The 72,089-nt window shown below is 42.0% G+C and overlaps 2 protein-coding genes across 2 annotated transcripts in view; both read left to right on the top strand.

The window, feature by feature from the left end:
- The first annotated feature begins 10,266 nt into the window (after positions 1-10,266).
- LOC139388224 (globoside alpha-1,3-N-acetylgalactosaminyltransferase 1-like) lies at positions 10,267-36,753 on the top strand. The gene is made up of 12 exons (XM_071134774.1): positions 10,267-10,306; positions 10,402-10,515; positions 17,087-17,141; positions 17,232-17,267; positions 22,182-22,253; positions 22,549-22,584; positions 27,088-27,222; positions 29,591-29,642; positions 34,189-34,344; positions 34,965-35,089; positions 36,169-36,331; positions 36,553-36,753. Exons 1-12 carry the CDS (start codon positions 10,267-10,269, stop codon positions 36,751-36,753), a joined length of 1,185 nt encoding a protein of 394 aa, XP_070990875.1.
- A 27,711-nt stretch (positions 36,754-64,464) lies between these two features.
- Positions 64,465-72,089, top strand: part of LOC139388515 (reticulon-4 receptor-like 1) — a 184,672-nt gene continuing 177,047 nt past the window's right edge. The window contains exon 1 of the mRNA XM_071135213.1: positions 64,465-64,889. Within this exon, the coding sequence (XP_070991314.1) occupies positions 64,877-64,889 (13 nt within the window). The 5' untranslated portion in view covers positions 64,465-64,876. The remainder of the gene's footprint in view (positions 64,890-72,089) is intronic.

Genomic DNA, 72,089 nt, shown 5'->3' on the forward strand with positions numbered 1-72,089 from the left:
GTTTCTTCATAAGAGGCAGAGAGCCTAGAAAAGTACTGTGGGACAATATTAAACCCCATAGTGTATATATATTGGTCACCTGTAGTCTAGGACCCTATAAATGTAAGGAGGGAGGGGTCTTATAACCCCTCCCCTTCTATTAATCCACATAAGCATAATCAGTTATTATAATACAGCAAACATTTGGTACAGCCCCTATCATGACCCCTAGGTGAACCCCTTTCAAGGGCTATGCAGATGTACAGCATGGAGAACACCACCATAGAGGAATAATCATTGGAGCAGTTTAAAGAAGAAACAAAAAGTAGAAGACAAGAAGATGAGACTGATAAACAGGCCCTGCCTGCAGCGTGTCCTTGGGGAGGCAGTAGTCGCCCACTCCCAACGTCTGCAAGATTTGGTTCTGGGTTTTGAGATCAGGGAGGCGGGTGTTGTTGTTGTGTTGGTAGGAGACGTGGTTGGTTGGTAGGGGAGGAATTGCATCTTGCGGATTTGCATGCAGGGACTGGGAGTGGTTGGTTGGTAGGGGAGGAATTGCATCTTGTGGATTTGCATGCAGGGACTGGGAGTGGTTGGTTGGGAACACAGTGGATGTAATATTTCCTTAGAGACAAAGCAGCAGCAGGAGAGGGATAGGCAGACAGGTGTTACTGTGCTGTTGTTCCAGTGCTTTTGCATGCAGAGGGGTGTTGGAGCTAAATGGAAACATGTTGTAGAAAGTGACAGGTATAGACAGCTACTGTAGGTGCACATTATACTGTACAGACAACTGGGACCAGGTGATTTTCAGAAACAGCAGTCAAAACTCTACACAATGGTTACAAGTCAATTAAAAAAATACTAATTTAATGTCACTACATGTACATATAAGTGATATGATTTAGTAGATAAGTGAAGAAATGTTTATTGTTCTGTTGCGCAATGACGTGTAACCAACTTCCTATAGCAACCCAGAAGAACGGCGCACGGACACCCACCCTTCAGGTTGACTTGGTTGTTTTGTTATCTGCAGTAAAAGCTATCAAACAGTGATGACAGGCATTGACAGGACATTCACTTGTCTCAGAATCTCACTTTCGGGCTCAATGCACAAGGTCATAGTATAAATGCGTTGTATTTTAGAAAATAACAAAATTACAGTAAAGCATACCCGCAGTAAAAAAATACCAAAAACTGACGACAGGCATTGACAGGATGGTCAGAGCCACACGTTCACTGGTTAGATAGGAGCAACAGTAATGATACTGTGACATCAATCCATAAACACAGCGCTCAAGTACAACCCTTTCTATATAAACCTTTTAAGGTAGTAAGAAAATAAACATTCACTTAATAATTAATTAAAGAAGGCTTGAATTACAAATAAATCACCTGCTAGCAATAGCTAGCGTGACATTAAAGTGCACTGACTGATGGTGCTAGTTAGGGCGTCATTAACATGGCTAGCTAAGCCAGCAAACACTTGATTAACTTGCCGAAGTAGGTTGCCGTTAATGTCTTTAAAGCCTTCACTAATAATTTTGGGATATATGAACCAGTTTTCAAAAGACACTTGTGTTATACGGTTTTTATGTATAGAGAAAGGAGACATGAGCCTGCTCTCAGAATATCAATTCAACAGGCTTTATTGGCATGGAAAACATATGTTTACATTGCCAAAGCAAGTGAAATAGATAAACAAAAGTGGAAAACAATAACAAGTGAATAGTAAACATTACTCTCACAAAAGGTCCAAAAGAATAAGACAGGATGTATATGTAACAGTATAACTTTAGACCGTCCCCTCGCCCATACCCGGGCGCGAACCAGGGACCCTCTGCACACATCAACAACAGTCACTCTCGAAGCATCGTTAGCCATCGCTCCACAAAAACCGCGGCCCTTCCAGAGCAAGGGGAACTACTACTTCAAGGTCTCAGAGCAGGTGACGTCCCGATTGAAACGCTATTTAGCGCGCTAGCCGTTTCACATCCGTTACATATATATACAGGGTTGTAAAGGATGTGCAAATAGTTACAGTAAAACAAGGGAAAATAAATATCGGTTGTCTTTACACTGGTGTTTGTTCTTCACTGGTTGCACATTTGTGGCAACAGGTAACAATTCTTGCTGCTGTGATGGCACACTGTGGTATTTCACCCAGTAGATATGGGAGTTTATCAACATTGGATTTGTTTTCGAATTCTTTGTGGATCTGTGTAATCTGAGGGAAATATATGTCTCTAATATAGTAACATTTGGCAGGAGGTTAGGAAGTGCAGCTCAGTTTCCACCTCATTTTGTGGCCAATGTGCACATAGGGGAGAAGCACTCAGAACCCACTAATTGTTATTTTAAAGTGGCATGAAAAAGAATTGTCAATGTTTGCAATGTAAAAATTATAATAAAAGCAATCAATCAGAGTTAATTCAAGTTGACTCCTCTTTACTCCTGGCTGCCCCTTAAAAAACGTAATTTGAAAACAGTGCCTGATTTTCTTAAAATGTATTCGTATTGTACTGGCCCGAGTAAATGGTTTGCGGAATATTTGAGCCTATATAGACCAACCAGAAGCGCGCCGGTAACTATCACAGAACTAGAATGGGGTTCACTTTCTATGATCTCTCTCGCTCCCGGCTCTGATAGACATGAGCGTGCAACCTTCATCTCTCCAGCGTTGCACGTCATCATGGATTTTCTTATAAAATCATAGCCGCGTGAAGCGTGATGGAGGTGCCGCAGCATCCTTTATTAATGTGAATACATTTGCCAAAGTTATAGAATTGCAGCTGTCTGTTTAGAAATAAATTAAATAATTCCGAATAATACACCTGGAGTAGGCCTATACTTGTTTTTGTTAATTGCCTAGCTGTGGATTGTCTGTAGCCCAATCACAAGGCATGGCTACAGTCATGAAGGTGCGGCAAATCTGTCAGCGAACAGCATGCAGCCAATCCAGGCCTTTCGCGTGGTTTCAAATACAATCGTGGGAAAACACAGATCCTGTTGAAAAGAGATCACGAGTCTGTCTATAGGATACGAAGCTATCAACTTCCAAATAGACCAATTGAGCGAACAGCGTTGTTTTTAAAGGTTTTTGCATGAGCGCATCGGTCATCGCCGAAAGGCATCATTGGGTGAGTCAGTGAAACTGAAAAGCTTTTTTTTAGGACTATAACTTCCTCCTCATATTGTACAATATGTGTTTCTCCACACACCTAGGCCTGGACTATTGATGGATTCAAGACAAGGTCGTGTTTATTGATCTCAGTTTGTCAGTGTCAAAGTATAGCCTGTCATTTAGATAATTTGTGAGGTATTAAAACTATTCTGCTAAAGTCTCCAGTCATCTAAAAGTATTTAGAATTACATGAAATGCGTTTCTAAAGGGAACATTTTCTTCCAGGACCATAGGCTGAAAGAAATGTCCCACCTGTGTGTGTGCGCGCGCAACTTCTGCAAGCGCCTCTTTCTCTACTCTACTGCTCTATGCCAGTACACAAAAGCAATGATAATGCATGCAATGCTTTATTATAATATATATATTTTATATGCATTCAGGTAGTGTACCTCATAGCCTCCCAGGTCACCCCCTTAACGGCTCACTTTTTGTTCCGGCACCGACCAATTTACAAATGAATCATTGGGAAAATAATCTAAAAAAAATGTCTGAAGACTTTAGGTATTGCCAACCTTAGTACAATGGGAGTAAATCTGTTTTATAAATTAAACACATAAGGAAAATAAACATCACACCCGTTTCTGAATGGAATGGTTTCACTCACTACTCTGCCTACGAACGGCGTTGTTCTCTGAAATTACATTGCGCGCAGCATGAGTGAGGTTGATGGAAACTACATTTCCACTTTGTATAGGAACCTGGTCTCTCCGCTGCCTCGGCTATTCCTCTTAAATGTTGTGCAGTCCCAGGAAAAGCCATACTACAAAAACTTGTTGGACACTTATTTCGACATATTTTAATTACTAATAGCTTATTGGGGGTGAGATGTAGGCTTGCTCTTTGTTTGCTGAATGTAAAATACAGGGGCGCAACCAACTTAACCTGGCAGGGGGTCCTCCCTCATATCTTTTGCGCTTCTAAAGCTATATGTCAAGACATCAGTCAGGAAGTTAAAGCTTGGTCGCAAATGAGTCTTCCAAATGGACAATGACCCCAAGCATACTTCCAAAGTTGTGGCAAAATGGCTTAAGGACAACAAAGTCAAGGTATTTGAGTGGCCATCACAAAGCCCTGACCTCAATCCTATAGAAAATCTGTGGGCAGAACTGAAAAAGCATGTGCAAGCAAGGAGGCCTACAAACCTGACTCAGTTACTTACACCAGCTCTGTCAGGAGGAATGGCCAAAAATGTACCTAACTTGTTGTGGAAGGCTACACAACATTTGACCCAAGTTAAACATTTTAAAGGCAATGCTACCAAATACTAATTGAGTGTAAATAAACTTATGACCTACTGGGAATGTGATGAAAGAAATAAAATATAAAATAAATCACTATTATTCTGACATTTCACATTCTTAAAATAAAGTGGTGATCCTAACGGACCTAAGACAGGGAATGTTTACTAGAATTAAATGTCAGGAATTGAAAAAAAAAAGTAGTTTAAATGTATTTGGCGAAGTTCCAAATGATTAGCCAAGCAAGGAACGTTTGCAACGTTTACGATTGTACAATTATGTTCACCTCGTGGCCTGTATAGTGCATATAAAGCAACAATATGCTACCTGTACCTGAAAACACAATCGCCATGGTACGAACGAGTGATGAATTTCCGGGCAAGGGCGGTCCATTTAAAATGCATTCATTCCTCCCTTGCCCTGCAAGTATATACTCGTCAGACGTAATGATACTTCATCAGAAGTGTCCACTTAATTTGAGGGCTGAAGGGATAGGGTGTGTGTGTATTTTAAGTGTTTGGAATGCAGCCCTTGAGTAATTTGTCAGGCCCGAAGTGAACATAATTGTACACTCGCAAACTCCATTAAAAAAAACAGGGCTGGGGGGCATATACGTTGCAAAGTTCCCTTGCGTGGCTAATCATTTGGACCGTCGACAAATGAGGCCGCGGGGATTCCCCCCCAAGGGCATAAGGCGTGGGTAAGTGGACGAGGTTGTGTCCGATGAGTTTGAAACGCAGCCATTGTCTGTTTGCTACTCGTGTTTCATTCCATTATTTATTAAATTCACTCCTTGTACTTGCTTCCCGATTATTAGCGTACACGTTACAGAGCCAGAGCTCAAGAGAGCCTAACCAGAAGAAAAATACCTGTTCCTGACCCTCCTTCTGCTGGCCTTCGCAGATTCTACCTTTATGCTCCTGAAGTTGCCGGTATTAGCCAGGGTTCGGAAACTTTGTCCATTCCTAGTGCCAATTTATCTTACCACTTCTACCAATCTGCGTGCCAGTTATGATTTTCATATGCACATCTTAGTGGAACAGTCATTTCATTCATAGTCTTTAACTCATTGTCTGTGGTTGATCTACATTCTAAATTAAACAACTCTACAAGTGACTATTTGCACCATAGGCTCTATAACGACATTCTATCCTTTTGCACACTCCCCCCCCATGAATTTTAAATTAACTGAATGGTGTGAGAGTTGAGGAATATGGTGGAACCTTCCTCCAGCCATGCTTGCACTAATCCAATGCTTCTAAATGCATAACGGGGCGTGAACAAGTGCACACTCCTGGAGACGGTGGGAGCTCAATGGAAATATAGAGTTTGTATAAAGTGAGGTATAGATGGCTATCTGCACCTTATACTATACAGACAACTGGGACCAGGTGATTCTCAGGAGAGACGGTAAAAATGATGCGAAGTGAGTACAAATTAATTGAAAAATAAATATTTAATGTCCTTACATGTAGATATGATACGTTTGAGTAGATAAGTTAGTGAAGAGAAGTTTAATGAGTGAGTGTTTATCTATTTAATTGAATGTATTTTATTAAATCTATATTACATTCATGTATCGAGGTCAGTGAATAGTTTATTTCAGAAATCCATGTCTGTTAACCCTATTGTCTGCTAATTAGGTATCAATAACACGTATAATATTATTAAATGTACATAATACAATTGAGATATTATACAAGTAAATATATTTCAGGTTTGGTGCAAATAGGAACCATCTGGGTGTAAACTCTTTTCAATGAGCTACACCTGGGCGTATAGCCTATTCTACGCTTAGTAGGGATCAGGCGTAGGGTGATGGGCACCGAAAATAATTGCAATCTATATTTTCAAAAGTATTTAAGTATTTTGTTAATAATTCACAACCTCCGGGGCTTTTCGAGTTGTCTATACGCAAATCAATAGTAAAATAATACTTGATATATGCTACATATAGCATGATAAATGCGTCTGATCAGTGATGCATTAGCAAACGAGAGATCAAATAACGAAATATACCGACGGAGACTGATTCAGTTAAACAAAATCACATTGATTGATGATTAGACAGGTGAAGGGCTTTTGGTCGGGATAGGCTACTACGTGAGAAGGGCAAAATAAGCTACACAGCCTGGCAAAGGTCGCTGGCAAGCAACCATGATTATGAAGCATCAAATCTCATGAACGTGCATTGTTTACACCAGATTTAGCCACGGCCAGTGTCATACAGTGAGTTCCAAAAGTATTGGGACTGTAGGTAGGTTTCCATCCAATTGGCAACATATTTTCATACGAATATTCTAAATTCCGCATTCGTTTGTTGTTCTTGCCATTATACCACTAGTGGTGTGTTTCAACCAAATGGACGTGTTGCGGATATAAATCGGTGCTTGATGACGTGGCACACAACATGTAGCCTACAGAATAAAAATCTTAAATTTAATGGGTTTCCGTCGCATTTGAATTTCTATTGAATTAAGTAGCAAATGTGCCCACGCTGGTCTTGGCACATGGCTAGAGTGCAACAGTTTGCAGATACAGTGTGGGTAGGCTAGTCTACATGATGAGATTATTATGGCTAAGTGTCAAACGGCAGTCAAGCACTGACCATCATGTCACAATATGTCACCCTCGATATTAATTGGAAAGGAGCATCAAGATCACCGTGCACCTTTCCCGCCTTGTAAAGTTCATCATAACTATTTGATCTGTAGCCTAATAAACTGCATTTTTTCCCGAGTCATAGTGGGAGGAGCAAATACCGTATCATCGTGTGACTCCAAGTTTACTTCGATATTTTATTTATATTTAACTAGGCAAGAACAAATTCTTATTTACAATGATGGCCTAGGAACAGCGAGTTAACTGCCTTGTTTAGGGGCAGAACGACAGATTTTTACCTTTCGTTTACTGGCCTAACACCCTAACACCCTAACCACTAGGCTACCAGTGGTTATTATATCAATATTCGATGCGTGAATAAACAGTGTGCCTATTCGAAAATAATGTGTAATTACCAGCGGTTGGATTGATCAGTCCATAGATCCAAAACTTGTCTTTATGATATATCTAAAATTGCATCAGGGACCTGATTTATAAGGATCAAAGGAAAATAACCGAAATCAAATATTATTTTGTTAAATTGAAGGAAGAAGTCCTGGTCCTCTTCATTCGGAGCATAAATATTTCCAAATATTATATTTTGTCCCGAAACCTTTCCAAGTAAAATCAAGATTGGTCCCTATTTGTCTTAAGTCTTTTTCAACTTGAACATGTATACTTTTGGAAAATAGAATACACCTATTTTTTTTGTTATGTTTTATAGAAAGTACGGCATACCTATCTGTCTCCCACCCACGAAGCCTCCTTTTCCAACAGGCGGGTATCTTGGAGCATAATTACGTTTGAGTGTTTTTAAGATAATTCAATACCTTCCGTCTTTTAGACCATGAACCCAATCCGTTCACATTCTACTAGGTCATTTTACTTACATTATGTCTGAAATCTTTTAAATATACTATGACCAAAACGTGACGACTGTCAGAATATTTTAAATCAATGCGTTTTGTATAGTCTTTGCTTATCGAATCAAATAAAGTGAACGGCTGGTAGTGCACCCCAAATAGAACACTAAACTTTAGAACAAATATGTCATAAACATATTCCAACCCCCCATCTGCTCAATCTAGGACGATAATGATATTAACTGTAAACCAGAAAGATAAATTGTAGGCAACATTTGTAGCATAAACACTCCGTGAGACTGTTACTCACAACATAGGAAGTTCTATTAGCTTAGAGAAATGGTCTATCCGTGATGAACCACCGCCATCATGTGGATCCTCCATAGCCTACCACACTACTCAGATTGTTTGGCCTCATTGCTGTCCGCGACACACTACTTTGGGTCTCTGAATCGATGTAGTGAACCTCACAGTAATCCAGAACGCGGCAGGGTATTGCAAGGAGTTTTTCAGTCCCCGTTTCATGCACATGTCTCACCTCCGTGAATGCACTACTCTTGTCCTGAACCTCATTGGAAAAGTCAGGGAAGCACTCCACCTTTGTCCCTTTCCAGTGAAAAGTCCTAAATTAATTTCCTCTGAGCCGGACCATCTCCCTGTCAGTGTATGGTAAGAATTTAATCAGGACAATCGGGGGGTTGCGTGGGACTGGTACTGGGCGCAGTGTCGTCGGTGTCCGTTGTGTTCTCTCAATGGTCATGTTGTTAACATCCTCTGGTGTGTCCTAAAATAGGTTGGGTAAAATGTCTTTCACACAATCCACTGTCTTTATGTGGATTTCAATTTTTTAAAGTTTCGTTTAGGCGGGTGTTCTTGTACTCCAATGTTGATATCCTCTCCTCGGCGTTTGTCGAGTGCCCACTTTTGTTTTCAGGCCCACTGTTTTATTTCAGCCCACTTTCGCAACTTTCTCTTCTAGATTTTTGTTCATTTTGAAAATCTCCTTTAGAACTGGGTAATCATCATCATCAGGCTGTTATTCTCCGCCATTTTCCTTGCTAGCAGAAGCTGCAGGCATAAACAATGTTTTCGTTAAAAGTGTCTGCTTTTGTGCGTTTCTAAGTCGTTTTCCATGTAACCGATATCTTGGACAATTAGTTAATTAACAAAATGTGTAACTAGGCGTTGAATATTTAAAATCTGTTAAAATCGGGTTGGAGCTACACAGCCTAGTTAGTTTGCTACTGCTCCTCTCCACATCGTCACCGGAACTCCTGTATGATTTTACATTTATAAAGACTAAAAACAGTTACAGACGCACAAATATAATACCCCCAAGACATGCTAACCTCTCAGCATTATAACAGGGGAGGGTAGCATTTTTTTGGGGAGGGGGATGATATTTGTGTATCTAACTTTCTCACTCATCAGTATTAACGATTCATTCAGGACTATCCATGCTGATGGTGACATAGACATGAATACAGAAGTGTTTAGAAACATATTCTTATTTACAATAAAATTGACTCCAAAATGACACCACTATTTACGAAAATAATCCAAAACACAAGCAAAACAGACAGCAAATGGATCTAACAAGTTTGTAGAGTCACAAGCTTGATGTAGTCATTGCATGCTAGAAATATGGGACCAAATACTAAACTTTTGACTACTTTAATACACAGAGTACCAGTCACAAGTTTGGACACACCTACAGAACTCATTCCAGGATTTCTTTATTTTGACTATTTTATACATTGTAGAATAATAGTGAAGACATCAAAGCTATGAAATAACATATATATGGAATCATGTAGTAACCAAAACAGTGTTAAACAAATCCAAATGTATTTGAGATTATTCAAAGTAGAAATCCTTTGTCTTGATGAAAGCTTTATCTCCTGTCATTCTCTCAACCAGCTTGATGAGGTAGTCACTTGGAATGCATTTCAATTAACAGGTGTGCCTTGTTAACTTGTGGAATTTCTTTCCTTCTTAATGCATTTGAACCAATCATTTGTGTTGTGACAAGGAAGGGTTGGTGTACAGAAGATAGCCCTATTTGGTAGGAGACAAAATCCATATTATGACAAGAACAGCTCAAATAAGCAAAGATAAATGACAGTCCATTATTTTAGACATGATGGTCAGTCAATGTGGAAAATTTCAAGAACTTGGAAAGTTTCTTCAAGTACAGACGCAAAAACCATCAAGCGCTATGAAGAAACTGGTTCTCACGAGGACCGCCACAGGAAAGGAAGACCCAGAATTACCTCTGCTGCAGAGGATACGTTCATTAGTTACCAGACTCAGAAATTGCAACCCAAATTAATGCTTCACAGAGTTCAAGTAACAGACACATCTCAACATCAACTGTTCAGAGGAGACTGGTTTTTGCTTAATAATGGCGCAGAAGGATATGGTCGCCGTTTTACTACGATCCCGTAACTAATTGTGCTAATGTGTACGTTTTTTTTCGCGTTATTTGTAACTCATTTTGTACATAATGTTTCTGCCACCGTGTTTTATGACCGAAAAGATCTTCTTGATATCAGGGCAGCGATTACTCACCCCGTACTGGAGGAATTCTTCTTCGAGTCGGACGGGAAGGATTTACTCCAGACACTTGACAAGGCCCTCATCCCCGTCATTCGTAGGCGGCAAAGATGGCTGGATGGTGAATGACGGTCCGGGTGCCTTGTAAGGATCCATCGCCGAGAGGGTAATCTACCTTTACCATCAGTCCTATTAGCCTACCTACAATTAATCAATAATTAAATAGACAAACTACAAGCACATAAATCCTACCAACGGGATATTAAAAACTAATATCTTATGTTTCACAGAGTCGTGGCTGAACGACGACATGATTAACATAGTTGGCTGGTTTTACGCTTTTTCGGCAGGATAGAACAGCTGCCTCTTGTAATACATGGTAGGGTCTATGTATATTTGTAAACAACAACTGGTGCATGAAATCAAAGGATGTCTCAAGGTTTTGCTCACCTGAGGTAGAGTATCTCATAATAACCTGTAGACCACACTATTTACCAAGAGTTTACATCTATATTTTTCGTAGCTGTCTGTATACCACAGCAGACCGATGCTGGCACTAAGACTGCACTCAATGAGCTGTATACGGCCATAAGCAAACAGGAAAACGCTAATCCAGAGGTGGCGTTCCTAGCGGCCGGGGACTTTAATGCAGGAAAACTCAAATCAGTTTTACCTAATTTCTATCAGCATTTTAAATGTGCAACCAGAGGGGAATAAAACTCTAGACCACCTTTACTCCACACATAGAGATGTGTACAAAGCTCTCCCTCGCCCTCCATTTGGCAAATCTGACCATAATTATATTATCCTGATTCCTGCTTACAAGCAAAAGCAGGAAGCACTAGTGACTTGGTCAATAAGAAAGTCGTCAGATGAAGCAGATGCGAAGCTACAGGACGGTTTGGCTAGTACTGACTGGAAAATGTTCCTGGCTCAACACTGCCCTTTCCCACCTGGACAAAAGGAACACCTATGTGAGAATGTTATTCATTGACTACAGGCTCAGCGTTCAACACCATAGTGCCCTCAAAGCTCATCACTAAGCTAAGGACCCTGGGACTGAACACCTCCCTCTGCAACTGGATCCTGGACTTCCTGACATTCCGCCCCCAGGTGGTAAGGGTAGGTAACAACACATCCGCCATGCTGATCCTCAACACGGGGGCCCCTCAGGGGTGCGTTCTCAGTCCCATCCTGTACTCCCTGTTCACTCATGACTGCATGGCCAGGCACGACTCCAACACCATCAAGTTTGCCGATGACAGTGGTAGGCCTAATCACCGACAACAATGACACAGCCTATAGGGAGGAGGTCAGAGACCTGGTCGTGTGGTGCCAGGACAACACCCTCTCCCTCAACGTGATCAAGACAAAGGCGATGATTGTTGACTACAGGACAAGGAGGACCGAGCACGCCCCCATTCTCATCAGGCTGTAGTGGAAAAGATTGAGAGCTTCAAGTTCCTTGGTGTCTACATCACCAACAAACTATCATGGTCCAAACACACCAAAACAACACCAAGACCGTCGTGAAGAGGGAACGACAAAGGCTATTCCCCCTCAGAAGACTGAAAAGATTTGGCATGGGTCCTCAGATCCTCAAAAGGTTCTACAGCTGCACCATTGAGAGCATTCTGACTGGTTGCATCACTGCCTGGTATGGCAACTGCTCGTCCTCCGACCGCAAGGCATTACAGAGGCCAGTACATCACTGGGGCCAAGCTTCCTGCCATGCAGAACCTCTATCAGGCTGTATCAGAGGAAGGCCCTAAAAATTGTCAGACTCCAGCCACCCTGGTCATAGACTGTTCTCTCTGCTACCGCACGGCAAGAGGTACCGGATCACCAAGTCAAGGTCCAAAAGGCTTCTAAACAGCTTCTACCCACAAGCCATCAGACTCCTGAACAGCTAATCAAAGGGCCACCCAGACCCCTCTATTACGCTGCTGCTACTCTCTGTTTATCATCTATGCATAGTCACTAACTCTACCTACATGTACATATTAACTCAACTAACCAATGCCCCCGCACATTGACTCTGTACCGGTATCCCGTGTATATAGCCACACTTTTTATTTTACTGCTGCTGTTTAATTATTTGTTACTTTTATTTTAAAATGTTTTCTTATCTATTTTTTTTAACTTAATTTAAAAAATCAATCTTAACTTCTAGAAGCATTGTTGGTTAAGGGCTTGTAAGCATTTCACTGTAAGGTCTACACTTGTGACAAATACAATTTGATTTGACTGCGTGAATTAGACCTTCATTTAAAAAAAAATATATATATATTATTTCATTTTATTTCACCTTTATTTAACCAGGTAGGCCAGTTGAGAACAAGTTCTCATTTACAACTTTGACCTGACCAAGATAAAGCAAAGCTGTGCGACCAAAAACAAGAACACAGAGTTACACATAAAGGATCGGTAGGATGGTCAGTTTTACGAGGGTATGTTTGGCAACATGAGTGAAGGAGGATTTGTTGCGAAATAGGAAGCCGATTCTAGATTTAATTTTGGATTGGAGATGCTTAACGTGAGTCTGGAAGGAGAGTTTACAGTCTAACCAGACACCTAGGTATTTGTAGTTGTCCACATATTCTAAGTCAGAACCGTCCAGAGTAGTGATGTTAGGCGGGCGGGAGGGTGCAGGCCTTCCTAAGCCAGGATTCAGACACAACTAGGACATCCAGGTTGGCGGAGTGTGCTAAAGCAGTGAATAAAGCAAACTTAGGTAGGAGGCTTCTAATGTTAACCTCTCTGAGATCGTTCAGGACGTGAGCGTCCCACCTCGGCAACAGCCAGTGAAATTGCAGGGCGTCAAATTCAAACAACAGAAATCTCATAATTTTAAATTCCTCAAACATACAAGTATGATACACCATTTTAAAGACAAACTTCTTGTTAATCCAGCCACAGTGTCCGATTTCAAAAAGGCTTTACCGTGAAAGCACACAATGCGATTATGTTTGGTCAGCGCTTAGCCACAGAAAACCATACAGCCATTTTCCAACCAAGGAGAGGTGTCACAAAAGTCAGAAATAGCGTTAAAATGAATCACCTTTGATCTTCATCTGATGGCACTCCCAGGTCTCCATGTTAGACAAATGTTATTTTTGTTCGATAAAGTTAATCTTTATGTCCAAATACCTCCTGTTTGTTTGAGCGTTTAGTCCAGTAATCCAAATGCACGAAGAGCGCTCACAAAGTCCAGACAAAGTCAAAATTCCATTAAAGTTCGTAGAAACATGTCAAACGATGTATACAATCAATCTTTAGGATGTTTTTATCATAAGTCTTCAATAACATTCCAACTGGACAATTCCATTGTCATTAGAAAGGAAAGAAAACGACTGTCGTGTGAGACTAAAGGCTTTAAGCCTGACCACTTGTTGAAACAGCTCTTATTCGAACCCCTTTCACAATACAAGCCTGAAACAACTGCTAAAGACTGTTGACATCTACTGGAAGCCGTAGGAAGTGCAATCTGACCCCATAGACACAGGATATTGGATAGGCAAAAAAACTACACACCTCAGATTTCCCACTTCCAGGTTGGATTTTTCTCAGGTTTTTGCCTGCCATATGAGTTCTGTTATACTCAGACATTATTTTAACAGTTTGGGAAACTTTAGAGTGTTCTATCCAAATTTACCAAGAATATGCATATCCTAGCTTCTGTGTCTGAGTAACAGGCAATTTACTCTGGGCACGCTTTTCATCCAAACTTCCCAATGCTGCCCCCTATCCCAATGAAGTTAACATGCATGAAACCCAAGACTTTTACCATTACAGAAGTCAACAAATGAGAGCGCCTGGGGAATGGGATTAATACTGGGGGCTTCAGGGCCTGGGTTAACCTCTACATCACCAGAGGAGGAGTAGGATAAGGGTACGGCTAAAGGCTATAAGAACTGGTCGCCTAGTGTGTTCGGAATAGAGAGTAAAATGAGCAGATTTCTAGGGTGGAAGAATAGATGGTCGGATTGCTGAAAAAAAAACACTTCTAAAGGACACCAATAAGAAGAAGAGACTTGCTTGAGCCAAAAAACACAAGCAATGGACATTCTGTCCTTTGGTCTGATGAGTCCAAATTTGATATTTTGGGTCACAACCGCCGTGTTTTTGTGAGACGTAAAGTAGGTGAACGGATGAACTCCGTATATGTGGTTCCCACTGTAAAGCATGGAGGTGATGGTGCTTGTTGGCGACCCTGTCAGTGATTTATATAGAATAAGGCACACTTAACTAGCATGGCTACCACAGCATTCTGCAGTGATACACCATCCCATCTGGTTTGCGCTTAGTGGGATGTTCATTTTGTTTTTCAAACAGGACAATGACCCAACACACCTCAAGGCTTTGTAAGGGCTATTTGACCAAGAAGGAGGGTGATGGAGTGCTCCATCAGAAGACCTAGCCTTCACAATCACCCCATCTCAACCCAAAGAAAAGCAGACAAGTGCTCAGCATATGTGGGAACTCTGTCAAGACTGTTGGAAAAGCATTCCAGGTGAAGCTGGTTGAGAGAATGCCAAGAGTGTGCAAAGCTGTCATCAAAGCAAAGGGAAGCTAAGGGAGGCTACTTTGAAGAATCTCAAATCTAAAATATATTGTGATTTCTTTAACCCTTTTTTGGGTTACTACATGATTCCATATGTGTTATTTCATAGTTTTGATGTCTTCACTATTATTGCACAATGTATAACATACAAAAAAATTAAGAAAAACCCTTGAATGAGTAGGTGTGTCCAAACTCTTGACTGGTACTGTAAGTATTCAGACCCTTTGCTATAAGACTCAATTGAGGTCAGGTGCATCCTGTTTCCATTGATCATCCTTGATGTTTCTGCAACTTGATTGGTGTCCACCTGTGGTAAATTCAATTGATTGGATATGATACACACCTGTCTATAAAATGTTCCACCGTTGACAGTGCATGTCAGAGAAAAAACAAGTCATGTTGCGAAGGAATTGTCCGTAGAGCTCTGTGACAGGATCTGGGGAAGGGTACCAAAATATTTCTGCTGCATTGAAGGTCCCCAAGAACACAGTGGCCTCCATCATTCTTAAATTGAAGAAGTTTGGAACCACCAAGACTCTTCCTATAGCTGGCTACCCGGGCCAAACCGATCAATCGGGGGAGAAGGTCCTTGGTCAGGGAGGTGACCAAGAACCCAATGGTCACTCTGACAGAGCTCCAGAGTGCCTCTGTGGAGATGGGAGAAACTTCCATCAGGACAACCATATCTGCAGCACGCCACCAATCAGGCCTTTATGGTAGAGTGGCAAGACTGAAGCCACTTCTCAGTAAAAGGCACATGACAGCCCACATATGTGTGCCAAGCGTGTAGCGTCATGGGGCCCCCGCGTGGCGCAGTGGTCTAAGGCACTGCCTCTCAGTGTTAGAGGCGTCACTACAGACACCCTGGTTAGAATCCAGGCTGCATCACATCCGGTAGTTAGTGTGAGTCCCATAGGGCAGCGCACAATTGGCCCAGCGTTGTCCGGGATTGGCCGGTGTAGGTTGTCTTTGTAAATAAGAATTTGTACTTAACTGACTTGCCTAGTTAAATAAAGGTTACATAAAACAAATAGGAAATACCCAAGAAGACTTGAGGTTGTAATTGCTGCCAAAGGTGCTTCAACAAAGTACTGAGTAAAGGGTCTGAATTCATATGTAAATGTGATATTTCAGTTTTTATAAATCAAATAAAAAATTGCAAACATTTAGAAAAACCTGCTTTTGCTTTGTCAATATGGGGTATTGTGTGTAGATTGATGAGGGGGAAAAACAAAGAAGGCTGTAAGTAAATTTGAGATGTCAATGGGTCTGAATACTTTCAGAACGCAACAGATACAGTGCATTCGATCACTGAGTTGTAAAAGCAAGCAGAGCAGAAACTGGCTACTATTTAGATGACAGATGTAACTGGCAAGATAAATGCTGTTTAACTTAACAGAAAACAACTAAATTAGGGTATATTCGCAGTGCTGAGCTAGTATTGTAACTGACATGTAACATTAATCCATCATCCACTCTCGACTGTGGTGAATGTGGAGATCATCTGTTCACCTACTCTGCATCTCACAAAGACAGGGTGGTTGCAAGCAAAAATCTCAAATTTGGACCCATCAGACCAAAGGACAGAGTTTCACCGGTCTTAAAGTAATGATGGACTGTCGTTTCTCTTTGCTTATTTGAGCTGTTCTTGCTATAATACGGACTTGGTCTTTTACCAAATAGGGCTATCTTCTGTATACCACCCCTACCTTGTCACAACACTGATTGGCTCAAACGCATTAATAAGAAAATAAATTCCACCAATTCACTATTAAAGCTGCAAAGCTGTCATCAAGGCAAAGGGTGGCTGCTTTGAAAAATGTCAAATGATTCCATATGTGATTCCATATGTGATTCCATATGTGATTCCATACGTGATTCCATACATGATTCCATATGTGATTCCATACATGATTCCATACGTGTTATTTTATAGTTGATGTCTTCACTATTATTCTACAATGTAGGAAATATTACAAATAAAGAAAAGCTCTGGAATGAGTAGGTGTGTCCAAACTTTGACTGGTACTGTAGTTACAGTACTTCTTATTTAGCAGAAATTAATATTGTTGGTTGTTAATGACAGTATTTTTTTCTTCTCCAGAGCGTGAACACTGGCTACTTGCTTTAGTAATCGCTGGGGGAATGGTTCTCTGCTGGTAATGACATTTGAGAAGCTGTAGCCTACATTTGAACTTTTTATTGTCATCACTATTGTTGTTTAATTTTTTTTATTCTCCTCATCAAAGGCTTGTCTTCTCACGCTGCGCATCTGTCTCTCTCAAGTAAGAAAACATGTATTACAATGCTGGGTGGATGCTGTGCTGTAAGGTGTTGCTAAAGCTGGGTGGATGCTGTACTGTAAGGTGTGGCTAAAGCTGGGTGGATGCTGTACTGTAAGGTGTGGCTAAAGCTGGGTGGGTGCTGTAAGGTGTGGCTAAAGCTGGGTGGATGCTGTATTGTAAGGTGTGGCTAAAGCTGGGTGGATGCTGTACTGTAAGGTGTGGCTAAAGCTGGGTGGATGCTGTACTGTAAGGTGTGGCTAAAGCTGGGTGGATGCTGTACTGTAAGGTGTGGCTAAAGCTGGGTGGATGCTGTACTGTAAGGTGTGGCTAAAGCTGGGTGGATGCTGTGCTGTAAGGTGTGGCTAAAGCTGGGTGGATGCTGTACTGTAAGGTGTGGCTAAAGCTGGGTGGATGCTGTACTGTAAGGTGTGGCTAAAGCTGGGTGGATGCTGTGCTGTAAGGTGTTGCTAAAGCTGGGTGGATGCTGTACTGTAAGGTGTGGCTAAAGCTGGGTGGATGCTGTACTGTAAGGTGTGGCTAAAGCTGGGTGGATGCTGTACTGTAAGATGTGGCTAAAGCTGGGTGGATGCTGGACTGTAAGGTGTGGCTAAAGCTGGGTGGATGCTGTACTGTAAGGTGTGGCTAAAGCTGGGTGGATGCTGTACTGTAAGGCGTGGCTAAAGCTGGGTGGATGCTGTACTGTAAGGTGTGGCTAAAGCTGGGTGGATGCTGTACTGTAAGGTGTGGCTAAAGCTGGGTGGATGCTGTGCTGAAAGGTGTGGCTAAAACTGGGTGGATGCTGTACTGTAAGGTGTGGCTAAAGCTGGGTGGATGCTGTACTGTAAGGTGTGGCTAAAGCTGGGTGGATGCTGTACTGTAAGGTGTGGCTAAAGCTGGGTGGATGCTGGACTGTAAGGTGTGGCTAAAGCTGGGTGGATGCTGGACTGTAAGGTGTGGCTAAAGCTGGGTGGATGCTGTACTGTAAGGTGTTGCTAAAGTTCTACACATTTGCTGGATGCATTAGCTGTTTTAATTGTGTTTCAGATTATTTTGTGCCCAATAGAAATTAATGGTAAATAATGTGCTGTGTCATTTTGGAGTCACTTTTATGATAAATAAGAGTATAATTTGTTTCTAAACACTTCTACATTAATGTGGATGCTACCAGTCACAAGCTTGATGTAATCATTGCATGCTATGAATATGGGACCAAATACATAACTTTATACTGCTTAAATACATAGAAGTGAATTTGTCCCAATATTTTTTTCTCCCCTAAAATGGGGGACTATGTACAAACAGTCTTTAAAGGGGAATGGAAACACTATGATATAGAACGCCAGCTAACTGTAAGTGTACATCGCCATATTGGCATTGTTGCGTCACTGGCAGGAGAGAGCATTTTGGAACACCACAAAATGGCTGAATTTACAGAGTAGCTCCAAGTTTGAGAATGAAAGAATTGTTAGTTAGGGAGCCAATAAACCTACTGAAGCCGTTCATTTTTGATCGTTGCCCCAGATCAGAGTTCGTTCTCCTAGCAGTCACAACACAGATATGCCGCATGAAACACCTCAGCTAGAGGGTTGGCATAGGTAAACACAAAATGGTGTGAGTGGGGATACTGCCAGGTAATGGCTAGAGTATGAGTGTGTGTTGGAGAGAGATGGTAGCCGTATTACATCCAGTCAGAGGTTCCTGTCAGTCTGTTTTGCGATGTATTGTGTTACTAATCCTTATGAAGGACTTCCTGGCAGAAGAGGTTACACAACCAGTCAGCAGACGATATGACAGTTAAATAATTGGTGAACATGTTATTGTTTGAACTAGTAACCGAAAGGTTGCTAGATTGAATCCCCGAGCTGACAATGTACAAATCTGTCGTTCTGTCCCTGAACAAGGCAGTTAACCCACTGTTCCTAGGCCCTAGGAATGTATTTATAATGAGCACGCCCCATTATTGTTTAAAATGAGATTTCATTAATCATGATGCTGTCTGCGATTCCAACTCTGCTCGTCTAAACGTACATGTGTTACCAAAGTGCCAAACAGCGCTGACGATAAACATCTTTATATGATATAGATATATTATGTACAAACATAAACATCTTTATATATATCATATAAAGATGTTTATCGTCAGCGCTGTTTGGCACTTTGGTCGTCTAAACGTAAATGTGTTACCAGAGTTGGAATCGCAGACAGCATCATGATTAATGAAATCTCATTTTAAACAATAGTGGGGCGTGCTCATTATAAATACATTGTGATTTAGTTTCGGTATCAGACACATTTTTCTTATGATTTTTTTTGCAAAGCATCCAGGCTGACAGTTTATCGCTAGTTCAACCTATCGGCACAAGGGATAATTGGACGAGGTGTGCGGCGTCTCATCACTGCGTGTGCCGTTTCTTCCATAAGGCGCTGAATAAAAGTTATTTAGTAAATCTAGCCTAAAACATACAACCCAGGCATTTGATCTATGTAAAAAATAGTGTTCGTTAGCTTGTCCACTATTACAACAGGTTCACGTGTAACCAGATAAACTTGCTTCGAAGTGAACTACTTTCGGTGCGCACTAATCCCATGTCCCTGTCGCTAGAGTAGTGACTTCAACTAGCTTTGGCTGCCATCTATTGGAAAGGAATGGTACACACACGGGCAACTAGTTGGCAGAGTCAAAGTAGACTTTAATAATATGCCATTTAGAAGACACCTTTATCCAAGGAGAATTGGGTACATGGTAGCGGAAACAGATCATAGAAACAGGAATACAATGTTGATATTATGGATGGTCAGTCCTTGCATCTATATCTCAGTCTATGAATTTGAGAGTGGTTACATTTATCCAGGCCCATCCCTCAGCTTTTTACCGAAAGAGGAGCAAGGAGACACCTTGTTATTGTTTCTACTGCTGATTGTCACTTTAATAAGTTAAGATGCAGATTAAATACACACCAAAATATGTTACAGATACTATAAACATTTCCATCATTCAGAAAGTTAGTGAATACACAGCATCCAGCACAGCAAACAAACAATCAATCGTATTTTACAAAAGCCCTTTTTACATCACAATAATAACCACAGTGGTTATAGAGGATGCAACAGTTCAACACCTCAGGAGAAAATGTCAGTTGTCCTTTCATAGCTGAGCATTAATAGGTTGAGAGAGTCGGAACAGCAGGACCGGGACAGGGTAGCACATCTGTTAAAACACCAGGACCGGGACAGGGTAGCACATCTGTTAAAACACCAGAACCGGGACAGGGTAGCACATCTGTTAAAACACCAGGACCGGGACAGGGTAGCACATCTGTTAAAACACCAGGACCGGGACAGGGTAGCACATCTGTTAAAACACCAGGACCGGGACCGGGTAGCACATCTGTTAAAACACCAGGACCGGGACAGGGTAGCACATCTGTTAAAACACCAGGACCGGGACAGGGTAGCACATGCATTGAAACAGCAGAACCCGGACAAGGTAGCCCGCTCCCCCAAAGGGATCAATTGTGTATCTTGACTCGAACTGTGATGATTGTGATTCTGAGCTCTCAGGTTCATACAGCGAGTTCTGGTCTTCACTGATCTCACTCTCCGTCAGCTCCATCTGTGGCGTATAGGGGCAGGACTCAGTTGTATACTGATGGTCGTGAGCGCAATCTAGCTGGGCCCTGAGCTCTTTAGTGATGGTCCAAGTGGACCTCTTCTCCACTGCAGCACAGGAACACTCTGGCACCTAGGGGTCAGTTTGGCATGCTGTACTAACCGTTCTTTCCTGTTGGTAGAACACGATTAAGGCATCAATTACGCTATAGTTATATTCAATAATCACGGCATATACTTGAAATAAACAATAGTCTTAGAAATAACATGGATTGGCATGTATCACCTGCCTCCTGCACAGTCTCCTCCAGGATGAAAACATTTTCCGAGATGGAGACGTCATCCTGAAAACAAACACACGTTTTGTTAAGACGACTGAACCCAAATATATCAGTTGTCATAAACAGGCTACCTGTTGTATGCTTTGCACACACAACACACACAACACACACAACACACAGTAAATACAGACTCATTTATTTTTCAGCAAACAGCTATGTCAACTTCAGTCTAACTAAACGAGGTGGAGTTAACAAAACAATACAAAAACAAATCTGTAAACTAATGTTACCTAATAACAGGGGTACACGGATAAATTGTGTTGCAGTTAGCAACGTTATTTGCTGGGAGGTGTTACACAAAACACTTCAGACGCAATTAGCTAGTTACCTTCAACTAGAGTTGAAACAATGTTGTCCAGTGTCTAACGCTAGCCTAGTTCAACAACAGTCATGACTGGTTAGCGTTACCTCAGGCTCCATTGCATTGACTCGCATCGCCACCTCCATTCAGTCACTTTTGCTTGACTCCAAAGGCAGCGATGTTGATGATGGTCGGTCAGTAACCCCTACACCATAACCCTCAATGTCAAGGGTGGGTAATTGTAATTACCCTCTGTTCAAAGATGAACGGAGCAAAGTACAGAGATCCTTAATGGAAACCTGATCCAGAACGCTCAGGACCTCAGACTGGTTTGAAGGTTCACCTTCCAACAGAACAACGACCCTAAGCACACAGCCAAGACAAAGCAGGAGTGGCTTTGGAACAAGTCTCGATGTCCTTGAGTGGCCCAGCCAGAGCCCGGATTTGAACCCAATCGAACATCTCTGGATAGATCTGAAAATAGCTGTGCAGCAATGCTCTCCATCCAACCTGACAGAGCTTAAGAGGATCTGCAGAGACGAATGGGAGAAATCCACAACCCTGGTGTTGCAATGCTCTACTAACTGAACCACTCTCTCTCTCTCTCTCTCTCTCTCTCCTTTCTATGCTTTCTGTCTGTCTGTCTGTCTGTCTGTCTGTCAGTGAGGGTCTCAGTGAGTATGTGGAGGGGTTAACATGGCGCCAGGTGAATCACCAGGTTGTGCTGAATCACAGGTGAGTGAGTACGTGTGGATACTGACTGTAAACACCTGTTGAACCTGCACCGTACTGCACTGTACTCTTTATACTATTAATAACATTTCATTACTTCATCAACCAACCATAGCCTGGTCCGTGATCTGTTTGTGCAATCGTGCCACTCCTTTTCATCCCAAACATGACAAGAAGTGGCATGATGGCACAAACAGACTGGCACCCCAAACAAGTCTTAGCCTTCAACATTTTTATTATCATATCAGTGCCAGTCTGTTCTCTGCAAAAAGTAAACGTGCTCTCCGTGTTTTTTCAGATTACAGAGCAATCAAGCCAAGCTTATGGAACCAGTGTAAGTGGCAGCACATGCAGAATACAGCATTACAATAGAGCTGTATTCTATTGTTTGATTTCTATATTATATTATAAACTGGGTGCTTCGAGCCCTGAATGTGCAAACTGACTATAACCAGAATAGAAAGAGGAGTAGGAGGCCCCAGTCCACAACTGAGCAAGAGAACAAGTAAATTAGTGTCTAGTTTGAGAAACAGACACCTCACAAGTCCTCAACTGGCAGCTTCATTAAATAGAAGGCCAGTTTTATTGCTTCTTGAATTACCACAACAGTTTTCAGCTGTGCTAACATAATTGCAAAAGGGTTTTCTAATGATCAATTAGCCTTTTAAAATGATAAACTTGGATTAGCTAACACATGTGGAACTCAGGAGTGATGGTTGCTAATAATGGGCCTCTGTACGCCTATGTAGATATTCCATTAAAAATCAGACGTATCCAGCTACAATAGTCATTGACAACATTAACAATGTCTACACTGTATTTCTGATCATTTTGATGTTGTTTTAATAGAAAATTTGTTTTTCTTTCAAAAACAATGACATTTCTGAGTGACCCCAAATTTTTGAACGGCAGTGTACATATTCTCATTCACCCCTTTTTATATTTGTGTGTATTAGGTAGTTGTTGTGGAATTGTTAGAATACTTGTTAGATATTGCTGCACTGTCGGAACTAGAAGCAGAAGCAATTTGCTGCACTCACATTAACATCTGCTAACCATGTATATGTGACCAATAACATTTCATTTCATTGGAGTAAAAAAAGTTGCTCATATCAATCAATATATAATTCATGGCTGACTCGGGGCCTGGCCAACTTCCCATCATTAAGGTAGCTAAGCAGCCCCAAACTATATTGCCACAACCTTCATGCTTTACGATTGGTATGAGTTTCTTCTGTTCAAAGGCAGTGTTTCATTTTCGTCAAACATGGCATCTGGCATTGTGACCGAACACCACCTTTGTCTCATCTGTCCAGATTGTTCCAGTAGTTTGTCTTTACCCAGGTGTTGTCTGGCAAACGTCAGTTGTCTTGATATTATTTTTGAAGAGAAGAGGCTTCTTCCTTTCTGACCTCCCATGTAGGCCAAGTTTGTGCAGTCTCTTTCTGACAGTTGACTCGACATTCATTGTGGCAAGAGATATCTATAGATCACTTAATGCTACCCTGGGGTTCTTGGAGACTACTGTGAGCATCTTTTGGTCAGCTCTGGGGCTGAATTTGGTAGGATGACCTGTCCTAGGTAGATTGCGTGTGGTCTGGAATTTTCTCAATTTATAGATGATCCGTCAGACAGTGGAATGATGTACTTCGAATTGCTTGGAATATGTAAAAAAAAAAACACCACTTTCCAGGGGTGTAGTTACTTTATCACATGACTGTATATATAGTGCATTCAGAAAGTATTCAGACCCCTTCACTTTTTTAATCTCTCCAGAGATGTTTGATCTGGTTCAAGTCTGGGCTCTGGCTGGGCCACATGCAGAGACTCATCTCGATGCCACTCCTGCATTATCTTGCCTATGGGGGCAGCAGGTAGCCTAGTGGTTAGAGTGTTGGGCCAGTAACCGAAAGGTTGCTAGATCGAATCCCAGTGCAGACAATGTAAAAACCTGTCATTCTGCCCCTGAACAAGGCTCTTATTGTAAATAAGAATTTGTTTTTAACTGACTTGCCTAGTTAAATTAAAGGTAAAATAAAGGTAAAATAAAAATGTGCTTAGGGTTGTTGTCCTGTTGGAAGGTCTGAGTTCCTGAGTGCTCTGGAGCAAGTTTTCATCAAGGATGAAAGCGTTCATCTTTCCCTCGATCCCTGCTACTGAAAATATTTTTTTTATACATTTGCAAAAAAAAAAAAATGTTTTTTCTTTGCTATATGGTATTGTGTGTAGATTTCTGTGGAATAAATAATTTGTAGACTGCAAATTGACCGCAAGAAGCCCAAGCAGATATCATGTTTGACTAAAACACAATAATTTCAAACCTTGCTTACATTTGTATACAATCACGTGTCTCTCTATTAAAACCTGTTGGGGCTAGGGGGCAGCATTTTCACTTTTGGATGAAAGGCGTGCCCAGAGTAAACTGCCTCCTACTCTTTCCCAGATGGGAATATATGCATATTATTATTACTGGTGGATAGAAAACACTCTGAAGTCTCTAAAACTGTTTGAATTATGTCTGTGAGTATAACAGAACTCATGCCAGACAAAAACCTGCGAAGAAATCCAAACAGGAAGTGAGAACTCAATGTTGAAAACAGTGCCATTTGATGTCCATCTTAGATATGGATGAGCATGCACTTCCTAGGGCTTCCACAAGATGTCACCGTCTTTAGATTCTGGTTGTATGATTCTACTATAAAGGAGGGGCTCATAATAGCTCTTTGCGTGGGTGGTCTGGCAGAAAGCCTCGGTCTCATTGCGCGCGGTCACGAGAGAGTTCTTGCGTTCCAATACATTTCTTCAGACAATGAAATTCTCCGGTTGGAACCTTATTGCTGATTTAATGTTTAAAACATCCTAAATATGGATTGCATACATCATTTGACTTGTTTCTACGACCTGTAACGGAACTTTTGGAGTTTGTCTGGAGGAATTGCTCGTGCTTTTTGAGGATTGAATGCTGGGCTGAACAAGCTAACAACAAGTGGCTAAATGGTGGGCTTTATGGAACAAATCAGTCATTTATTGTCGAACTTGGATTCCTGGAACTGCCTTCTGATGAAGATATTCAAAGGTAAGTGAATATTTATAGTGTTTTTTTGTAGCTTCCGTTGATGCTTCTTTTTCCGTAAAGTTTAAAAAAAAAAATCTGACACTGCGGTTGCATAGAGGATACATTTATCTTTAATTCTGTGAATAACACTTGCATCTTTTATCAATGTTTATTGTGAGTATTTCTGCAAAATCACCGGATGTTTTGGAATCAAAACATTACTGCACGTAACGCGCCAATGTAAACTGAGATTTTTGATATATATATGCACATTATCGAACAAAACACACAATACATGTATAACATGATGTCCTATGAGTGTCCTCCGATGGAGATAATCAAAGGTTAGTGATTCATTTTATCTATATTTATGCTTTTGTGACTGAAAAATCGCTGTGTGTTTTTGAATTTGGTGGTCATCTAACATAAATACATGTTTTCGCTGTAAAACATTTTAAAATTCGGACACGATGGGTAGATTAACAAGATGTTTATCTTTCATTTGCTGTATTGGACTTGTTCATGTGGGAAAGTTAAATATTTCAAAATAATATTTTTTTCAGCTGAATGGGAGGGGGTGTTCCCTTTAGGGAACTCCTTGTGCCCCCTAGCCCCAACAGGTTTAAAGCATGGGAATACCTGGGATCAGATTTCTTAAATTAAAATCACTTAGAGCTGATTTCCTGTTTTTTATGTCCGACAATGAAAGTAAAAAATAATATATTTATTTATTTATTTTTCTCAGAAAACCTGCGGGCCAAATTCGGCTCGTGGGCCACGAGTTGGGGAACCCTGTCCTAAGGTGCAGTGTTTAGTAACTGGGTGGTAGCCGGCTAGTGACAGTGACTTTGTTCAGGGCAAGGTACTGGATGGATGCCGACTAGTGATGGCTATTTAACAGTCTGATGGCCAGTCTCTCGGTCCCAGCTTTGATGCATCTTTACTGACCTCGCCTTCTGGATGATAGCGGGGTGAACAGGCCGTGGCTCGGGTGGCTGAGGTCCTTGATAATGCAACATCCGTTCCTGGTCAAGAATGTGTTATTATCTGAAGCGGGGGAAACTGGTAATTTGTTTTTGTCCATACAATCTAACTGAGCAGCTCAACCAGTCTCCACCTAAACATCAAGCATGAGATTTTTTATACCTCCAAAAGCTCCAAACAAACTTCAGATTTGCATTCAATACCCCGCTGGTAATGGTAACTCTTGCACTGTTCAAGCGTTCCATCTATCTATACCTTTTCAAATATAACCATTTAAAATGCTCCTTGGTCATTTAAGCTACAACACCAACTTTAAAATATCCAGGCTATCCTAACCTTTAAATATTATAAACAATGTAAATTTTCATAAATGATCATGTCATTTCATGGATTCAATGCTAAACATAAGAACACACTGGTAGACATTTTGAATGCTACTGCTGCCATTTCAACAGTTTCAAAACTATGTAATTATAACTACTTAAATGTGCGTAAATTAGCATATAAACCCACCATCAATAATTGTCACTCTTAAACTGGGAAGCTAGACACCAAACCAATGTTCACATGTTTTCACATGTTCAGGCTATAATTTCTTATCAACCAACCAATCAATCAATCAACCTACTTTTTCAACTATCATTTCTACTGCAGTCACTACCACTACTATAACTTATTGCAAATCCATAAATACTTTAAAACAAGGTAGTAAGCACACACAGTTTCTTCAGGAAATGTAATATTCTAGTTATTATTACTGTTATTATTATTATTATTATTATTACTATTACTATTCAGGAGGACTGACGTGCTGACTGTAACCCCATGGCTGGCTCCTATAGTCTGGGAGGGGACCTTCGACCCCCTGGTCATAGACGAGGCCTTCAGGTCCCACAACCTCACCATTGCTACCACTGTGTTTGCTGTAGGGAAGTAAGTCACAAATTCCATGTGTAGAAACCTGTTTCCAAGGCAATGTTTACATCACTTCCTATGTGTGTATGTATCACCTACAAGAAATGTCAAGACTGCTGCCACTAACACAAGCATGCACCCATCCACAAGTGTACCACCTCTCCACATGCATTCACCATGCACCTCTCCACATGCATTCACCTCATGTGTTAATATCTTTAGTTGATGTTATCTACATCATAACCTCATTTATGTTGCCTGTCTCCATTTTTCAAACCGTTCGCAAGTGGGGATTATGATTGTGTCTCAACTGGCATCTTATTCCTTATGCAGTGCACTACTTTTGACCCGAGTCCTATATAGAGAATAGATTAATGTTTGGGACACACACTATAACTCTACATGGACTTCATATTTCCGAATAAGGCCATCTCATGTCACAAGAATGCAGTCTGTCTCTAGCTGTGTTTTTTACATACACATTTCCCCCTGCAGGCACGCTTGCTTGTCCAACCTGAACGTTTCACATTATTAATTATTGACAACCTGAATGTTTCACCTAATTGTTTTCTCTGTCTAATTTTTTTTATCCATCATTGAAGATATAGTAACTTTAGTTCTGTCATTTCACATAGATGTACAGTACCAGTCAAAAGTTAGGACAGACTTACTCATTCAAGGGTTTTTCTTTATTTGTACTGTTTTCTACATTGTAGAATAATAGTAAAGACATCAAACTATGAAATAACATATATATGGAATCATGTAGTAACCAAAACAGTGTTAAACAAATCAAAATGTATTTAATATTTTACATTCTTCAAAGTAGCCACCCTTTGCCTTGATGACCGCTTCATGAGGAATACTTTTCCAACAGACTTGAAGGAGTTCCCACATATGCTGAGCACTTGTTGGCTGCTTTTCCTTCACTCTGCGGCCCAACTCATCCCAAACCATCTGATTTTGGGTTGAGGTTGGGTGATTGTGGAGGCCAGGTCATCTGATGCAGCACTCCATCACTCTCCTTCTCAATCAAATTGCCCTTACACAGCCTGGAAGTGTGTTGGGTCATTGTCCTGTTGAAAAACAAATGACAGTCCCACTAAGTGCTAACCAGATGGGATGGTGTATCTCTGCAGAATGCTGTTGTAGCCATGCTGGTTAAGTGTGCCTTGCATTCTAAATAAATCCCTGACAGTGTCACCAACAAGCACCCCCACACCATTACTCCTCCTCCTCCACGCTTCACATTGGGAACCACACATGCAGAGATCATTCGTTCACCTACTCTGCATCTCACAAAGTCACAGCGGTTGGAACCTAAAGCCTAAAGTTTGGACTCATCAGATCAAAGGGCAGATTTCCACTGGTCTAACGTCCATTGCTCGTGTTTCTTGGCCCAAGCAAGTCTCTTCTTCTTAATGGTGTCCTTTAGTAGTGGTTTCCTTGCAGCAATTCGGCCATGAAGGCCTGATTTCACGCAGTCTCCTCTGAACAGTTGATGTTGAGATGTGTCTGTTTCTTGAACTCTGAAGCATTTATTTTGGCTGCAATTTCTGAGGCTGGTAACTCTAATGAACTTATCCTCTGCAGCAGAGAACTCTGGGTCTTCCTTTTCCTGTGACGGTCCTCATGAGAGCCAGCTTCATCATAGCGTTTGATGGTTTTTGTGACTGCACTTGAAGAAACTTTCAAAGTTTTTTACCTAAATTGACATATCCAAATCTAACTGCCTGTAGCTCAGGACCTGAAATAAGGATATGCATTTTGCTGATACCATTTTACAGGAAACACTTTGAAGTTTGTGGAAATGTGAAATTAATGTAGGCGAATATAACACATTAGATATGGTAAAAGATAATACAAAGAAAAAAACGTGTTTTAAATATTTTTTTTGTACCATTTTTTGAAATGCAAGAGAAAGGCCATAATGTATTAATCCAGCCCAGGCGCAATTTAGATTTGGGCCACTAGATGGCAGCAGTGTATGTGCAAAGTTTTAGACTGATCAAATGAACCATTGTATTTCTGTTCACATTGTTGTATCAAGACTGCCCAAATGTGCATAATTGGTTTATTAATAACTTTTCAAGTTCATTAGTGTGCACTTTCCTCAAACAATAGCATGGTATTCTTTCACTGTAATAGCTACTGTATATTGGACAGTGCAGATAGATTAACAAGAATTTAAGCTTTCTGCCAATATCAGATATGTCTATGTCCTGGGAATGTTTTTGGTTACTACATGATTCCATATGTGTTATTTTATAGTTTTGATGTCTTCACTATTATTCTACAATGTAGAAAATAGTACAAATAAAGAGTAGGTGTGTCCAAACCTTTGACTGGTACTGTATATGTATTTCATCTCTATTCTTCCTTACAGATACACTCGTTTTCTCCGTGACTTCTTAGAGTCATCTGAGAAGCACTTCATGGTGAGAATCCAGAACTATCTATCAAATGGATTGACTGGTATAATATAAAGAAGGTCCAGGGATAACAATGTCTGTGTGTGTGTGTGTTTATACAGTGGGGAGAAGTAGTTGATACACTGCCAATTTTGCAGGTTTTCCTACTTACAAAGCATGTAGAGGTTTGTAATTTTCATCATAGGTACACTTCAACCGTGAGAGAAATCCAGAAAATCTCATTGTATGATTTGTAAGTAATTAATTAGCATTTTATTGCATGACATAAGTATTTGATCACCTACCAACCAGTAAGAATTTCGGCTCTCACAGACCTGTTAGTTTTTCTTTAAGAATCCCTCCTGTTCTCCACTCATTACCTGTATTAACTGCACCTGTTTGAACTCGTTACCTGTATAAAAGACACCTGTCCACACATTCAATCAAACAGACTCCAACCTCTCCACAATGGCCAAGACCAGAGAGCTGTGTAAGGACATCAGGGATAAAATTGTAGACCTGCACACGGCTGGGATGGGCTACAGGACAATAGGCAAGCAGCTTGGTGAGAAGGCAACAACTGTTGGCGCAATTATTAGAAAATGGAAGAAGGTTAAGTTGACGGTCAATCACCCTCGGTCTGGGGCTCCATGCAAGATCTCACCTTGTGGGGCATCAATGATCATGAGGAAGGTGAGGGATCAGCCCAGAACTACATGGCAGGACCTGGTCAATGACCTGAAGAGAGCTGGGACCACAGTCTCAAAGAAAACCATTAGTAACACACTACGCCGTCATGGATTAAAATCCTGCAGCGCACGCAAGGTCGCCCTGCTCAAGCAGGCGCATGTCCAGGCCCGTCTGAAGTTTGCCGATGACCATCTGGATGATCTAGAGGAGAAATGGGAGAAGGTCATGTGGTCTGATGAGACAAAAATAGAGCTTTTTGGTCTAAACTCCACTCGCTGTGTTTGGAGGAAGAAGAAGGATGAGTACAACCCCAAGAACACCATCCCAACCGTGAAGCATGGAGGTGGAAACATAATTCTTTGGGGGTGCATTTCTGCAAAGGGGACAGGACGACTGCACCGTATTGAGGGGAGGATGGATGGGGCCATGTATTGCGAGATCTTGGCCAACAACCTCCTTCCCTCAGTAAGAGCATTGAAGATGGGTTGTGGCTGGGTCTTTCAGCATGACAACTACCCAAAACACACAGCTAGGGCAACTAAGGAGTGGCTCCATAAGAAGCATCTCAAGGTCCTGGAGTGGCTTAGCCAGTCTCCAGACCTGAACCCAATAGAAAATCTTTGGAGGGAGCTGAAAGTCTGTATTGCCCAGCGACACGCCCAAAACCTGAAGGATCTGGAGAAGGTCTGTATGGAGGAGTGGGCCAAAATCCCTGCTGCAGTGCGTGGAAACCTGGTCAAGAACTACAGGAAACGTATGATCTCTGTACCAAATATTAAGTTCTGCTTTTCTGATGTATCAAATACTTATGTCATGCAATAAAATGTAAATTAATTACTTAAAAATCACACAATGTGATTTTTTTTTTTTTTTAGATTCCGTCTCTCACAGTTGAAGTGTACCTATGATAAAATTACAGACCTCTACATGCTTTGTAAGTAGGAAAACCTGCAAAATTGGCAGTGCATCAAATACTTGTTCTCCCCACTGTGTGTGTGTGTGTGTGTGTGTGTGTGTGTGTGTATATTTATTTATTTATTTATTTATTTATTTATTACACACACACAGTGCTGCTTGAATGTATGTGAACCCTGCAGGGCTGGTCATTATTTAGCTATAAAAAATGTAAATAAACGTAAAATCCTTATCTAATCCCCAATTTGTAATAAAAACATTCCAAGTAAATGACAGATCATTTAAATGTTTGTTAACAAAAGTGGTTTATTTAACAGAAACTCAGATTTGATGGGTGAAAAAAACGTGAACCCCTTCAGTCATAAGCTTGTGGCACCTCCATTAGCAGCGATAACTTGGAGGAAACATCTCCTATAGTTAGTAATCAGTCTCTGACATCTGTTTTCAGAGATTATAGAACTCAGCCAATTGAGTAAGGTTCGAGGGGTGTCTGCCATGAACTGCCCGCTTCAGGTCCTGCCACAGCATCTCGATTGGATTTAGGTCAATCCAAAACACATTCTTTGGTAGATTTGCTTGAATGCTTTGGGTCGTTGTTTAGTTTGTAAGACCCATTTTCGGCCCAGCTTTTGCTCCTTGACTGATGGCCTGACGTTCTGTTCAAGAATCTCCTGGTATACCTCAGAATTCATTGTCGTACAGGTCCAGAGGAGGAAAAGCAGTTCCAGATCTTGACATTCCCAGCACCATGCTTGACTGTTGGGATAAGGTTATTTTGGTGGTAGGCAGTGTTGGGTTGTCGCCACACATAGTGGTGTTGATTGTGAACAAAAAGTTCAATTTTGGACTCATCAGTCCAGAGAATGGACTTTCAGAAACCTTCAGGTTTGTCCAGGTGGTCTCTGGCAAAGTTAAGATGATTTTTTTTTTTTTTTTGACAGCAGAGGCTTCTTCCTAGCAACACTCCCATGAATGGCATTTTCGATTCAGTGTTCTTCTTATTGTTGAACCATGCACAGTTACCTGAGATGCAGCAAGGGAGATGTTATGTTTGGGTTGGCTTTTACCTGATTTCTCATTGTTTTTGTGGCACTTGGGGATATTTTGGAAGGGCGTCCACTTCTAGGCCACTGTCATGTTAAATGCTTTCCATTGGTAAATGATTTGCCTCACATTGGACTGATGGAGCTCAAATAATTTAGAGGTGATTTTATAGCTTTCTCCCAACTGTTGTCCTCTCACTATCCTCGTACTAGTTGAGTATCTGGAGCATAAGCATTTATGGGTTTGATTACAGGCTCAGAATGGCAAGAAACAAAGGCCTTTTTTCTGAAACTAGTCAGTCTATGAAGGCTATTCCATGTGAGAAATTGCCAAAAAACTGAAGATCTTGTACAACGCTGTGTACTACTCCCTTCACAGAACAGAAGTCCAGCATCCCGGAGTCGCCTCCTCACTGTTGACGTTGAGACTGGTGTTTTGCGGGTACTATTTAATGAAGCTGCCAGTTGGGGACTTGTGAGGTGTCTTTTTCTCAAACTAGACACTAATTTACTTGTCTTCTTGCTCAGTTGTACACTCCCACATTCTATTCTGGTTAGAGCCCGTTTGCAATGTTACTCAACTAGTCTTAAGAAGGACAGTTTTTTTATTGCTTCTTTAACTACCACAACAGTTTTCAGCAGTGCTAACATAATTGCAAAAGGGTTTTCTAATGACCAATTAGCCTTTTTAAAATGATAAACTTGGATTAGCTAACACAACATGCCATTGGATCACAGGAGTGATGGCTGCTGATAATGGGCCTATGTAGATACAGTGGGGTGAACAAGTATTTGATACACTGCCGATTTTGCAGGTTTTCCTACTTACAAACCATGTAGAGGTCTGTAATGTTTATCATAGGTACACTTCAACTGTGAGAGACGGAATCTAAAACAAAAATCAAGAAAATCACGTTTGATTTTTAAGTAATTAATTTGCATTTTATTGCATGACGTAGGTATTTGATACATCGGAAAAGCAGAACTTAATATTTGGTACAGAAACCTTTGTTTGCAATTACAGAGATCATACCTGTTGTTCTTGACCAGGTTTGCACACACTGCAGCAGGGATTTTGGCCCACTCCTCCATACAGACCTTCTCCAGATCCTTCAGGTTTCGGGGCTGTTGCTGGGCAATACGGACTTTCAGCTCCCTCCAAAGATTTTCTATTGGCTAGGCCACTCCTGGCTAGGCCACTCCAGGACCTTGAGATGCTTCTTATGGAGCCACTCCTTAGTTGTCCTGGCTGTGTTTTGAGTCGTTGTCATGCTGGAAGACCCATCCACGACCCATCTTCAATGCTCTTACTGAGGGAAGGAGGTTGTTGGCCAAGATCTCGCAATACATGGCCCCATCCATCCTCCCCTCAATACGGTGCAGTCGTCCTGTCCCCTTTGCAGAAAAGCATCCCCAAAGAATGATGTTTCCACCTCCATGCTTCACGGTTGGGATGGTGTTCCTGGGGCTGTACTCATCCTTCTTCTTCCTCCAAACACAGCGAGTGGAGTTTAGACCAAAAAGCTCTATTTTTGTCTCATCAGACCACATGACCTTCTCCCATTCCTCCTCTATATCATCCAGATGGTCATTGGCAAACTTCAGACGGGCCTGGACATGCGCTGGCTTGAGCAGGGGGACCTTGCATGCGCTGCAGGATTTTAATCCATGACTTGTGTTACTAATGGTTTTTCACCATAATTTGCAAATAAATGCATTAAAAATCCTACAATGTGATTTTTCTGGATTTTTTTCCCTCATTTTGTCTGTCATAGTTGAAATGTACCTATGATGAAAATTACAGGCCTCATCTTTTTAAGTGGGAGAACTTGTACAATTGGTGGCTGACTACATTAAATGTACTAAAAGTAACTCAATTCATTACAAATTCCATCCCTTTCAATTGAAGTGAAATGTGATTCCAGGTGGGGCTGGATGTGCACTACTACGTGTTCACCGACTTGCCCAGCGACGTGCCTAGCAACGTGACTCTTGGTGTCGGCAGGCTGCTCAGCATCGTGAGCGTGCCGAAGTTCGACCGCTGGCAGGAGATATCCCTCCGCCGCATGGAGCTCATCCAGGTCACACTTTATTCATATCATTACTACATTATGAGTTCTTTAGTTTATTATTAATAACTATTAATATTATTATTATTATTTATTATTTATTATTATTATTAGTAGTAGTAGGGCGGCAGGTAGCCTAGCGTTTAAGAGCGTTGGGCCAGTAACTGAAAGGTCATTGGTTTGAATCCCCAAGCCGACTACATGAAAAATCTGTCTGTGCCTATGCGCGAGGCACACAACCCTAATTGCTCCTGTAAGTTGGTCTGGATAAGAGCGTCTGCTAAAGTTTATTTTAATAAAAATTCAAACCTTTATTTAACAAGGCATTAAATGACTAAATGTGAAAATTTAGTAGTAGCTCCCTACAGATGTCCCAACTATCAACAAAATATCAACTGTTGATAATAGGCAACATATTTCTAGGGTTACAGTTAAGAGGTTATACCTATAGGGTTAGTGCATACCAGTTAGTTTAAATATTGTTGACAGTAGATTGTATGGACTGTGTATTTTTTTATAATTTTAACCCTGCCTGCAAACCAAATTTACATCTGAGGACAATCAACTTTGATTGATTTGTTTGATTGCTTGAAGTTCTACTGAACATCCACCAACCATCTACTTGGAAGCAGACTGCCATTGAGGATCACATCCACCAGGAGGCGCACTACATCTTCTGCCTGGACGTAGACATGAGGTTCCATGGCCGTGTGGGGTCCGAGGCGCTGGGGAGACTGGTGGCTGCCATCCACCCCTGGTAATACTTACTTACTTAAAGGGCCGCCATCCACTCCTGATAACACTTACTTACTTACTTACTTATTTACTTACTAATTTAATAACTTAAAGGGCCAGCATCCACCCCTGGTAAAATTTACTTACTTACTTACTTACTTAAAGGGCCAGCGTCTACACCTGTTAATACTTACTTAAACACTTAATAGTTACTTAAAGAGGAATTTTTATTTTATTTTAAAAATATTTTTTTTCCCCCTGTAACGTAACAAAATGTAAAAAGGGAAGGGGTCTGAATCATTTCCGAATGTACTGTATATACAAACATATGTGGACAACGCCTCAGATCATTCTTATAACTGTATATACAAACATATGTGGACAACGCCTCAGATCATTCTTATAACTGTATATACAAACATATGTGGACAACCCTTCAGATCATTCTTATAACTGTATATACAAATATGATCATATTTAGTAACAGTACAAATTAGTCCCCATTTCATATAACTGACGACAGAGCATTTTCTACCCAGAGTCCTCAGAGCGACGCAGAAACACCATTTGTATGTCTGCAGACTCCTTACAACTTCAGCTTTCGTCCCTCTGTGACCACGAGAATTGTGGTTGTGTTTCAAATCTACTAAATTATTTCCGATTTTTTTCATGTTGAGAGCTCTAAATCCAGCTGGAAATTCCACAGCTAGATAGAACCACAATTGCTGAATTCGCTAGACTGTCCCCTTTAATATACAGTCTCCTAGGCTGGGCTCATCGCTCAGAGGCAGTTTGAAATCGATTCTTTGTCTGGAAAAGGCCAGAAAATGTGACACGGAGTGGCAACAAGATTTTCGTTGATGCTCTACAGATGGTCAAACTATCAAAAAATCTGTTGCTAAGCAAGGGTTGAGGTTAGGGTAAGGGTTATGTTTAGGGTAAGGGCTAAGATCAGGGTTAGGGTTAGTTATTTTAAATGTTACTGATAGTACATTTGTAGATGCTCTACAGAATATCCAAATAAAGTTTTACTGTGACCTTAGTAAGGGTATGTTCCTGGTTAAATAAAGTAACAATACAAAACGGTCTTGTATCTTGCAGGTTCTACATGTACCCCCGGAGCCAGTACCCCTACGAGCGGCGGGCTGTGTCCACAGCCTCTGTACCTCAGGACCAGGGAGACTTCTACTACCAGGCCAACATATTCGGAGGAGTGCTGGAGGATGTTCATAGGCTGACCAAGACGTGCAGGGAGCACCTGGAGGTAGGCACTCAGGCAGGCAAAACGCACACTCACACATTCATACCTGACAGACAGTCATGCAGACAGAAAGGCATGCATTCCGAGACGTACGCACAGACAGATGCACGCATGCAGGCAGGCATGCAGTCACTCACTCTCTCCCCCTATATCCACCCCTCCTTCCCTCTTCCTCCTCCTCTCCACCCGCCCTTCTCCCCCCCCAACCCCCACCCCCCCTCTAGGTGGATAAGTCTGTGGGTGTTGAGGCTGTGTGGCAGGAGGAGAGTCACCTGAACTGGTACCTGGTGAAGAATAAGCCCACCAAGCTGCTGTCACCTGAATATGTGTGGGACGACGCTAGAGGACGGGACACCAAGGAGATTAAACTCGTCCGCTTCTCCTCTGTCATCAAGAACAAGGCAGAGGTCAGGGAGAACCCATGAGATGCAGCCCATGCAAAACCCAGATAGATAACTTTAGCTTAAACAGACAGATATCTATAGATTAAACAGACAGATATCTATAGATTAAACAGACAGATATCGATAGCTTAAACAGACAGACTTTGATCAGGAATGTTTTAATATGCTAATTAGACTTCCACCCCAGAGGTGATGACATTAACGCTAGAGTTTTAAAGACTCAAGAGCTAACTATATTTAAGCTCTTGAGTCTTCCTCATCTCTGAGAACTGCCACAACAAAAGAATGATGTTCAAGACAACTGAGCGTGTTGTTGGTGTCCACCCTAACAGCGACATGTTAGCATCCCCTGATCTGTGAACAGTTTTTACAGTTATTATGATGTGAAGCCCTTTAATACTTGTATTGAAAAGCGCTATACAAATAAAGTTTATTATTATTAAGTTGACATTTTAAACATGAAATTACATTTATTTATCTGGCATCGTGGTCGTCGTGTCTCACATTGTCCAACCAGTAGCGGAGCAAGACTGCTTGAAAATGATGTGCGGCCAACGGAAGTCTGTCCTGATGTTTAATGAGGTGAGTATGCGTAGCAATGGCTTTGTCTTGGGCTACTCAATGATGGACTTAGGAGAGCAGTTAACTGTTAGCTAGCTACTTTTCGTCACTGTGAACACCAACAACTCAAGGAGTGTTATTATTGTCTGTGAAATAATCTCTCCTGTTAACTCTGACAATGTTGAAGCACTTCTGACACCATGTTATGATCTTAGTCAGACATGACTGTACTGCGCAGCAGAGCACGAGCAAATGGCTCGGCTTCAAAATGTTAGTGATCAATTTAGTGATGCCCTGCCCATACCCTAGTTATTGATGAAAGACCAGGCACTAACCTGATGTATAGAGTTGGGGTCTGTCAGGGTCAGGGAGCAGAGCTCCAATAGGGAGGGACCATCTGTAAAAAGGTATACCTGTTTCACCTCTGTGCTAAAGTTATGTTCTAGCCATAGAGAATGATAGATGGCTCTAGTGGCCAAAAAGCCATTGTAGCAACGGCAGCGCCATTGAGGGCTCCCACCATGCTTCCACCATTTTTAAGTAGTCAAATGGAAGGAGATATTCAACGAGCAGGTGTCCACATACTTTTGTGTGTTAAATGGCTTCATTGCCAAAAACTTGAACTATCTCTTTAATACGGAGGAAATTACAGTCATTGGAGCCCATTACAGGGTGTTCTCTGTGTAGAAAATTATTCGGCATGGGCGTCTAAGTGGTCATTTTCAGGATGGAAAAACAGTTTGCGTTAACATGAACAACTATAACCAGATAGAAAGCATGCAGAAAATATATTCTGTAATAATTCCATCTTTGAGAACCAACAATCAATAATAATAAATAATAATTTTAATAATACAAATAAAAATAAGCTAGACAGTCAGGGAGAATAGAACATTCCTGGGTATTCAGGAAACATGCCCATTGATTCTGTTCTAATGTTTGAGCAGAGGAACACAGCATTAGCCATGGCAAAATGCATAGAATTACTGGAAATTAGCTTTAAAACTGCAAAACTGTCTCTTAGCTCCATGCCAAACTGTGTAGAATTTATTTAAATTTGCTTCAAAACGGCAAAATGTTCTCTCAGTTCAATGAAAAAATGTGTAGAATTTTTTTCAAACTTTGCTTTACAAAATCAAAATGTTATCTACGCAGCCAAGATACCTTCCTAGTTAATAAATTCTTCTTCTTTATTCTAAATTCATCTGTCAGATTATGGCGTTTGTGAGCACACTGGAAGCCGTGTTGAGGCCACGGCCATTTTGAAGCAGTCCATTTTCTTCTTCTACTACTTCTATGAGTTGGTAAACAAACTGAACGCATCCTTACTGCCAATCCTCGCAAATTGAATCATGGGGGAGTTTCAGGCCACGAAGTGAACATAATTGATCACTCGCAAAGCCGACTAAACTAGGGCTGAGGGGCTTACGTTGCAAACTTCCCTTGCTTGGCTAATCATTTGGACCACCCTCCAAGATGGTGATGGGGATTCCCCCAAGGGCATAAGGCGAGGGTAAGTGGACAAGGGTGTGTCTTTAATAATGAGTTTAAACCGCAGCCATAGAATGTTTGAGCATCAAAACTGTGATGTATCATGGGTAAATTGTGGCTGACTGATCTACAAATAATTATAACGAGTCTTTATTGATGATGTAAGGTGATTTGAAGATCAGCCAGTTGGCAGTCGCATGCTCTGTCGGGTGAAACATCTGCTGCGCAGTACAGTCATGTCTGACTAAGATCATAACATGGTGTCAGAAGTGCTTCAACATTGCCAGAGTTAACAGGAGAGATTATTTCACAGACAATAATAACACTCCTTGAGTTGTTGGTGTTCACAGTGACGAAAAGTAGCTAGCTAACAGGCTGCTCTGTCGGCTGAAACGTCGGCTGCTCTGTCGGCTGCGCTGTCGGCTGCAATGTCCAACAAGCCCATTAGCTTAGCCCTCCTGATGACCTGGGTGGAATTATGTGATCCTTCCTTAACCAGAGATGCTATATTTGTCACGTTCTGACCTTAGTTCCTTTGATTTGTCTTTGTTTTAGTATGGTCAGGGTGTGAGTTCGGTGGGTTGTCTATGTTCTGTTTTCTATGTTGTGTTTTGTGTTTGGCCTGGTATGGTTCTCAATCAGAGGCAGGTGTCGTTAGTTGTCTCTGATTGAGAATCATACTTAGGTAGCCTTTTCCCACCTGTGTTTCGTAGGTGTTTATTTTCTGTTCTGTGTTTTGTTTCACCGTTCAGGACTGTTCGTTTTGTCGTTTTATTGTTTTGTTCAGTATTTCTTATTAAAACAAGATGAACACTTTCCACGCTGCACCTTGGTCCTTCTCTTTCTCCCAACGACGAACGTTACAATATTTAATGATGAGATGGTCTTGTCTCCACCCTAACAATGGGAGTCGTGCCAAAGTAAGTATTTTGAGGATTTATTTTGTAAATGCCTTTATAGATATATAGATGTGTATATATAAAAGTAGAATGAGCTGATCTGCTTTTACACAAGGATTTGGACAATAAGATGTTTGTTTCCTTTGAAAAGAATTATGTAAAAAAGGAATAGTTTCACCATTAAGAAGAGTTCAGTTCATGTAAGCGTTGACCTTTAAAATGAGGTGCAGATGTAAGTGAATCACTAATCAGATGAAACAAATCAATCTTCATAAAAAATAACTAGGGCTTTAGAATGACGGTGAAATCCCAGACCGAGGGCAACGGCACTAGATCTGGGAATCATGTCTGATTTCCGTGGCCAGTTTGGAGAGGGTCCTTTTCAGACAGACAACTCTCCCAACAAATCACGAGTTTTGGGTAGGCGGGTAAGGTGACCAGACATCCCTGATTCCCTGGCTAGAGCTGTACCCCAGAAATGTGCCTGATAAGCACTCAGAAAGAAGAAAGCAACTATGAAGTTCAATTTAGGCTGATTTCAAAAATCAAACTCTCTATGCAATCAGAATACCATGTAAAAAAATGATGTATATTCCTGTACCCAGCTGGTTTGCTCCTGCAGTTTCACGGCATGAACAATCAGTGCCCACAGTCAGAAAGTGTATCCATCCGGAACACACAATGGGGGGGGGGTCTATCCGGGGTCTGAGCTCTGAGATATCGGAACAAAAAAAGTGTCCATCACAACATAACAGCCCAGTAGCCTACCATCTATGGTGGTGACACGGACAGCACTCTCCAAGTAGCCTACCATCTATGGTGGTGAACCGGACAGCACTCTCCAAGGTGCTGATTAATTCAAATTATTTTAGACATCACTGCGGTATGCCCACATGCTTGAGTATAGCTGCAGGGCTTTACACAAGTCTGAATTTCTTATTGCTTCATTTTCTAGACATCAATGTACAGCAGCATTTTTAGACGACACTGCAGAACACCTGCCATATGCACACATACTCAGCTGTGGGGTTTACAAGACCCACATTTTATGTCATTTTCAAGAAAATGTAACAGTAGAGCAAATATCCCAGTTTCGGAATATAACTTGAAATAAAATAAATCAATGTAGGCTACAGCAGAACACACACATGAGAATATATAAACCTCCTGCCTATGTGATAATATGAAGCACATTTTCAGATTACAAACTTGTTCTGTGAAGGTAAAGAAAGATGTCCTAAAATAAACCTCCCCCAATGACTCTCCCCATGTAAAGTCAGTTTAACTCCTGAGAGTCAACTTCTTGCTCAAAGCCATGACTGGGCATGTGGCTGTGATTAGCCTCCTTCTAAGGCTGTTCTGAAGACTGGCTTGGCATGTGGCTGTGATGTTTAGCCTCCTTCTAAGGCTGTTCTGAAGACTGACTGGGCATGTGGCTGTGATTGGCCTCCTTCTAAGGCTGTTCTGAAGACTGGCTGGGCATGTGGCTGTGATTAGCCTCCTTCTAAGGCTGTTCTGAAGACTGGCTGGGCATGTGGCTGTGATTAGCCTCCTTCTAAGGCTGTTCTGAAGACTGACTGGGCATGTGGCTGTGATTAGCCTCCTAAGGCTGTTCTGAAGACTGACTGGGCATGTGGCTGTGATTAGCCTCCTTCTAAGGCTGTTCTGAAGACTGGCTGGGCATGTGGCTGTGATTAGCCTCCTAAGGCTGTTCTGAAGACTGGCTGGGCATGTGGCTGTGATTAGCCTCCTAAGGCTGTTCTAAAGACTGTCTGTAGTGTAAAAAGTATATGTGTTTTTCTTCATTTTGAGTGTTAACCTGGGTGTCTTCTTTAGCCTTGTCTACCAGGCTTGTTGCCACCAAATGCGCCTTGGTTCACACATGTTCAAAAAACAGTTTTTTTTCTGAGGGCTCTTTGTTGTTTTTTTTACATCTCAATCATAGGATGTTCATTTAATGTACATTCCACCCACTCTTTTGCTAGTTTAATCCCTCCAGTTTTTTCTAGACCCAAACTCCCGACCTTTTTACATGTTGTACAGCCCAACTTTAAATTCTGCATGACAAGCCAAACGTTTGCTTGTTCTTGAACTGCAAATTGTACCTGCTCCGAGCACTTTGTCGGTGGATGCACTGCCCCCCTCCCCCCCAGCTCCCCGACTCCCCCCCGCTGAGTCTGACTCACTAGACCTACTAGCTAGTGGTGATGTTGAACTGGTGGGATTAGCAGCGCTGCTAGCTAAGGCATTGCCATCAGGAACAGTTTGCCCCACACTCCTCTCCTCCGTCACTGACAGTCTCTGGCTCGTTCTGGGTTCGATTCACCATCTTTCTCTGGATTTTTGGACTTGAAAAATGTCAAACTCGATTGCAGTTTCTTATCCATTTTTGTGTCTTTCCCAAGATTCAAATTCAGTAGGGAGACGACTAGGCTACGTGACGTGATTATGTAGGGACCTCTTCACTAGCTGACCACCACAACCAAGACCTGTGTCAAGATCAGTTACTTACCCTACCGTCCCTCCCCATATCCTCTATGTACAACTAAGAGAGCAGGTCTGGAATCAGTGTGGCAGACTGTAGTTCCATGATTTCTTTAGGATAGCTATGCTAATATTAGCCACAGCAAGTCAGATGTAAGCTTGTAACGCTACCCTCTCGGTGCATGCAAATAACTCACTTTCGAAATACACTAATTGAAAATGTCCTTTGTGAGCTAGCTACTGGAAATGTTAACTATATGGAAATGTAGACTATATAGGTTGAATAGGGCAGTGCGATGGCGATTGCATCGTCTGTGGACCTATTGGGGCGGCAGGTAGCCTAGTGGTTAGCGTGTTGGACTAGTAACCGAAAGGTTGCAAGTTCAAATCCCAGAGCTGACAAAGTAAAAATCTGTTGTTCTGCCCCTGAACAGGCAGTTAACCCACTGTTCCTAGGCCGTCATTGAAAATAAGAGTTTGTTTTAACTGACTTGCCTATAAATAAATAAATAATATATATATATATATATATATCTCAGTGTTAGAAGAGAGTTCAGGAGTGCAATTCAAGCAGACAGACAGCAGGGGGAGACATTGTCCTGCTCTACTGTGGCAAGACTGAACACTACAGGCTTTTAATATAATTTGGTGGCGTTGTTATATTTGTAAAAGTGTGTATTGGAAATGTGTTTCTTCCAGTATCAGCTAATGTATAGAATTAATGAGACAAGACTAAATTCACACATTCTATAGCACAACGGCAGTATACAACTAATAAAGACTCCATAATCCATGCTTTCTGGGAACACTATAAAATCCTGAAGTTGTGGGTGGAGCTAGAATGTTGTCTGTCAGAAGTATTACAATGTAAACATACTTTTAATCTGTCTGTCTGCATATTCCAAGACATGTCATATGGGGGGTTGTAATGAGATACCCAATGGGCTGGACGATTCTTTTCTCATCTTGAATTTTTTTTATACTAAATAATGGAAATCAATCAATCTGCCATCATTAACACAATGGAAAAAAATCGAATGATTTATTATTTTAATACTGAAAGTGTGTGGGCTACGAAGAGAAACAAAATGGTTCAAGATTCAGGCCATGTGGCTGAAAGTGGAGCTGGTGTGTGTGTGTGTGTGTGTGTGTGTGTGTGTGCGCGTGCGCCTGGGCAAGTGTGATGTAGTTGATGTTTTGTATAATGTTGTCGTTTCTATGTATGTTTTGTATTGTCTATAAAATATTTTTTAAAAAGGGAAGAAAAAAAATGTGTTTCTTGCATATTCCAACTCTCCACTCCTCACTGGTGTAAACACTAGTTGCTGAATTGTTCACTTAGAAATCAGAGGTTTAGCACTATAAAAAGCCACAGATGAGCTCTCCTGTTTTAGAGGAAAATGGAAGTCAATGGTGAAGCAAGAGCTAGAAGTGATGGAGTGAGACGAGGACAGTTGTCTCCGATGAGATCAGGGCCACATTGTTTGACCATGTGCTCAACCATGGGTTGAGTATGAGGGAGGCTGAGCAGAGAGTTCAGCCCAACCTGAGCCGCTACACGGTTGCATCTATCATCTGTTCATTCAGAAATGAGAACCGGTAAGTTACCTAACGTCTACACTATGCTCTTTATGTATGTATACTGCAGTCTGACATATCAGTAGGCCTTTGTTACTCAGTGATGGTTGGCCACTGTTACAGTAATGTCATTTCACATGGAAAGAAAATAGATTATTTTAGCTTACAGTAACCAATCGTATCCTATTTGTGGATCTTCTGCAGAACTGAGAGACGGCCAGGCCATGATGGAAGACACCGTTCACACCAGAACAGGAGACCTGCTAATGGTGAACATGATGGTGGCAAACAATACCATTAGACTACGAGAAATCCAGAACCACATAATTGCAGACAACATAATATTCAATAACATTCACCAGGTGGGCTTGTCTACATTGGACCGTGTGTTACAGCGCAACCGAAGCCAGATGAAACAGGTGTACAGGGTGCCATTTGAACTCAGAGAGGGTTAAAGAACAGCACTATGAATATGTGCAAGTAAGTACTATACTGTGAATCTACTATCATATCAGCACTGTATAGACACATCACAGTACTGTAATCCAGTGTATTGTTCCTCACCATATTGACTGCTCTAGGTCTATGTCACATATTGTCTTGTCTGTTTCAGAGAGTCTTGGAACTGGATGCCGCTGAAATTCAGCACGTTTATATTTACATTGATAAGGCTGGCTTCAACCTAGCCAAAAGAAGGGGACGAGGACAGAACCTTATTGGCCACAGTGCCATTGTGAATGTCCCTGGACAGCGTGGAGGGAATATCACCATGTGCACAGCCGTTAGCCAGCAAGGTGTCCTCCTTCACCATGCCAACCTTGGTCCCTACAACACCGCCTTTCTCTTCACATTCCTGGACACTACATGGCTTCCTCCTTCCAGCTGAGCAGAGGGGTGGACCACAGCAGCCCAGGTATGTTGTCATCTGGGACAACGTGAGTTTCCACCGGGCTGCTCTGGTCCGCAACTGGTTTATCGACCACCCACAATGAATGGTTCTATACCTTCCACCATTTTCCCCGTTCTTAAACCTGGTTGAATAGTTTTTCCCGGCATGGCGATGGAAGGTGTATGACCGCCATTCCCTCCTGTCTCTTCTCCAGGCAATGGAAGATGCATGTGGTGAAGTTGATGTGGGGGGCTTTCGGCGGCTGGATCTGTCACTCCAGAAGATTCTTTCCCTGCTGTTTAGCCAGGGAGAACATGGCTTGTGATGTAGATGAGGTGCTGTTTAACCAGGGAGAACATGGCTTGTGATGTAGATGAGGTGCTGTTTAGCCAGGGAGAACATGGCCTGTGATGTAGATGAGGTGCTGTTTAGCCAGGGAGAACATGGCTTGTGATGTAGATGAGGTGCTGTTTAACCAGGGAGAACATGGCTTGTGATGTAGATGAGATGCTGTTTAACCAGGGAGAACATGGCTTGTGATGTAAATGAGGTGCTGTTTAGCCAGGGAGAACATGGCTTGTGATGTAGATGAGATGCTGTTGAGCCAGGGAGAACATGGCTTGTGATGTAGATGAGGTGTTGTGGCCAGACCAAAATAGGAGGCAGGATGCAGCCTAATGTCTTTTATCTTACATTTTGCATGTGTGTTTGTCTTTTTGTGTTTAGAGTTTTGAAAGAATGAGCCAGCTTCATTTTCATTTTTTGTACAGAAAACCCTTTATCTGACTGAATGTTTTTTCCTGGTTTTCTCCTGTTGGGTTTGGAAAGTGTTACATACAAAACGCAAGTGTTCAAAAATACTGCATTTTGGAAATGACAATGTTTTTGTTACTGTATTGCATTTGTGTGTGTTTATTTATGCATGTTTGAGCAAGGTAGAGAAAAACATATCTAATACATTGAGGGAGAGGATGGAGGAAGAAGAGAAGAGCAAGAAGGGAGAAAGAGGAGGAGAAAGGGAAAGAAATGGAGAAGAGGAGGGGGTGACGAAGGGGGAGGAAATGTGATAAACAAAGTTGGCAGTTAGAGGTGGCGATGCAGAGAGGGAGAGGTGGCGATGGCGAGAGGGAGAGGTGGCGAGAGGGAGAGGTGTCGATGCGGAGAGGGAGAGGTGGCGATGCGGAGAGGGAGAGGTGGCGATGCGGAGAGGGAGAGGTGGCGAGGCGGAGAGGGAGCGGTGTCGAGGGGGAGGCGATGCCGAGAGGGAGAAGTGTCGATGCAGAGACCGAGAAGGAGTGGTGGCGATGCAGAAAGGGAGAGGTGGTGAGAGGGAGAGGCGTCGATGCAGAGAGGGAGAGGGAGAGGTGTCGATGCAGAGAGGGAGAGGGAGAGGTGTCGATGCAGAGAGGGAGAGGTGTCGATGCAGAGAGGGAGAGGGAGAGGTGTCGATGCAGAGAGGGAGAGGGAGAGGTGTCGATGCAGAGAGGGAGAGAGAGAGGTGTCGATGCAGAGAGGGAGAGGGAAAGGTGTCGATGCAGAGAGGTGTCGATGCAGAGAGGGAGAGGTGTCGATAGGGAGAGGTGTCGATGCAGAGAGGGAGAGGTGTCGATGCGGAGAGGTGTCGACTCCGGAGAGGTGTCGACTCCGGAGAGGTGTCGACTCCGGAGAGGTGTCGATGCGGAGAGGTGTCGATGCGGAGAGGTGTCGATGCGGAGAGGTGTCGATGCGGAGAGGTGTCGATGCGGAGATTGAGAGGGAGAGGTGTCGATGCAGAGAAGGAATGGAAAAGAAAAACAGAGAGGTAATGCTGAAAATATTTAGGCCAATACCGAACACAAATCCCTGTAAATCAAACCAGTATGCATCACTCATACACAGTGTCCAAGTCCTGACCTGATCGTGTGTGTGTGTGTATTGCTGATGATGGCCCTGATTACCTTTTATCAGTAGAGCCACATGAAGGAGAGGAGAGTGGGAAATAAGGTGGAAGAGAGGGAGGGGAAAGAGAAAATGTTTGCATGGAGCAACTCTCCTTTCCTCGTTGTTCACTCAGAATTTGCCCTCATCTCTCACACACACACACACACAAATATTACAATATTTATTACTTTGGTTTATTAGTATCCCTTATAATGATGCTTTGCATTAAGACACAGGCATGTTATTGACAACTACAACCAGCTCTCCCAGTCTCACGTCAGAATGATACGTTCATCTGTTTCTCAAACATCCCATTTTCAGGTTGTTGCACACGTAACCTTAAGCACGTTGAACGTTGACGTTTAACTCTGAACTGGTAAGGTTTGGGATAGGCTTAAAAAACTTTGTTTTACAGCTGGATTCAAACTTACAACCCTTGGAATCAGAGACGTGCTTACACCAATCTGCCATCCCCGTCGATCCACAACACCCTGGCAAACCGACATCTACAGAGCTCACTGTTACCCTTAGTGCTCGGTTTTCACGTCATCTCATCAAACCGACATCTACAGAGCTCACTGTTACCCTTAGTGCTCGGTTTTCACGTCATCTCATCAAACCGACATCTACAGAGCTCACTGTTACCCTTAGTGCTCGGTTTTCATGTCATCTCATCAAACCGAAATGTTACCCTTAGTGCTCGGTTTTCATGTCATCTTATCAAACCGAAATGTTACCCTTAGTGCTCGGTTTTCATGTCATCTCATCAAACCGAAATGTTACCCTTAGTGCTCGGTTTTTACGACATCTCCTGATGTCCTCAGACATGGATGTCGAATACTGGCTTCTATCACGGGGTGGTCCTGGCTGATTATTGATGATATTTGTGTTGCGGACGTATGTGGCCATCACACTAGTGTACACACACACACAGACACACCACACACACACACACACACCACACACCACACCACCGACACACAGACACACACTGAGAGTTTCAAACCAAATATCAGCTCTTGAGGATGGATAGGCGGGTGGACACATGGTCATTCACGGCCCAGCCTTGATGCCTCCTACAAAGCCGTGGCTGGTGAGTTGAGGGGAGAGCGAAGGAGTGAAATGAACGGGGGAAGAGCAGCGATTTAGCTAAAGGAATTAGCAAGCTCTAATCATTCTCATTAACTGCTATCAGATTGGGTTAGAGGAGAGAGAGAGCCTCTGCTACCATGATAGGGCCTTTCTGCTACTTGATGAGGCCTCTCTGCCACCATGATAGGACCTCTCTGCTACCATGATAGGGCCTCTCTGCTACCATGATAGGGCCTCTCTGCTACCATGATAGGGCCTCTGCTACCATGATAGGGCCTCTCTGCTACCATGATAGGGCCTTTCTGCTACTTGATAAGGTGTCTTGATACTTGAAGAATTATAGGGCCTCCTTGCATTTTGCGTTCTCTTGAGATCTATGGGCCATATAACTCTATAGGGCCTCCTTGCATTTTGCGTTCTCTTGAGATCTATGGGCCATATAACTCTATAGGGCCTCCTTGCATTTTGCGTTCTCTTGAGATCTATGGGCCATATAACTCTATAGGGCCTCCTTGCATTTTGCGTTCTCTTGAGATCTATGGGCCATATAACTCTATAGGGCCTCCTTGCATTTTGCGTTCTCTTGAGATCTATGGGCCATATAACTCTATAGGGCCTCCTTGCATTTTGCGTTCTCTTGAGATCTATGGGCCATATAACTCTATAGGGCCTCCTTGCATTTTGCGTTCTCTTGAGATCTATGGGCCATATAACTCTATAGGGCCTCCTTGCATTTTGCGTTCTCTTGAGATCTATGGGCCATATAACTCTATAGGGCCTCCTTGCATTTTGCGTTCTCTTGAGATCTATGGGCCATATAACTCTATAGGGCCTCCTTGCATTTTGCGTTCTCTTGAGATCTATGGGCCATATAACTCTATAGGGCCTCCTTGCATTTTGCGTTCTCTTGAGATCTATGGGCCATATAACTCTATAGGGCCTCCTTGCATTTTGCGTTCTCTTGAGATCTATGGGCCATATAACTCTATAGGGCCTCCTTGCATTTTGCGTTCTCTTGAGATCTATGGGCCATATAACTCCATAGGGCCTCCTTGCATTTTGCGTTCTCTTGAGATCTATGGGCCATATAACTCTATAGGGCCTCCTTGCATTTTGCGTTCTCTTGAGATCTATGGGCCATATAACTCTATAGGGCCTCCTTGCATTTTGCGTTCTCTTGAGATCTATGGGCCATATAACTCTATAGGGCCTCCTTGCATTTTGCGTTCTCTTGAGATCTATGGGACATATAACTCCATAGGGCCTCCTTGTAACATTTTCACCAAAAGTGCTTCCTTGTAACGTGATTTATTCATGTCTATTTGCAAATCCCATGTGAACCATTAATGCTAGAAAAACGTAATTTAAGTCAACATTGTTATTGATTTGACAAATGGTCCCTCAAAATGTTCCATTCATCCATATGGAATGACCCCTGACCTCTGTATATATATATAAAAAAATAATAATAATTAGTTGTAGAGACATGTGGTTTGGATATGTCAACCAGGAACTCGTCCTGAAATTGTGTTCAAAGTAGCTTAACTATCTCTTTCAAAGATCAAGATATGTTCAAATATCTACTAATTACTGGTCCAAATCACCATACCACTTCAAAGTACTACAGCCCAAGGCTTTGACCTCCACTCTTCTCCTTTGCAAGGTGTTATCACTCTAGGTACAGTGTGCATGCAAAAGGATTTGGCTGTGGACTAATGCACTCCAGGAATACAGTCCTTTAAACTGCCCGATTTCCTGCAATAAATCCCCTATGAGACGATGAGTAATTAGTCGATTTTTGAACACATCTTGAGCTTAGAAAGATACCGTTAAGCTTCTTTAAACACCATTTCAGGACTAGTTCCCAGTTGACATATCCAAAGCACATGTCTCTACCAGTAAGTCTTCATATTTTACACAGAGGTCAGTGGTTGTTCAATATGGATGAATGGAACATTTTAAAGGGCCAATTGCCGTATCAATAATTTTACATTTAAAAATGTCTGTTGCTGTTATAGATAGAAGTGTGTAGTTGCTAAGTGACAATGTGTCAATGTTTCAAAGAGGCCCTATTGGGATGTAAATGTATAACTATCTTAAAACAAAACAAACAAATATTTGTCATTGATACTTTACATACTTTGCAATAGCATGTTCTAACATATACATCAATATTAGACTACAATGATACTGTTAAGATATAGTTTGAGGTCATTTTGTAAAACAGGGTTACGGGTCAGGTTTTTAAAGATTATCTTCAGTGTTTTTAAAAAATAATAACATATCCACAGTTGGTTGCCATGAACATGGAATGTGTCTAGTAATCTCTGACAAAAAGTTAATGAACAGATAAAGCATGACAATTAAATGATATCTATTTTTTGGTACATCCAACAGACCTCTGTTACCTACGACTCATAGTTTGAAATTATTATAAAGTCAAGAATAAATGAGAAAACATTGTAAAACTGCGTACAATTAACAGAAGAGGTTGTTTACTCCATGTGTAACTAACTCTGTGTTGCTGTCTGTTCACACTGCTATGCTTTATCTTGGCCAGGTCGCAGTTGTAAATGAGAACTTGTTCTCAACTGGCCTACCTGGTTAAATAAAGGTGTTCTCAACTGGCCTACCTGGTTAAATAAAGGTGTTCTCAACTGGCCTACCTGGTTAAATAAAGGTGAAACAAATCAAATAAATAAAAGGTTGAAGGAACATTTTGAACCCTCTAAAAAGCAACAGATCATGTATAAGTGTTATCCACCCATGAAAATGGCTTTCGAACATCATAGGGATGCCGCAATCATACAATCCATTTTGATTTTTTTTGTAAATATTGGCAGAAAAAAAATGACCATGGAGAGATAGCCCTGAAAACCAGAAACCTGTTTTAGATATTCCTATCAGATAGGCCCTCTCGTCAACTTCTCTGTAATGTAATTGCATCTAAATGTGACATTTTACAAGATATACTGTAATAGATACAGACATTCTACCATGGAAGGAAGAGGAAAAGAAGGAGAATCATGTGTCACGTGATCAAACACTACAATACATCTACAGAGAGAGGGATAGAGGGATAGAGGAGAGGGTGAAATGGAGGAGAGAGAATGGGATAGGGAGAACAGGATAGAGGAGAGGGGTAGGGAGAGAGGGAGTGGGAGGTGCATGAATGGAGTGAGTGTGTGTCAACACAAGGATATGCAGGATACAAAAAAATCCCTCAGATTGTGAATTTTCTTAATTTCTAAGTTAAGTTTTTATACATCTGTTATACTGTGAGTTAATTAGGAATTCCTTTGCTCTCATTCTTGTCATTTTTCTCTCCATCCCGTGACTCTCTTTCTGTCATCTATCTGTCCACACCCCTCAGTTCGCCCTCTCTCTTCCTCTGTTATCCCTCTCTCTGAAGTCACTATCTCCACCCCTCCATTCCTCTGTCATCCCACTCTCTGAAGTCACCATCTCCATTCCTATCATCCCACTCTCTGAAGTCACAATCTCCACCCCTCCATTCCTCTGTCATCCCTCTATCTGAAGTCACTATCTCCACCCCTCCATTCCTGTCATCCCACTCTCTGAAGTCACCATCTCCACCCCTCCATTCCTCTGTCATCCCTCTCTCTGAAGTCACCATCTCCATTCCTATCATCCCACTCTCTGAAGTCATAATCTCCACCCCTCCATTCCTCTGTCATCCCTCTATCTGAAGTCACTATCTCCACCCCTCCATTCCTCTGTCATCCCACTCTCTGAAGTCACCATCTCCACCCCTCCATTCCTCTGTCATCCCTTTCTCTGAGGTCACTATCTCCACCCCTCCATTCCTCTGTCATCCCACTCTCTGAAGTCACCATCTCCACTCCTCCATTCCTCTGTCATCCCTCTCTCTGAAGTCACCATCTCCATTCCTATCATCCCACTCTCTGAAGTCACCATCTCCACCCCTCCATTCCTCTGTCATCCCTTTCTCTGAGGTCACTATCTCCACCCCTCCATTCCTCTGTCATCCCTCTCTCTGAAGTCACTATCTCCACCTCTCAATTCCTCTGTCTCTCCAACCAGGGTTTGGGGGTCACTGCTATCTCAATTCAGTCAATCTAAGAAATGAATTAAGATTCAATGAATGAATGAATAATAGTCCCTTGATTTCTACAAGCGTATTTCAATTAGTTAATTTAATTTCAATTGCCTTTCTGAATTGGCGCCGTTAAAATGGCTTTGACCTCAACCTTGTCTCCCTCTATCCCTTCTGTCACTCTCTCACAACAAATAGTGATAGGAACGTTCCATCACCCCCTGACCCACCACTCTCTCTATGTCCTCTCTCTATCAAATGTCATGGTCCAAAAGGCAAGAGTCAGTCAGTTTAAAAATCTGCCCTATCTAATTCACACGAAGAGATAACAAACACCACCAATGAGTGGAACCTGCAGTATGTGGTGTTGTATAGTTAAGCAATAAGGCCCGAGGGGTTGTGGTATATGACCAATATACCATGGCTGAGAGCACAACGCAATTATGTTGGTAGCCAGTTTATAATAGCAATAAGGTACCTCTGGGGTTTGTGATATACGGCCAACATGCCACGGCTAAGGGCTGTGTCGTAACACTCCACATTGCATCGTGCTCAAGAACAGCCCTTAGCCATGGTATATTGGCCATATACCACACCTCCTCAGGCCTTATTGCTTAAATAACAAACAGAAGCAGATGATGTATGTGACATGTCTGTGATCACCAAACTCTTTATAGATTCCATATCCCCCAAGCAGCAATCAGATCTAAAAATTATCTAAATCCTTTTCTATATCATTTTAAGATCTATATCTGTCCCATCTTTACTGATACCCATTGTATTTCCTAAATCATTTTCAGGTCTCATATATCTGTCCAATATCTATCTCTGTATTTCGTATCCTTACCTGATAGCTATCTCTCTGTGGAATAGTCCTAACTCTGCTTCCAAACCATCAGTACCAGAATGTGTATCTGGGAGCAGTGGCCACACCTTTCCCTTAGGCGCTGGGGAGGACAGATAACATAGTGTCTCTCTCTCTCTCTCTCTCTCTCTCTCTCTCTCTCTCTCTCTCTCAACAAGATGGAGAGTGATAAAGGGAGATTGAGATAAAGACATTGAGAGATTAAAGATATTGAGAAATAGAGATGGAGAGAAAGATATGTAGAGAGTGATGGACAGATAGGGAGAGATAAGGAGTTGGAGAGAAAAAGAGATGGACAGAAAAAGATATGTAAAGAGATGGAGATATAAAGTGATGGACTTAAAAATATGGCCAGATAAGGAGAGACTAAGAGATGGAGACATAAAGAGATGGAAAGATAAAGAGATGGAGAGAAAAAGAGATGACAGATAAAGATATGGAAAGATAGAGATGGAGAGAGAAAGTGATGAACAAAAAGAGATGGATAGATAAAAGAAAGAGATGGAGAGATCAAGAGATGGAGATGGACAGAACGAGATGGACAGATAACGATATGGAAAGATAGAGGTAAATAGAAGGAGAGATAGATGGACAGAAAGAGTTATGGAAAGATAAAGAGATAAGGGAGTAGACAGAAAGAGATGGACAGGTAAGGAGAGACAAAGAGAATAAGAGATGGAAAGATAAAGAGATTGAGAGATAAAAAGATAAAGAGATGGAGAGAAAAAGAGATGCCAGATAAAGATATGGAAAGATAGAGATGGAGAGAGAAAGTGATGAACAAAAAGAGATTGAGAGATGGAGAGATAAGGAGATGGACAGATAAAGAAATGGAAAGATAAAGAGATTGAGAGATAGAGATGGACAGATAAAAGATAAAGAGATGGAGAGATCAAGAGATGGAAAGATAAAGAGGTAAATAGAAGGAGAGAAAGAGATGGACAGAAAGAGTTATGGAAAGATAAAGAGAAGGGAGTAGACAGAAAGAGATGGACAGGTAAGGAGAGACAAAGAGATGGAGAGATAAAGACGTAGAGAAAGAGATGGAGAGAACAAGATATGGAAAGATTAAGAGAAAGACATTGAAAGATAGAGGTGGAGAGAAAGAGATGGACAAAAAGAGATGGACAGAGAAAGATATGGAAAGATTGAGAGATTTAGAGAAAGAGATGGAGAGATAAAGAGATGGAAAGAAAGAGAGAAAGATACAAATCTGAAGAGATAAAGATATGGAGAGATAAAGAGATATAGAGATACAAATATGGAGAGATAAAGAGATGGACAGATAAAGAGATTAAAAGATAGACATTGAGAGATAAATAGGTGGAGAGAAAGAGATGGACAGAAATAAATGGACAGAAAGATATGGAAAGATACAGAGATAAAGAGATATGAAGAGATAAAGATATAGCGATGGAGAGATGGAGAGAAAGATTGACAGATAAGGGGAGACAAAGAGATGGAAAGAAAGAGATGGAGGGATAAAGAGATACAAATATGAAGAGACAAAGATATGGAGAGATAAAGAGATGGAGAGATAAAGAGAGATTTACTAGAGAAGAAGCAAGAGACATGGAGGAAAATAAAGAGATTTGGAGGGGGAAAAAATTGATATTTAGGAAGAGAAAGAGCAAAATTCTGTCCTCCATTTAGAGTTAGTATCAGTGGGAGGAATATATATGTTAGCAATGATGTACTGTATGATAAGAGCAAGAGAGGAAGAGAAGGGAGAGAGAAAAGGGGAAAGCAGGATGAAGAATGGTGAGGGGTGAGGAGGGAAGGAGAGATGGAGGAGAAGGAGAGAGAGAGCAGGATGTGGGAAGAGGGAGAAAAGAGCCGGAGGAAGAAGGGATGATGGAGTTAGGAGAAGAGAGGTAGGAGGGTGTGGAGTGGACCTTTCCAATGAAAAGGTCGACCCAATTGGCCTTCGTTTCGACCAATCAGTGCGAGACACAACTGGAACCTAATCACCTGGGCAGAAGGTCATTAAAAGGTAATTGAAAGGTCATCTGAAGGTTAAACAGGTCATAATGGCCTCGGTCAGATCACCTGTTATTCAAACTCTCAGATGTACCTAGTCTTACAAGACCATAACGGCAAGGATATTATAGTTCCAGTTCATTTGCCATTTGTAATAAATACTGTACCTTTTCACGACCATGGACAAGAACCAATCAACTCATTTTAGTCAATCAGGTCCATGGACAAGACCCAGTCAACTCCTCTTATCCAATCAGGACCATGGGCAAGACCCATCAATGCCTCTTAGCCAATCAGCACCATGGGCAAGATACAGTTTTAACCCCCCTTAGCAATCACGTGAGTAAGATTAGATTTCCAATGTATTTATTACATATGGCAAATACACATAACCCCCCCACTTGAGTTATGTCATGACTTAACCCCCCCACTTGAGCTATGTCATGACTTACCTGGACCACCTATTGAGATGTGCCGTTTGTAAAAGCTGATTTTCGCTCCTATTGAGCTGTCCCTGACTAGTTTTTCTGGAGCAGGAGCCATAACTACTAGAATGCGTTTGTTTCTTGCCATTTAGCCAGTGTCAAATTGTTTTAACTCTGAAGTTCACAAGCAACGTTATTCAATTCAAAATGTTGGCTAGATATTTCAACGCTGTGTGGCAAGTGTGAATGTCTGACTGAAAACATTTATGAGGCAGCTTTGAGCCACAGCTAGTTCCAGCTACATTAACACTCTATTCACATCATCACATCATTGTTTGGCGAGATAGCGTGGTATCGAGAATCCTCAAGACCAAATGCCACATCGTTTGGTGTGCACACCACTACGTTGGCAAGACAAAAAACAGCTATGTTAGGATTTTGAAAGTTATGTAGTGTACACCTGACATAAGTAAATGAGGTGAAAAGGAGACTGGAGCTCCACTTTAAGGCTGTTAGGGGACTAGTCCTGTGTGCCAGGTTATTGCAGTCCTACCGACTGGTTTACCCGCCTGGCTGACTGGTGAATGAGTGATCAGACAGAGAGGCAGACAGAGAGGCAGGTAGACATACAGACAGGTAGACATACAGACATCTAGATAGACAGAGAGGCAGATAGACATGCAGAAAGACAGACATACATGTAAACAGACAGAGAGGCAGAAAGACAGTCAGAAATGCAGACAGACAGACATACAGACAGAAAGATACAGTTGAAGTCTGAAGTTTAAATACACTTAGGTTGGAGTCATTAAAACTCGTTTTTCAACCACTCCACAAATTTCTTGTTAACAAACTATAGTTTTGGCAAGTCGGTTAGGACATCTACTTTGAGCATGACAAGTAACTATTCCAACAATTGTTTACAGACAGATTATTTCACTTATAATTCACTGTATCACAATTCCAGTGGGTCAGAAGTTTACATACACTAAGTTGACTGTGTCTTTAAACAGCTTGGAAAATTCCATAAAATGATGTCATGGCTTTAGAAGCTTCTGATAGGCTAATTGACATAATTTGAGTCAATTGGAGGTGTACCAAGGCCAACCTTCAAACACAGTGCCTTTTTGCTTGACATCATAGGAAAATCAGCCAAGACCTTTAGAAAAAAAATTGTAGACCTCCACAAGCCTGGTTCATCCTTGGGAGCAATTTCCAAACGCCTGAAGGTACCACATTCATCTGTACAAACAATAGTACACAAGCTTAAACACCATTGGACCATGCAGCCATCATACCGCTCAGGAGGGAGACGCATTCTGTCTCCTAGAGATGAACGTACTTTGGCGCGACAAGTGTAAATCAATCCCAGTACAACAGCAAAAGACCTTGTGAAGATGCTGGAGGAAACAGGTACAAAATAATCTATATGCACAGTAAAACGAGTCCTATATGAACATAACCTGAAAGGCCGCTCGGGAAGGAAGCAAAGAAAAGGCCAGACTACGTTATGCAACTACACATGGGGACAAAGATCATACTTTTTGGAGAAATGTCCTCTGGTCTGATGAAACAAAAATGGAACTGTTTGGCCATAATGACCATCGTTATGTTTGGAGGAAAAAGGGGAATGACGAAGAACACCATCCCAACCGTGAAGCACGGGGGTGGCAGCATCATGTTGTGGGGGTGCTTTGCTGCAGGAGGGACTGGTGCACTTCACAAAATAGATGGCATCATGAGGGGGAAAATGATGTGGATATATTGAAGTAACATCTCAAGACATCAAACAGGAAGTTAAAGCTTGGTCGCAAATGGGTCTTCCAAATGGACAATGACCTCAAGCATACTTCCAAAGTTGTGACAAAATGGCTTAAGGACAACAAAGTCAAGGTATTGGAGTGGCCATCACAAAGCCCTGAACTCAATCCTATAGAACATGTGTGGGCAGAACTGAAAAAGCATGTGGAGGCAAGGAGGCCTACAAATCTGACTCGGTTACACCAGCTGTCAGGAGGAATGGGCTACAATTCACCCAACTTATTGTGGGAAGCTTGTAGAAGGCTACCCGAAACGTTTGACCCAAGTTAAACAATTTAAAGGCAATGCTAACAAATACTAATTGAGTGTATGTAAACTTCTGACCCACTGGGAATGTGATGAAAGAAATAATAGCTGAAATAAATCATTCCCTTTAGTGTTATTCTGACATTTCACATTCTTAAATAAAGTGGTGATCCTAACTGACCTAAATCAGGGAATTTTTAAAATGATTAAATGTCAGGATTTGTGAAAAACTGAGTTTAAATGTATTTGGCTAAGATGTATGTAAACTTCTGACTTCAACTGTAGGTAGGTAGACAGACAGACAGACAGACAGACAGACAGACAGACAGACAGACAGACAGACAGACAGACAGACATATTAACAGACAGAGAGGCAGACACAGATAGGCAGACAGGGAGAGAGACAGAAAAACAGACAGACAAAAAAACAGTCAGAGACAGCCAGGCAGACAGAGAGACAGTGGGAGAAAGACAGATTGGCAGACAGACAAATTGACAGGTGGACAGACAGGCAGCTATTCAGAAAGGCAGTTAGAAAGGCAGCTAGACAGGCAGACAAGCAGATAGGCACACAGACAGATAGAAAGACAGACAGATACAGATAGACAGACAGCTAGACAGACAGACAGACAGGCAGGCAGTCAGGCAGGCAGACAGACAGACAAACAAACACATAGATAAACAGAGAGCCAGACAGTTAGAAAGAGGCACAAAGACAGACAGTTAGGGAGACAGACAGACACACAGATGCATAGACAGACAGACAGACAGATAGGCAGACAGAAAGATAGGCAGAGAGACAGACAGACAGACAGGCAGGCAGAAAGATAGGCAGAGAGACAGACAGACAGGCAGACAGACAGACATATTGACAGGCAGTCAGACAGAGGCAGAAAAACAGACAGATATGCAGCAGACAGACAGACAGACAGAATGAGAGGCAGACAGACAAGCAGGCAGACAGAGAGGCAGACAGGCAGGCAAACAGACAGACAGACAGATAGGCAGACAAACAAACACATAGATAAACAGAGAGCCAGACAGTTAGAAAGAGGCACAAAGACAGACAGTTAGGCAGACAGACAGACACACAGATGCATAGACAGACAGACAGACAGACAGATAGGCAGACAGAAAGATAGGCAGAGAGACAGACAGACAGACAGGCAGGCAGAAAGATAGGCAGAAAGATAGGCAGAGAGACAGACAGACAGGCAGACAGACAGACATATTGACAGGCAGTCAGACAGAGGCAGAAAAACAGACAGATATGCAGCAGACAGACAGACAGACAGAATGAAATGCAGAAAGAGAGGCAGACAGACAAGCAGGCAGACAGAGAGGCAAACAGACAGACAGACAGATAGGCAGACAAACAAACACATAGATAAACAGAGAGCCAGACAGTTAGAAAGAGGCACAAAGACAGACAGTTAGGCAGACAGACAGACACACAGATGCATAGACAGACAGACAGACAGACAGACAGACAGACAGACAGACAGACAGACAGACAGATAGGCAGACAGAAAGATAGGCAGAGAGACAGACAGACAGGCAGACAGACAGACATATTGACAGGCAGTCAGACAGAGGCAGAAAAACAGACAGATATGCAGCAGACAGACAGACAGACAGAATGAAATGCAGAAAGAGAGGCAGACAGACAAGCAGGCAGACAGAGAGGCAGACAGGCAGGCAAACAGACAGACAGAAAGAGAGACAGAGAGGCAGACAGACAGAAAGGTATGCTGACAGACAGATGGGTGGATTAATGGACAGACAGGGAGGCAGGCACAGAGGCACAGAGGCAGAGAGGCACAGAGGTAGAGAGGTAGAGAGGCAGAGAGACAGATAGATAGACAGACAGGCAGGCAGGTAAGATTCAGACAGACAGAGAGTCCGAAAGAGAGATTAGACAGACAGAGATTAGACAGACAGATGGCTGGACAGACAGGAAGGCAGGCACAGAGGCAGAGAGGTAGAAAGGCAGATAGATAGACAGGCAGGCAGACAGACAGACAGCTAGATAGACTGACAGAAAAAGCAACAAACAGACAGACAGAGGGAGGTAGACAGACAGACAGATAGGCAGACAAACAAACACAGAGAAACAGAGAGCCAGACAGTTAGAAAGAGGCACAAAGACAGATAGTTAGACAGACAGACAGACAGATAGCCAGAGTGACAGACAGACAGGCAGATAGGCTGACAGACAGATTTACAGGCAGAAAGACATACATATTGACAGACATATTGACAGGCAGTCAGACAGAGGCAGAAAAACAGACAGATAGGCAGACAGAGATGCAGAAAGAGAGACAGACAGACAGACAGACAGACAGACAGACAGACAGACAGACAGACAGACAGATAGGTTGATAAAGGAATTTGTATGTTTAAAGTAATGACTAGAGAATTCCCCCCTGAAACGTATTTAACTGTGTGAAATGTATTAGAATTATAAGACTATAATCCAATAATGTGTATGTAAGGCAAGTTAAGACAAAAAACATTGTGTTACTATGTAGCAAGGTGAGAAATGTATAGGTGAGACAACTCTGAAAACTGAAAAGAGGCCCCTTCCAAGGCCCCTTTAATCTAGGGAGGAGAGGAACGGCTAGAAATGGCTAGACTTGCAGAAGATTGTGTGTGTGTGTGTGTGTGTGTGTGTGTGTGGGTGTGTGTGTGTGTGTGTGTGTGTGTGTGTGTGTGTGTGTGTGTGGGAAGTATAAAATGACTGTGTTCTCATTTTCGACTTCAGAGTACTCTCTGAATAAAGGATTGATCTATTGCAGACTGTGGGCTTTGTCTAATTCTTCATTAATCAGGGTCTTACAAACTTCTGGGAATTGGTCAAAGCTATGGTGATAGTTGAGTTCAACCATTGGGATACAAATTCTCGTGAATTTGACAGACATTGAGATAGATAGACAGGCAGAAAGACAGACTATATATACACAGACAGACAGAGAGGCAGATAGACAGACTATATATATATATATATATCTATACAAAGACAGAGACAAAGACAGAAAGACAGACAGACAGACATAGGTAGGCAGACACAGACAGACAGACAGAGAGGCAGACAGAGGAAAGCTGTCAGACAGGCAGACAAAGACAGTGAGGCAGACAGAGAGGTAGGTAGGTAGACAGACAGACAGCTAGATAGATAGACAGGCAGAAAGACAGACATACATATAAACAGACAGCGCAGCAGAAAGACAGACAGATAGAGAGAGATAGGTAGGCAGGCAGACAGACAGACAGGCAGAGAGACAGACAGAAAGGCAGACAGAGAGGAAGAAAGACAGACAGGTAGGCTGACTGACAGGCAAACAGATAGTTAGACAGACAGACAGATAGGTGGGCAGGTAGACAGAGAGAGACAGACAGACAGGTAGGCAGACAGAGATGCAGAAAGACAGACAGACAGCCAGACAGACAGACAGACAGAGACAGAGAGAGAGACAGGTAGACAGACAGACAGGCAGGTAGGCAGACAGAGAGGCATAAAGACAAACAGATAATCTGACTGACAGGCAAACAGACAGACAGACAAAGAGGCAGGCAGACAGACAGACAGACGGACAGGCAGAGTGAGGTAGACAGATAGGCAGAAAGATACACAGAGAGGCAGACAGACAGACAGACAGACAGATAGACAAATTGACAGTCATACAGAGGAGCAGAGAGACAGGCAGATATACAGCCAGAAAGGGAGACAGACAGGCAGATAGGCACACAGACAGAAAGACAGATAGGAGCAGAGAGTCAGGCAGACTGACAGACAGACAGACAGACAGACTGACAGAGAGGCAGAGAGACTGACAGAGAGTCAGACAGGCAGTCAGACAGACAGACAGACAGACAGACAGACAGACAGACAGACAGACAGAAGGACAGACAGTCATACAGAGGAGCAGAGAGACAGGCAGATATACAGCCAGAAAGGGAGACAGACAGGCAGACAGGCACACAGACAGAAAGACAGAGAGGCAGAGAGGCAGAGAGGCAGAGAGACAGACAGACAGACAGACAGACAGACAGACAGACACATACATAGTCAGACAGAGAGGCAGACATCTAGATAGGCAGACATCTTGATAGATACACAGAAAAACAAAGAGGCAGGTAGACAGACAGGCAGGCAGAGAGAGAGAGAGAGAGAGAGATGGACCCATTGGTTGCCCTCTAGGTTACAGAGAGCTGGTAGTCCCATCCACCAAACTACCAGGTGTGAAACAGGGAAGGGACTCAGGGGGTATGCTAATTTGGTATAGAGCAGACCTAACTCACTCCATTAAATTAATCAAAACAGGAACATTTTACATTTGGCTAGAAATTCAAAAGGAAATTATCTTAACAGAGAAGAATGTCCTCATGTGTGCTACCTATATCCCCCACACTAGAATCCCCATACTTTAATGAAGACAGCTTCTCCATCCTGGAGGGGGAAATCAATCATTTCCAGGCCCAGGGACATGTATTAGTCTGTGGCGACCTAAATGCCAGAACCGGACAAGAACCTGACACCCTCAGCACACAGGGGGACAAACACCTGCCTGCAGGTGACAGCATTCCCTCCCACATATGCCCCCTAGGCACAACTATGACAACATAACCAACAAAAATGGGTCACAACTCCTGCAGCTGTGTCGCACGCTGGGTATGTACATAGTCAATGGTAGGCTTCGAGGGGACTCCTATGGTAGGTACACCTATAGCTCCTCTCTTGGCAGTAGTACTGTAGACTACTTTATCACTGACCTCAACCCAGAGTCTCTCAGAGTGTTCACAGTCAGCCCACTGACACCCCTATCAACCCACAGCAAAATCACAGTCTACTTGAACAGAGCAATACTCAATCATGAGGCATCAAAGCCAATTGAACTGAGTAACATTAAGACATGCTATAGATGGAAGGAATGCAGTTTGGAAACCTACCAAAAAACAATTAGGCAACAACAAATTCAACCCTTTTAGACAATTTCCTGGGTAAAATGTTCCACTGTCATAGTGAAGGTGTAAACTTGGCAGTAGAAAATCTCAACAGTATATTTGACCTCTCAGCTTCCCTATCAAATCTAAAAAATCTCAAATAGAAAACCGAAGAAAATGAACAACAATGACAAATGGTTTGATGAAGAATGCAAAAATCTAAGAAAGAAAATGAGAAACCTGTCTAACCAAAAACATAGAGACCCAGAAAACCTGAGTCTATGCCTTCACTATGGTGAATCACTAAAACAATACAGAAATACACTACGGAAAAAGAAGGAACAGCACGTCAGAAATCAGCTCAACGTAAATGAAGAATCCATAGACTCTAACCACTTCTGGGAAAATTGGAAAACACGAAACAAACAACAACATGAAGAATTATCTATCCAAAATGGAGATGTATGGGTAAACCACTTCTCCAATCTTTTTTGGCTCTATAACAAAGAATAAACAGCAAAAACATATACATGATCAAATACAAATCTTAGAATCTACTATTAAAGACTACCAGAACCCACTGGATTCTCCAATTACCTTGAATGAGTTACAGGACAAAATAAAATCCTCCAACCCAAAAAGGCCTGTGGTGTTGATGTTATCCTTAATGAAATGATCAAATATACAGACAACAAATTCCAATTGGCTATACTAAAACTCTTTAACATCATCCTTAGCTCTGACATCTTCCCCAATAATTGGAACCAAGGACTGATCACCCCAATCCACAAAAGTGGAGACAAATTTGACCCCAATAACTACCGTGGAATATGCGTCAACAGTAACTTTGGGAAAATCCTCTGCATTATCATTAACAGCAGACTCGTACATTTCCTCAATTAAAACAATGTACTTCGCAAATGTCAAATTCACCCTTTCACCCTGCACACCCTAATTGACAACCAAACAAACCAAAACAAAGGCAAAGTCTTCACATGCTTTGTTGATTTCAAAAAAGCATTTGACTCAATTTGGCATGAGGGTCTGCTATACAAATTGATGGAAAGTGGTGTTGGGGGAAAAACATACAACATTATAAAATCCATGTACACAAATAACAAGTGTGCGGTTAAAATGGGCAAAATTCACACACATTTCTTCACACAGGGTCGTGGGGTGAGACAGGGATGCAGCTTGGTGCTTCTGTCACCAACCAAGGAGGGCCTACAGCAGCACCTAGATCTTCTGCACAGATTCTGTCAGACCTGGGCCCTGACAGTAAATCTCAGTAAGACCAAAATAATGGTGTTCCAAAAAAGGTCCAGTCGCCAGGACCACAAATACAAATTGAACACACAAGAACACACAAAAACCTATACATACATCGGCCTAAACATCAGCACCACAGGTAACTTCCACAAAGCTGTGAACGAGCCCCAGGACAGCAGCACAATTAGACCCAACCAAATCATGAGAAAACAAAAAGATAATAACTTGACACATTGGAAAGAATTAACAAAAAAACAGAGCAAACTAGAATGCTATTTGGCCCTAAACAGAGAGTACACAGTAGCAGAATACCTGACCACTGTGACTGACCCAAACTTAAGGAAAGCTTTGACTATGTACAGACTCAGTGAGCATAGCCTTGCTATTGAGAAATGCCGCCGTAGGCAGACCTGGCTCTCAAGAGAAGACAGGCTATGTGCTCACTGCCCACAAAATGAGGTGGAAACTGAGCTGGACTTCCTAACCTCCTGTCCAACGTATGACCATATTAGAGACACATATTTCCCTCAGATTACATAGATCCACAAAGAATTCGAAAACAAACCCAATTTTGATAAACTCCCATATCTACTGGGTGAAATACCACAGTGTGCCATCACAGCAGCAAGATTTGTGACCTGTTGCCACAAGAAAAGGGCAACCAGTGAAGAACAAACACCATTGTAAATACAACCCATATTTGTGCTTATTTATTTTCCCTTGTGTTCTTTAACCATTTGTACATCGTTGCAACACTATATATATAATATTTGTAATGTCTTTATTGTTTTGAAATTTCTGAGAGAGAGAGAGAGAGAGAGAGAGAGAGAGAGAGAGAGAGAGAGAGAGAGAGAGAGAGAGAATGGTGAGACACGCGGCGCACGCTCCACGGTCTGTTCTCGTCATTTGTCAGATCATCTCCTCGAGAGAAGGGAGATTGAAAGGGCTGCCGCGAGCCAGCCAGTAACGGAGACCGGAGAAGGCACTGACCCATTCCACTTTCCTGCCTTGTCCAATAACAAGTGATTTTTGGGGAATGGATATATTGTTTTGTCAATTTCGAGAGCTAAAAACTCGGAATGGCAAAGGTAAACGGTCTTCCATAACGGGTATTCATCTATTTGTGCCACATAACATTCAGACGACAGCGAGAAAGTTATAGCTTTCTCTTTTCAACCGAATTGCTTGAATAAAGACTAGGCTACAGTGGGCTAGAATTAAAAAGCTCAGGTGTCCATAAAGAGCCGAGTTTACAGCGTGCGACACCGGCAAAACAGAAGCGCCTGCAGTGTGTTTATGGATAGATAGGGCATCTTGAATAGATTCTTCCAGATGATTTAACTTCGTCTATATCGGAATATCTGCGGGTGTGTTTTCAACTCTGCCTGTCAACACTGTTCATTTCAGACCAGAGGAAATGTAACAGTGATTCGCGAGGGACGACGAAATCACCAACGATCAAAGGATTCATCCAAAACGGTTCAAAAATCAAACTGGCAGTTTTATTGCGGAGTACCAGACGAGAAACCTACATTCTCCCCGAGACGTCCAAGCAGGATGGAACTCAAACTGGGATACTAGACCGGTAGAACAATCGCCGTCATGTTTGGAAGAGGTAAAACAAATATTTTTTTGTGAGCCTATATCGCTGTAGTGTTTAATCGGCCATTTGTTTTTTTGTTTCTTGTGAATTTGTCACATTTACAGTGTGTTGTTGGGAATGTCTTTGCCTATGATATGTTGCTGCATGGATTACGACAGTTTTGGGAATATCTGTTGTTGATGACCAACCTACAGTAGACTAGCGTTCTATCACGATATGCATTTGGGATTATGTGTATCCCTTCTGTGTGGTAGGTATATGTGTAGGCTCTACTGTCGACTACAGTGTTTCTCAAATATCCAGGTGTATGTGCGCGCTTGTGTGTGTATATCCTGCGCGCTTGTGTCTAGTCCACAGAAAGGTCTGCATAGAGGTGTGTGTATAGCTTCCCAGCTAGCACATTTGGTTCCTTGGAAGTTGTGGGAAACATGTTTTTGGCTTCACATTGGTTGTGGGAAGAAGCCAGTAAATTTTCTGACCAGTAAAACTGAAGGTTTTTAAAACATTCTGAGAACAGAAGTTTGGTCTCTCTTTATGTGTTGTTGTGGTGTCTCTCTTTTCGTGATGTGTTTTGCCATATATTTTTTTTATGTTGTTATTTTCTTATCCCAGCCCCCGTCCCAGCAGGCCTTATTGTAAATAAGAATTTGTTGCTCACTTACCTAGTTAAATCAAGGTTTAAAAAACATTTTAAGTGAAAATGTCGCCTCTTCTAGGAAGGTTTATTTTTAGGTTGCAGGGAGGTTCTGATAACATTTTACTCTGGTTGCAGGGAGGTTCTGAGAACATTTTACTCTGGTTGCAAGGAGGTTCTGAGAACATTTTACTCTGGTTGCAGGGAGGTTCTGAGAACATTTTTACTCTGGATCCAGGGAGGTTCTGAGAACATTTTACTCTGGTTGCAGGGAGGTTCTGAGAACATTTTACTCTGGTTGCAGGGAGGGTCTAAGAACATTTTACTCTGGTTGCAAGGAGGTTCTGAGAACATTTTACTCTGGTTCCAGGGAGGTTCTGAGAACATTTTACTCTGGTTCCAGGGAGGTTCTGAGAACATTTTACTCTGGTTCCAGGGAGGTTCTGAGAACATTTTACTCTGGTACCAGAGAGGTTCTGAGAACATTTCACTCTGGCTCATTGAAGGTTTTCCTGGGAGGTTTTATTAACGCTCTGAGAAGAGAAATTTCAGGATATTTCAAGTAAAAAATATAAAAAACCCCTCCTTAATTAAACTTTAGCTAAATGTTTCAATAAAACTTTTAGTAACACTGATAGCTTTATTTTGGGTAAACTTCTTTTTTACTCCAAGCACAGATAGGACTCATAGAAATGTATTTCCTTGAGATTAATCACGCAAACATGTATTTTTTTATTGTGACACGGCATCAGTGAGATTCCAATCTATAATCTTCTGTTCTTTATCCATGGAATTAGTCCACTTCGCCTCCAAGGATGGCTCTAGCATGCCAATTATTTTACAGATATAAAGCTGTAAATGTTTTGTCTATTCAAACAGACCCCATTTCAAAGGAAACCATGTTTTAACTTTTAGGAAACGTTATGTGAAAGTAATGAAATACCAAGAAAAGTTCCTTAAATGTGCTGATAATGTTCCAAAGCCAAGCAATTATCCTGCACACCATTCCAACAAAGTTGTGTGAAGGTCTAAGAAACATAAGGTTCTCAGAACATTATGTGCTAACTGGGTTCCTAATATACCGTCAACTCCTGGAGCGTTTTGGACTGTCTTAGCGTCATTAGATGAGATACCAGTTAAATGGATAGTTTGGGATTTTGGCAATGAAATTCTGGACTTTATTCCTAGAGTAAGATTAATTTGTGAAAACCATTTTTATTTGCGTCCAGGACGAAGGAAGTTAGAGGTAGTTTTACGAGAAAATGCTAACTGCTGCAGCTTAGCACAAAGACTGGAATCTCCAGTAGACAATTGCATACACTCTAGATAGGAACTCCCTTCACACTGGAGGCAGAGACATAAAAATGGTATCCTCAAGTTCATCTGACTCTGGAGAAGTATAAAAAGGGCCTCATTGCCAAAATCCAGAACTATCCCTTTAACATACAGATGTAGGACATTCATTTGATCACCCTGTTGCATGAGAACTTTCCTGCAATGAAAGACATTTAAAACATGTAGTGTATTTGAGGTTTAAAAAGGTATCTGAAGTTTGTAATTTTCAATTAGAAATTTCAGACGTGTATCAACTCCTACAAAAATGTCCATTCATTATAATCTTTATAATAATTCACATTTCCTGTTGCTGTAGGAGTATTTTCCTGCTGTATCAAATTGGCTCAAATTAAGATCCTACATCTGTAAAACCTCTAGCTTCAGCTTGTCTCTCCCAAGGCCTGGTTCACTCGGCGCCGTTCGGCGGAAATAAAATATTTATCCATTTCATTTTATATTATTCTTTAAAATAGAAGACTGCTGCTGCACTGCAGTTTACAGTTATCGGTGTGTGTGTATGTGCGTGTGGGCATGCGTGCGCCTCAACAGAAGCTTTCTGACATGTTTTATTACATTCTCGAGCGGGTGATGAGACAGTGGCGCAAGGAACAGGCGCCAAGATAGTCCGGGGGCCGGGACTGTTTACAGAGAGAGAGCGGAAGAGAGGGAGAGACAGAGACGTATGTAGGTTTCTGTAAAGCTCCAATGTTGCTAGAAAGAATTTGACATTTGTAATGCTAGCCTACATCCGGTTCAAATCCAACTTCAGCACGCTATTTAAAGGGTACACGTGTGTGTCTATCTGGATAAACAGCAGCTTTGCAATTGTGGAACCATATCTCTCCGTTACAGACAAACACACACACGCGCACATAAATTAGGTGAGTCATCATCATGTTCATGCTGAAATAGACTGACAGGCAATTATTCAGAAAGAAGCTGTTAGGTGACAAATGTATTGTACTGCTGAATGAGCTGCACTGAATGGAATGGAAAAGGTCTGCTTAACGTCAGTAGATGGAGAGAATAACCTGGGTCTCACACACACACACACACACTACACACACACACAGATCATTATCGGTTAGGCCACTTGGTTTGTCCCATCTTCAAGCTGGACTCTATCCTCATTACTAATGAAAACATCTGGGCCTGCACTGGACTGGGGGGCGGTGGCTGTGTGTGTGGGCTGGTGTGTGTGCTTGTTTGTTTACAATTCCGGCTGAGTTTCTTCCAGCCCACACACACACACACACACACAAATATGATAAATGTCCGTATAGCTGTGTGTTTGCTGAATATGCATGCTGTCTGTCAGTAGAAGTGATGAAATGTGGTGTAATGTGGAGGTGGTTTGTCTATGATACAGTTATCTCTGTCACCTTTACTTCACGAGAGAGAGAGAGAGAGAGAGAGAGAGAGAGAGAGAGAGAGAGAGAGAGAGAGAGAGAGAGAGAGAGAGAGAGAGAGAGAGAGAGAGAGAGAGAGAGAGAGAGAGAGAGAGAGAGAGAGAGAGAGAGAGAAAAATAATGAGAGAGAGAGGGAGAGAGAGCAAAATAATGAGAGAGAGAGGGAGAGAGAGAGCAAAATAATGAGAGAGAGAGGGAGGGAGAAAAATAATGAGAGAGAGAGGGAGGGAGAAAAATAATGAGAGAGAGGGAGGAGAGGGAGGGAGCAAAATAATGAGAGAGGGAGGGAGGGATGGATGGAGAAAACTGAGAGAGAGGGAGGAGAGAGAAGGGGGAGAGAGAGGGAGGGAGGGAAGGGAGAGAGGGAGGGTGGGGAGAGAGAGGGAGCAAAATAATGAGAGGGAGGGAAGGGAGAGAGGGAGGGTGGGGAGAGAGAGGGAGCAAAATAATGAGAGGGAGGGATGGATGGATGGATGGAGAAAAATAATGAGAGAGGGAGGGAGGCATGAATGGAGAAAAATAATGAGAGGGAGAGAGAGAATACAACGGTTATTTTTTTTTTCTTGAACTATTTGCACATTTACAACGCTGTATATAGACATAATATGACATCTGGAATGTCTTTATTCTTTTGGAACTTCTGTGTAATGTTTACTGTTAATTTTGATTGTTTATTATCTATTTCACTTGCTTTGGAAATGTTAACATATGTTTCCCATGCCAATAATGCCCTTAACTTGACTTGAAATTGTATTGAGAGAGGGTAGAGAAAGAGAGATGGGACAAGGTCATTTCCATGTAAAATGACCCATGAGCACCAACATGTGAAGTTCATAAGAGCATATCAAATTTGGTGTCAGATGAAAGCTAAGAGAATATATTTTGGGGAAATGAAGGCATAGATACATTTTTTCAACCATTTTCCATCATAAACAATAAAAGACAAGCAAAGGTTTTGATTTCTGGTCACACTGATGGAAAAGGTATAACAAATACATGGAACCACAGTAATGTTGAAGACCCCTACACACTAATATCATCATTTATATTTAGTTTTGCAGAAATGATTCGCCTTCTGTAGGTTTAAAAAAACATTGCCTTGTAATTCTGTTACCACATATCTTTAAGATATTCTCTCATTTCCTCTCCCTCATGAGGAGGGACAATCTGAAAGTAATAATTCATGCCGGTGTTTGGAGGATATATTGGCATGGGTGTTGTAGAATAATAGAGAATGGAATCATGTAGTAACCAAAAAAAGTGGTACAATACAGTATATTTTATATTTGAGATTCTTCAAAGTAGCCACCCTTTACCTTGATGACAGCTTTACACACTCTTGGCATTCCATATGTGTTATTTCATAGTTTTGACGTTTTCACTATTATTCTACAATGTAGAAAATAGTAAAAATAAAGAAAAACCCTGTAATTAGTAGGTGTGTCAAAACCTTTCACTGGTACTGTATATATACTGTATATATTTGATTTGAGGGGGATTTTAACCCCTTTTTCATGATATCCAATTGGTAGTTACAGTCTTGTCCCATCGCTGCAACTCGGGAGAGGCAAAGGTTGAGAACCATGCGTCCTCCAAAACACGACCCAACCAAGCCACACTGCTTCTTGACACGCTGACAGCTGGTGACCGAAGTCAGCGTGCATGCGCCTGGCCGCCACAAGGAACCGCTTGAGCGCAATGGAACAAGGACATCCCAGCCGGTCAAACCCTCCCCTAACCCTGACGACGCTGGACTGTAGTGACACCTCTGGCACTGTGATGCAGTGCCTCACACCATGCCCAAAACGGACGCGCGTGCATGCCCAAACCGTCCGCATGCGCCATTGTGCGCAACTAGATTTTGTCCCCTCATACCACGACATGCAGGTTGAAATATCAAAACAAACTCTGAACCAATTATATTAATTTGGACCGGTCAAAAAGTATTAAATATTTATGGCAATTTAACTGGCTAGCTTGCTGTTGCTAGCTAATTTGTCCTGGGATATAAACGTTGAGTTGTTATTTTACCTGAAATGCACAAGGTCCTCTACTCCGACAATTAATCCACACATAAAACGGTCAAGATAATCTTTTCTAGTCATCTCTCCTCCTTCTAGGCTTTTTCTTTTTTGGACTTTATATGGCGATTGTCATCTAACTTTCACAATACGGTGTATTACCACGACCAACCGACCTCAGTTCATCTTTCAATCACCCACGTGGGTATAACCAATGAGGAGATGGCACGTGGGTGTATGCTTCTAAAAGCCAATGAGGAGATGGGGGAGGTAGGACTTGCAGCGCGTTCTGCGCCACAAATGGAAGCAACTTCTATTTTAGCGCTTGACAATGCAGACGCTCATTGGCGCGTGTGAGCAGCATGGGTGAATTACATGTATTTATTTTGCAACGCAACGGGAGCGGTGTGGTCAGTATGTTAGATCGCTGCGTCACTCGGGAGGCCCTAATCTCTATTTTTATATATGTGAATTGCATGTTGTTTTTTTTACTGTGTTTCCTCCGACACATTGGTCGGAGTGGGCAGCGTATCAAGAAGCAGTGTTTTTTTAACATTTTTTAATTTCACTTGTTTTTGAGAAACTTACACCCAAACGACAATGGATTTCCTGAGTCTCATTCTGGAGAGCCAGGGCGTCCATAAAGTTTTTTTTATTTGTTTTATTTCACCTTTATTTAACCAGGTAAGATAGTTGAGAACAAGTTGTTATTTACAACTGCGACCTGGCCAAGATAAAGCAAAGCAGTGCGACACAAACAACAACACAGAGTTACACATGGAATAAACAAGCGTACAATCTATAACACAAGAACGGCTATATACAGTTTGTGCAAATGGCGTGAGGAGGTAAGGCAAGGAATAGGCCATAGTAGCGAAGTAATTACAATTTAGCAGATTAATACTGGGGTGATAGATGAGCAGAGGATGATGAGCAGATGATGATGTGTAAGTAATGATACTGGTGTGCAAAAGAGCAGGAAAGTAAATAAAAACAATATGGGGATGAGGTAGGTAGATTGGGTGGACTATGTACAGATGAACTATGTACACCTGCAGCGATCGGTTAGCAGCTCAGATAGCTGATGTTTAAAGTTAGTGAGGGAAATGTAAGTCTCCAGTTTCAGCTATTTTTGCAATTTGTTCCAGTCACTGGCAGCAGAGACCTGGAAGGAAAGGCGGCCAAAGGAGGCGTTGGCTTTGGGGATGACCAGTGAGATATACCTGTTGGAGCGCGTGCTACGGGTGGGTGTTGTTATCGTGACCAGTGAGCTGAGATAAGGCAAAGCTTTACCTAGCATAGACTTATAGATGACCTGGAGCCAATGAGTCTGGCGACGAATGTAGCGAGGGCCAGCCGAGTAGAGCATACAGGTCGCTGTGGTGGGTGGTATAAGGGGCTTTGGTAACAAAACGGATGCCACTGTGATAGACTGCATCCAATTTGCTGAGTAGAGTATTAAAAGCTATTTTGTAGATGCCATAGTCGAGGATCGGAAGGATAGTCGGCTTTACTAGGGTATGTTTGGCGGCGTGAGTGAAGGAGGCTTTGTTGCGAAATAGAAAGCTGATTCCAGATTTGATTTTGGATTGGAGATGTTTGATATGAGTCTGGAAGGAGAGTTTACAGTCTAGCCAGACACCTAGGAATTTGTAGTTGTCCACGTATTCTAGGTGAGAACCGTCCAGTGTAGTGATGCTAATTGGGCGGGCGAGTGCAGGCAGCAAACGGTTGAAAAGCATGCATTTGGTTTTACTAGCGTTTAAGAGCAGTTAGAGGCCACGGAAGGAGTGTTGTAGGGCCAGATGTATAC

The sequence above is a fragment of the Oncorhynchus clarkii genome, chromosome 29, assembly GCF_045791955.1.
Source record: "Oncorhynchus clarkii lewisi isolate Uvic-CL-2024 chromosome 29, UVic_Ocla_1.0, whole genome shotgun sequence".
NCBI classification, from domain to species: domain Eukaryota; kingdom Metazoa; phylum Chordata; class Actinopteri; order Salmoniformes; family Salmonidae; genus Oncorhynchus; species Oncorhynchus clarkii.

Excerpts from the sequence above, each read along its gene's own strand:
- LOC139388224 (XM_071134774.1), top strand. The coding sequence starts at position 10,267 with ATGGCGCAGAAGGATATGGTCGCCGTTTTACTACGATCCC. Across the intron at positions 17,268-22,181 it reads TGCGCATCTGTCTCTCTCAA|TGAGGGTCTCAGTGAGTATG; the intron begins GTAAGAAAACAT and ends TCTGTCTGTCAG. Across the intron at positions 29,643-34,188 it reads CATCTGAGAAGCACTTCATG|GTGGGGCTGGATGTGCACTA; the intron begins GTGAGAATCCAG and ends ATGTGATTCCAG.